Source organism: Beta vulgaris, chromosome 2, assembly GCF_026745355.1.
Source record: "Beta vulgaris subsp. vulgaris cultivar EL10 chromosome 2, EL10.2, whole genome shotgun sequence".
NCBI lineage: Eukaryota > Viridiplantae > Streptophyta > Magnoliopsida > Caryophyllales > Amaranthaceae > Beta > Beta vulgaris.
In genome coordinates, this window is record NC_079203.1 from 24,331,912 (window position 1) to 24,404,000 (window position 72,089).

The 72,089-nt window shown below is 35.3% G+C and overlaps 1 protein-coding gene and 1 long non-coding RNA gene across 2 annotated transcripts; one reads left to right on the plus strand and one right to left on the minus strand.

Moving 5' to 3' along the window:
• Positions 1-7,680: 7,680 nt before the first annotated feature.
• On the plus strand, positions 7,681-29,313 carry LOC125494767 (uncharacterized). Its single transcript, XM_048638560.1, has 6 exons — positions 7,681-7,806; positions 18,397-18,450; positions 18,570-18,679; positions 28,853-28,966; positions 29,055-29,180; positions 29,286-29,313. Exons 1-6 carry the CDS (start codon positions 7,681-7,683, stop codon positions 29,311-29,313), a joined length of 558 nt encoding a protein of 185 aa, XP_048494517.1.
• Positions 29,314-33,070: 3,757 nt separating this feature from the next.
• Positions 33,071-35,057, minus strand: LOC130590357 (uncharacterized). Its single transcript, XR_008968006.1, has 3 exons — positions 34,917-35,057; positions 33,975-34,039; positions 33,071-33,292 (listed from the first exon to the last, which is right to left on the minus strand). It is a non-coding gene; the product is annotated as an uncharacterized LOC130590357 (long non-coding RNA).
• Positions 35,058-72,089: the final 37,032 nt, after the last annotated feature.

Consider the following 72,089-nt stretch of genomic DNA (forward strand, 5'->3'; position numbering starts at 1 on the left):
TACAAATACCTAGCTCAAATGGCGAGCATTTCCTTTTCTTCCACTAATTCACAGCGAGCAAGAACGATACCTGCGTAGCCATACTTCTCCAATGCATCATCAATTTTCCTTTGCATAAAAACAAAATTACCTTCCTCCTTTAAGTCCTTTACAAGACCAAGAACACCCTTTGAATTTTTTAAATTTGAGATTAAATTAATCAGGAATTTATCTCCATCCATTAGATCCTCCCGCTCAGTGAGTAGTTGATTAATATCCTCTTTAAGACTCTTATATACCTCCAAGGAAAACATCATAAAGACCCAATCTAATGAACCCTTAGAAATTACTAGACTCTAAAGCAGTAAACAAAGGAAGGGTTAAAATAGAAGTATACACTTTATTGGAACCTAATTACTAAGTCGAACACTCTGATAAAAAAGATATAGAACATAAACCATATAGACTTTAACGAGAACCAACCAAGAAAACAACCTCTGCTAGTAGTTAAATGTCCAATACAATTTATTTTAGAGAAGGAACGAACATCTAACCCACAGTTGGAGTGAACTTGTAGACAATGAAATAAAACCGTTTGTTGTCGAGATTGGCTCTTCGGAGCCCAAAAGGTGAAGACATAGGGGGACACTTGCTGGCCACCACGGAGCTGAACCGGCCGCCAACAGCTATAGGTTACTGCTAGGGTTGGGGTTTAGAAGTTTCGTAGAGAGAGAGGGATTTATTTCATGAGAATCAATCTGAATTTACGAATGCATTCAAATATAGTTGGTTAAGAAAGAAATATGTTTCTTAAACTATACCTTCTACCCTAGGCTTTTCGGTATACTTTTCATCTCTAATAAATACTTCTAATCCTACTTTATTCCAGGTTGTTCCAATCAACACCATTACAAGTCTTGTCAATATAACAATCTAGGAACACTTTTTATAACAAACGTCTATCTCCAAGACCGAAATTTGAAAGTTAAAAGTCGGAATTCGATTATTATAACGACTACTCTTATATAATCTAATAATATTTAAATCTTAACATGCTAAATATCCTCTCCGTATGGGTGATGTAAATTACTAAGATTGTTGCAAAATCTGACATATTTGAAAATCAAATTACAAATTATAAAAGATCGGAAACATTATCTTATTGAACTAGCATAAAAATTAACAATCCAACATGATGAAAGGTATGTAAAGCATTATATGACATCACAAGCATGTTAAGGGCGTTCTAACCCCTAATCCTATGCAAACCACTTGCAACCATAATTAAGGCAATACAAGTATAGGCATATTTTTATCCTACGCGGTGTGAGCACGAATATGACTACTTCATTCTAAAGGTAAATTTGAAAATCTTTTTGTAAAAGAAGTTACCAACAAGTTTTTGAAGGAAGAATCATACGCCTAATTGAATATTTGGGAAACCAAAGGACAATCAAAAGGGACTTATCCAATGTAAATTTCCTTGTCACAACTTTACATTCGATGAATGAACCAAAAATTGAGTTTTAAGGATCATGAATCACATTCGTTCATTGTTGACCTCTACTATATATGATTCATAGTCTAATTATATGGGAATAAAAAAGTAAATAATTAATTTCAAACACCTTATAATTAATCTAGATTGATTCATTATATACAAAAGACTAACTTTTCATGATGTGTTTTTTAAGGAAAAATTACATGGTACCTAAATCAGTTCAATTTATCTCATTGAGCATAAGAAAATTTATTTAGGTCTTTGATTAAAAAAATAAGGTTGATAAAAGAATAAACAAATAATTATACATGATTATAAACACAAAAATATAAGTAATAGAAAAACAAATTAGAATACATACAAAGCATGCAATTCTCAAAGATCTATATCACCAAAAGAAATTTAGTAGCTTCCATAACAAAATAAATAGGAATTAAATAAATATAAGACCCTTAGAAGTATACCAGAATCGCCTCATTCTTAGTGAATAAAACTTTTAGAGGAGCAATCTTGGAGCTTGAAAGAATACCAATCGAGTATTTGAGTGTATTGTTGAAGTGACTCAGAGTTTGGAGTTGAGTGTTTAGAGAGAATATGATGGATAATAGATCTAAAATATCATTTTTAAAATCAGGTAAATAAGTAGGTATTTATAGGAAAAACAAGAAAACAGGGTATTATAAATCACGTCACGAAAAAAGGAAAAATGTGCGTTGTACGTGTGGTTGTGCGCTTCATGCATAAGACAAAAATAACAAAAGGTAAGCTATATATATATAAAAGTTACTAGACATTAACATGAAATGTGTGATGATTTCAAACTTTATTCCATAAGGGAAAACGAGGGGACACCAAAAGATTTATCTAAAACAAATTATAGAAATAAATTGACTAGAGTTGACAAAAGTTCCTTTTACCTCTAAAAAATTTTTACTTTTTTATAAATAAAATTGTAAGAAATTTCAGAAATAATATGACTATAGAGGTAAACTACTACTCATCGAATAACTTTTCTTCCTAAATTATCTTTTCCATAATCTTATTAAGTTTTCCCTATCCATCAATTAGCTACTACAAATTAAGTTACACAACTTGGTTGCCTATTTGCTTTTGAATACATTGAGTGTATATAAGGCTAGTCAAGAAATATTCCAAGTGTTGTTTTTTTTTTTTCAGTTCAAAGTATTTTTATTGTTTACCAAAAAGAATAATGAAACAAACACACATAGCTGAGGAATCAAAGTGGCAACAATCAACCTCCCCCACCTTCTAGGAAGGGTTGGGAGGGAAACACCATTAAAGAAACCAAAGCAGCACCTCAATAACTGGCTCTAGAGGAAAACTAGAAAACTAGACCATTGGCCACTACATTAAACAGAAACAGTGACACACATGTTGCCATAAACCATACAATGAAAGAATTAGCAATTGAAAATACAATGTTCTTATGTAATTAACCAGGATAAAGCTTTTGATCACCTAAAATTTTCTGATTTCCTTGTAACCAGATGTGATATAGACATTCAATAAAAAACAAGCTTAATAACAAAACTTTGATAGCGTTTTTCTTGCAACAATGGGATGCCAATTGAACTACTTTATCAAAACTCTTGATTTGACTAGGTGTGTGTAGAGCTTGAAGGCATTTTTTCCACAGATCAATGGTGTACTCACACTCAAGGAAAATAGCCCACAACTGTTTAACAATGGCTGCTTTGTTCCCGATTGTGATGTCCTTAATACTACACCCACCACAGACCTTGCGAAAATATAAAATATCCCCAAGCAATTACAGCTTTCCAGGAACCATCTTCAACATGATACCTAAGATAAGTCCTTCACACAGTTTAAATCTCTCTTAGAGCCTTCTTTGGAAGTAAGAAGATTTGACATCAAACAACTGCATATTTTGAAGCATACAGACAATAAGCTGAAGTATACCATCATAATAACGCTTTTTTACACCCTAGCTTCTCACTATTGCTAGCACCTTATCCACGATGAGTTTACACGTGTAAAATAACTTTGTACTTGTTAGGGAAACACCTGGGTCACTAAAATGGAAGGAACCAATAGAAAGATTCATAATAGCTTAAAGAGAACCCAAATCCTCCTGAGTCACACCAACACAATAAAGGTTTCTCTTATCCAAGTTAGATTCTAATCCAGAAGCAGCATAGAACTTAGAGAAAGCACCAAACACAAGTTGGAGTGAACTAATGTCATCTCTTGAAAATAGCAAAAGATCGCCAACAAGCATCAGGTGAGTGATTATTGGTCTCTCACATTTTGGATGAAAATTGATATCTAGATTTGGTTCAACGGCCCCAACCATCTGGAAAGGTACTCCATGGATATTCCAAACAAGAAAAGAGACATAAGATCTCCTTGTCTAGGATCCTTCTTAGTATGGAAATGACGACTAGGAATACCATTTACAACAATTGAATAAGGAACAATTTTGACCCATGACATAATCCAATTAACAAACATAGCAGGAAACAAAGCTCAAACAACAGTGTATTAAAAAAAGACATATAACAATCAAGTACTTTTTTCAAATCAATCGTAAGCATACACATTAGGCTAAATCTCCTTATTGTATAAGTAGCAAGAAAAATATTAATAGATATATTTCTATTAGGAACCCAACTTGAGGTAAGTCAACCACATCACCAATCATAGGTTGTAATTTTGTAAGAATTTTAGCAATTAACTTGTAAAGGACATAAAAAGCAATAGGTCTGAAGTTTTTTAATTAGCAGATTAGGATTTGGCACTTTAGGAATAAGAATGACTAAAGTGCAATTCACTGTAATAGGGGAGCTTTCCTGTGTTATACAACTCAAAATGACAACATAAATAAAGTCTACTATAATGTCCCAGAACTTCTTAAAAGAGGCGCTATTTCAATCATCAATACCAGGAGCTTTAGCATCACCAATATCAGTTGATGCTCCATTAGTTTCAAGCCTAGGAATAGGAATAATCAAGTCTTAACCTCGGGTCCCTGTTTTAGCACTATATATATATATTATATATTATATATATATATATATAATAATATATATATATATAATCCTAAGAGATAAAAAGCAGTAGACCTTAAGGGTCTGGCATAAAACACCTTGACGTACATTTGAATGCCAAAAAGAGAAGTAACCTACTAACCTTGCTCATCATACAACCTCTTGATGCTAATTATCATATACCTTTATTTCAGCCACTGATTTCTTGATATTTGCGTGTAAGTTCAGTCCTAGTAGTTCAAACATGCTAGAGTTTAGCATAGATTTCAGCGTCTTGTTACTGCAATTTCACATTGCTAACATCAAGCCTCAATTGAGCTTGAATAGAGTTAAGTTGCCCTCTTAACATACTGATTTTGTTATCAATATTAGCAAACTCCTTTTATCAAGATGCTTCAACTTAATCTTTTTACCCTTGAACTTATGCCAAACTTATAGCAGAAGAGGACCACTACTAAAGTAGACAACAACCATCTCGAACCACATGGTCAAACGTCCCATGAGTAGCCACTAAGTTGAAGAGCATTTAACTAGAAGAGGGCATTCATAACAAATGGAAGGATTATAATACTCCAAAAAAACATCCTGAATAACCAACAAGCCAAGAAGAATTAACAATATATCTGTTAATTCTACTTACAATCTTAGCATGTCCTCCCCCTTAATTGGTCCAAGAAAAGAAGTCACAAGTACTTTTAAACTCACCAAGGTCACTTTGATGTAACATCTCACTAAAATCATTGGTTGCATAATTAGATATAAATCTGCCATCATTACTCTAAAAATATCTAACACAACATTAAAATCCCCCATCGCACACCAAGGCTTGCCAATCCCCATTAACTTTTCCAATCATGTATAGTATATAAACTATAAACCACAGTCCAACAAAGTTGCTTTCCACCTTTCTTATCAGTAATGAAGCCATAAACCAATTGTCCAATCCTACAAGAAACCTAAACAGGCACCAAAGTAGGGTCCCAATAAAGTGAGTGGGATTCTCTCTAGTGCACTGGATGTCCATTACTCCTATTTACACAATGAGGAGAGGATAAATTTGGTATGGAATCTCCAAATCTCCCCAACCATTGTTAAAATTATAAATATTAGATATGAGAGAATATAGGGGAAGACTAAAACATAAATCAATGATATACAAGCAACTATTTATAAGGAAAGTCTACAAACTAGAAAGCTGAAAATGTAGAAAGCTTACTCATGACTTAACCTAGTGGGGCTTAATACCTGACCCACTAAAATGAGAACAATGAAAATTACACGTATGTAAATACTACTACTTCAAACCACTATTACCTAAAACATAGGAAACATTACTTGAATAGTCGATACAAACAATACCCACAAACTAACTCATATTTTTCGCGGTTTAGCCCAACTTTTAAGGACTATTTCCAACACACCCCTTCCTTTAATGTTGGATAACATTAATAACTAACTTTCATGTCGCTAGACACTCGACTTCCATATTGCAATGGACTTGAACTCGGACTTAGACATAACACTTTTGATTATCCACGCATAGTTAACTTTAGAAGATTCTGCTGTCTTCTTATCAACTTTCATGAAGCACTTCTCTTTGATAATTTGTGATGCGCATCTCATCACCTACAAAATTTCTCTTATAAAAATTCATTGATGCATATTATCACCAACCTCTATTCAATGGAGCACATCTCTCCATTAACACTCTTTGACATAGTCATGTAAATTGACCACATCGATTGTTCACATTTGCTGCAAACTTGGAAATCAACGACTTTCATACTTGTGAAGACTTCTCCTTCACCCCAAATAATTTGGTTGCCTTCTTTTTCATAGAACATGAAATCCTATTCTCGTGGGCTAAAAGGGAACCCATCAAACACAAATTATACTTGCCGTGGTTTATAATTTTAATATAGAATTGCTCACAAACAATTTTGAAACCAAGTTATGTTCCTTATTTCCTTCACTCATGCTTTTTTTTAACACATACTCTAACTCTGTCTCTTTCGGATCTAACCTGTCATTGATACCATTTTCAAATTATAAATATTATATATGAGAGAAGATAGGGGAAGAACAAAACAGAAAATTGCTTCAATTGTTACACTTAACAAATGAGATACAAGCAACTATTCATAAGGAAGGTCTACAAACTAGAAAGATGAAAATGTGGAAAACTTACCCATGACTTAAATTAGTGGGGCTTCATACCTAAACCACTAAAATGGAAACAATAAAAACTACACGTATGCAAATACTTCTACGTCAAACCACTACTACCTAAAACATAGGAAACATTACTTATATAGTGGAAACAAACAATACCCACAAATTAACTCATATGTTTAGCGGTTTAGCCCAACTTTTATGGAATATTTCCAACAACCTTTATTGTAATCATTAGAGAGGATCCTCACTCCAAAGAAGCCATATTCTCCCTTTAGGAGAAAGCCATAATTATCCTCCAATTTGTACCGAACTCCAAACTTCTTTCTAACTTTATCTTTATTTATTTAACTTAACTCTACTTTAAAGTATAGCTATACAAGAAACCTTATTGTAGCTTAGAAAATTCTTTACCTCCCCTATTTTTTACGGATGATTCAACCCTCTCACATTCAAAGAACTCAAAATCATATAGGGGGCATATGAAAGGAGCTAGATCCTTCCATATCAACCATGTGAATAATTCTCCGTGGAGCATGAAGCCACTCCTTACTTCTTGGACCTTTTGCAACAGTGTGTTAAGCTTGATTTTTTCTTGTATCACTCCTATGAAATACTATAGTAGTTGTCTTTATCATAGGCCTTGTGCCAGAGTCTATCTCCTTAAGAAGACTATCATTTTTCTCCCCATGACTAGTAACCATACCTTCTCCACTACTAGGTTGAACAACACTATCTTTAGTAGGGCTTTTTGCAATAACTATATTAGGATCAACAGTTACAACAGTTTCATTAGTAGCTAGCTTCTTCGGCACCCATTTTTGTGTGATTTCAGGAAGTATATTTTAATCTTGTATATTTATGTATCAGGACATTAATTATCCAAATGCTTCATTTTAAAAATGTAGATTTTTGGTTTTAAATTTTTATAACCTTTCTAACTAGAAAAATACAGATACTTCACACATATATTGGGATTCACGAAGCTCTCCTGAGGATATGGAAGAAATGTGGAATGATCGTGAGGTTCGTAAACAATGGATGAAATCTCGAGAGACTGGAGGACAAGTTCGCTTCCTTAAAGATACTGATAAAGGGCTATATGTATCCAAGATTGAACTTAAGGTATCATGTCCGATTATCTTTTTATTTTATGTTATTGATAATTGTATTTTCTAGCTTGAGTTGATTGATTTATAGAACACCTGTTCTTATTCTTTTATAGTTCCAACTGATTTATAATCACATACTATGTGAAAGTGTGAGTTATTTGATTTTTATATCTCAATCTATAGGCATTATTTTGTAATATTTAGATCACTAAAGTACTAAACTATCAATTTTCTCTATAATAGGCCGACTTCCGTTATACTCTACCTTAAAAGATATCCCTCATGATTGCTTTAGAGGAATTTAGCATGCTCCTCAATCTAATAAGATGCATCTTTTCTTAGGGAGCTTATTTTCTTAGTTACTCCGCAGTTAGGCGTGCTTGGCTCCGAGTATTATTGGGATTGGTGACTTTCTGGGAAGTTTATCAAGGTGCACATAAGTGAGGACAAAATGAGTCAGAATAACTTGTGTTAGGTTATTGAGGACAGTTGTGGCTCTAGATGCGCATTTGTGATGGTAGACTTGACTCCATATGGGTCGGGTCTACTAATAGTCTTAGGAGGAGAAAAAATGGCCTTCTCTTTTTTACTCTAAGTATAGGGCCACCAGAATTATAACACCATAATAGTTGTGTTTTTTTCTTGTCATAGGATTAATTTACATAAAAAAGGAAAATTTTATGCACCACTAGGGTTATTAGAGACTGTTACATTTCTTAGAAAATAAACCAAACACAACCTATAAGTGCTAAAAGGGTAGAAAGCTTTTCTCCGTTGGACCCTTGATTATTGAGATGACTTTATTTGCAAGGTTCAAACTTGCGAAAGCTACTACCAATGATCTTATTGTGGAAGATTGAAAACTAGTTAAGAGTATAAGCATTTAAGATCCTTGAGAACTTGGGAAACTTTGAAAATTAGGAAAGAAACGGAAGGATAGTAATAACTCGAGCCAGAGGGAAAAGATTTGTGAGTTGTTCGCAAGCAACATGAGTCACTAAAAGACACTCGGTGCTCATGCTATGAACCCTTAAAAAATAGGGAGAGACATCTAGATAAAAAGTTTTAAAAGTGATGAAAGCCATTGTCATCACTAACATAAATTCAGAATTGACATTAGTTAATTTCAAACACAAACTAACAATCCCCTTCCACTCAAGTCTCTTTCACTTGGCATATCACCGATAATATAACCTCTAATATTACTAACGAAGAAAATTGGTTCCTCCTCACCAACATACATCATAACACCTCCTCTAAAATCCAAACTCCATTCATAGGAGGAGGAAGAAAGACACTAGTTAGGAATCTCCTCTATGAGCCTATTCATCAATCCCAACTGTCCTACTTCATCAATCTTTCAACATAAAATATCTCATATATTAGGATATCCAAGTATAAAATACATATTCCAAAACCATAAATTAACATAAAAAATTTAAAACATGATAAGGAAACAACCAACGTGTGTCTAAAGAGAAGCAAAAGCAAAACTACCTACAGTGACAATAAACATTACACATACTTAACAAGTCACCGAAATCAGGGAGGTAGGCAGCACAAGCAAAACTACCCCTAAACCAAACAATGACAATGCTAGAATTTCAAGAAAACTGAGGTTCAACTAAGCACCTTAGCCCAACATGAGGTGGAGCCATGTAATTTGAAGATCGATGCTCGGGTGAAGACAATGAGTGGCTTAACGCTCTAACGGTGGGGACATTCCCTCAAAAGGTATGCTCCCAATCGTTGACCTTGACCGTCAACTCGTAGACGAGGCTTTGACGCGAATTTAAAAGGGATTCTCGGTTGTCCGAAATGTAATCAAGAATTTTAGTAAGGACACTTTCACAGAATCTCTTCCGAACAACCTAATCATGATATAATTTCATTAAAAAATGGTTTGCACTTCTTGCCTTAACCCCCTTAACAGATATATTTTACATACATGTAATAGAATAAGGAGAAAGAGATGATGGCAATGCGCCCCAGGCCCCTTCACCATAATAAGGTGGGCAAGGCCCAATTAGGTTGTTGGTTGAAAAAGAGTCGGGCAACTGACCTACTTTATTCCTCTCTAAACCTAATACCAGAACAAAACCACTATTCTTATTGTTACCTTTACTATCAACACCGGGTTATGTCCGAAGCCTCAAGACGACGACAACAAGGTTAGCTCCGGTAAAAGGTTTTGTCATATTCCGTATTAACACATATCCAACAAACTCAAATTTAGCACTTCTAATCCAAAATAAGAAACCCTATCCCTAAACTTCGTCTTTACCAACGAGATTATTGAGACGGTGTTTGAGAAAGCTTTGGAGAGAGGATGCCCGAGGTTGTGTGAAATTGGACCCAATTACTACCCCCATAGACGGACCAACTTAGCTGCAAACCCTTAAATTTTCAAGTGGTAGAACAATGAGGATAAATATAAAAATAGTTTTCTCCGATTCTTGTAATTGTGGAGTCGATGCTTGATTTTATGAGGTAGTGATGCCAAAATAAAGGTTGGAATCACACTGTGAAGCACTAGGTTGTTGGCCAGAGGAAACCAAGAGACAAAGTGGGGTGGGGGATATTGGCTTGCTAACAACGTTAAGGCATTAGAGGCTCTCTTCGGTGGCGGCGACTAGTCCCCCGAGAATTACTATGGGAAAAGAGTAGGGATGGGCATAGACCCACGTATTTGACCCAGACCCGGTTGAACCCGACTGATTTTTAAGGGTTTAGGCATAAAATTTTGGGACCCATTGGGTCTTGGTGTTAAAATGAGTCTTGTTCCGAGTCTAGATATAAGACAAAACTTAAATGGAGAGATACGAGAAACAACCAAAGTAGTTGTGTATTAGAGATGTCAATATGTAAGATGAAAAGGCTATTGTTACTGTCTTATAACCTCTTAAATATATCACGAAATCACTTCCTACTAGAGTTATGCCGTGAAATATAGTCAAAATTAAAATAACGAACAAAATTTTAACCATGGTAATCTAAGCAACTATTTGGCAAATATTGTTATTAGATTAATTGCTTAACGAGAAAATGCAGAAATAAATTGTAAACAATGCAAGCAAATAACTAGAACTTATGTCTACCAATGTTCTCATTAATGAAAATAAGATTGTATTCATTAATGACACCAACAATGATATATGAAGTAAATTGATCAATAAATATGCCTAAGAAAACAAAGACTTTTCATGAAGAGCAATTTACTCTTTGTTAGCCTAGCTTCTCTTACAATATAAGTCAATTTCATCTAAATTACCAAAGTCCCCGTTCTTGTATATTTTATACTCCATCTATCTCAAAATTGATGAAACAATTTTTTTTACCATATATGTCTCCGCTAATATATTGATATATATAAGTTATACATAATTGATAGATTGAAAATCTACATCGAGGTAATTTTAAAATTGCTTTAAATTATTGACTAACATTTAATTTTACATATTAGTTAAAAAATATGGTCAAAGAGGCATATAAATGATTCAAAAGTCAAATTGTTACATTTTTTTGAAATGAAGTGAATGAAATATTATCAATGTAAATCTATAAATTTTGACACTCAAACCCTATCTATTAATAAACTCGGTATTTATCAATATAGACAACATATATATTCATCAATACCATCATTATGAAAAACGTTGGTGAGAAATCTACTCATAAATCATGTTTAAGGAAATCAAAATGAAATGTAAATTAAAATCATATTACATGTGATCAATCACTTAAAAATATCAAAACAATGAAAATTTTAGGAAAAATTGACATGAATAATTGCAACTTTCACCAGTTTTCTAAAAATAATCCCAATTTTGTATATTAGAATAATCCCAACTTTAGTTGGTACCTTCTCAAAATAATACGAACTATCACTTTTCTTGCCTACACTAATCCGTTTTAGATCTGTAATATATATATAGAAGATTAATAGTTCGAAGTATTTTGAGAAGGTACTCCCTAAAGTAGGGATTATTCTAAAATAATTCAAAGTTGGAATTATTCATGTTACTTTTTCCAAAATTTTAAGATGAGATTCCCAAAACTAGATTTTACATAAATTCAATATAACTTTAAACAATGAATGAGGCATTGTTTCTCTATGTAAAAGTAAACTTTCACTTAGTAATATGTATTATAATCTTTAAAGAAAAATAAAACTTATGAGAATGTGAAAGTACTTCTTCTGTTCTTATTTGTTTTTCTTGGTATGGAACATAGAAAGATATCATTATATCAAGTTCAATGCACTTTTTGCGCTTTTTCACTAATGAATTACTTTTCGTAACTGCTTTCTTACTTTTAGAATATATTATTTAATTTCTTATATATCTATCTTACATTTTGGTACTTTTCACTCACTTTATATTATATATATAAGGTTATATTCTATGCAGGAATAACTTTTTAAACTACGTGAATTAAAAAGGTGGAAAGAACAAGTAGGATCGGGGAATATACCCTAACACTTCTTTTACAAACCCCTACTTCAAAAGTAGTTAGTTACAAAATGTTCGTCATGAAAATCACTAGAAATTAATATATAAATTAGAACAATAATTAGGGTTTTTCTACGTTATACCCTTGTATTTTTTCAATTTATACGTTGTACCCCAAGCTTTTGAAAATTCCACACAGTACCCTTAAACTTACCTTTTTCAACGGACAATACCCCTACCGCTGCTTATACATCATTAATTTTGTCTATTTTTTATATTCCGGTGGAACGAATCTGATTAGTGAATAACCTTCTAAGGGTTAAACTATGTATAAGTCAAATTAGTTCCAATAAATTTAAAAAAATAAATGAAACTAATGACATCTAATCAGCAGTTTGGGCATCGTGCATTAAAAAAGGTAAGCTTGTGGGTACTGTGTAGAATTTTTAAAAAGTTGGGGTAAAACATAGAAATTGAAGAAAAACAAGGGTATAACGTAGAAAAACCCTAAAAATTATGTACTTCCTCTTTTTCTTTTAGACAGCAACACTGTTGACTTTTACACTATTCATACCTCACTTTATTTCACTATATTTTTTACTAATATATAAAAACGAAAATGATAATATAAAATATCTTTGGATTTCTTTCAATGAATATATTCATAGTATCAAGTTATTATAGTATGTACAAATACATAACTAGGAATATCAATAGTAAGAAAGTTGTGAGTTTGCAAACCTGAAAGTCAAAGCGTTGCACCTATTTAGAATTACATAAATTATTAGTTTTGCTAGATATTTATTTGCAGCCAATGGGTGTATAATATATTCAAATTAATATATATTTTCAACAAAGAAATAATTCCTCCATACTTGCACCATTTTCCACTTAGGAAAATTGCATATTAGTTGCACCATTTTATATTTAGCAATATATTCTCTCTTTTTACTAGCACATGGGGACCATTTTTTTTATCTCTCTTTCACTCTCCCTTCCTAATTTCTTGTACCGAAATCCAATGTGCTTCTTTGACCTTAAATATATTTCATTATATATTAGTAAAACAATATAAGCATTAAATATTAATTAAGTAATCATTAAACGAATCAAACAAGATCCCACATAAATATATATTTCCTCCGTAACATAAAGAATGCAATAATTGAATATTTTATACCTCACAAACAATAACAAATTGTTGCATTTTTTCTGTTTCAGAGGAAGTATTTTCTTCATTAACATAAGAATTTCAAAAATTCTCTCTGATTATAAATAGTGTCAATAATCCAATTGAAAAATACATAAAGCATGTTGTTGTTATAACACATTTTTGACAGCCAACATATGCACAACCACCAAAGAAAGTGGAACAATTAAAAAATGACAATTGTCAAAAGCACTATAGTAAAATAAATAATGACCTCAATTTCCGAGGGGTTGGGTGATAAAGTATAGTAAAATTAACAAATAGAGTAAGTTCTCTCTCACACACACACACACACACACATATATTAGATTCCATAAAATCAGTTGAAAATTGTATTAACTTTAATAGTCTACACTTTTATTGAGAAACTTTTTATTGTATGCATTTTTATCTTCACGTATTTAGGATATGGGCCACAAATCTATGTTTTTTATTGTATACGCATAATCGTATCTCCCTATTTTAATACCTAGTAATGAAACATACCGTCATTTTCATTGGTCTGATTCAAAGGAAGAGCAATCTAACAAACTAGACACCAAATCATTTTTAAATGATAAAGTCAAAATATTTATTCCAAACCCATTTTCGAAAAACTTATTTAATATTTTTTTTCTTATAAGTAAGTAATCCTTAACATTTCAAAATCAACCATTTACAACCTACAAAGGCAACGCTAATTACAAATTATCAAACCAAATTTTTTCCTTTGTGTTTATCTTCCTTGATCTGCAACTATAAACTTTTTGCTTTATAAGTTTTTGTATACTCTGTATATATTATTATTATCTATACTCCCAACTTTTTATGCATCCAAAACGCCTCATTCCTATTCCTCCATATACTATATACCATGGCTTCAACAGCTACAATTTGCACACCCTTCTGAATTTACTCCTCCTTCCCAACTAGCTAATGAGCTGATCAAAGTCACTGATGTTGCACCTTATTCCAATTCATTGTTTAATCCTTCCTAAACAAGCATGATTGAAGTGACAATTGAACAACAAATGTTCAAATCAGGAACAAGACCACAAATCATACACAAGTGATCCTCACAAACACCCGAACAAAACAGTTGTACTATTGTTCTCCGATTCCGTTCAACAGCCAATCATGTGCAAAATTAACACAAATTTTCTCCATTGTAAATGGCTCTGCTTTCCTACCAGATGGTCATGCACTTTTTTCACAAAATAAAATCTCATCTGCTGGATTTGTGTTAAACTGAAGTGCTGCTTCAACTAATCTCTAACTAAGTAGACCTGCTTCCAGTACCAGCTAGCTGAAGCTTTAGGTTGGTAATCCCACCAAAAGGTATCCTTGATACACTAGTAGAATAAATGCTTATTGTTGCGGTCATTCAGTGGTCTATTGAGTATTGTGGCGGTTTTGGCCGCGCATCAATTAAGGGGGCAGCAAAGGTAATTAATATAATGCTGCAGTTTCTAGCGAAAACCGCAGCAATATATTTATTTTATATTAGAAAATTTTAGTATATTGTCGTGGTCTTTAGGACAAACCGCAACAATATATTCTATTTTATAATAAATAATAAGCATATTGCTGCTGTTTTTACCAGAAACCGCAACAATAGGTACAGGTATAGGTAATTTTTTTTTTATTTTTGCATTTTGCAAATAAATTTGAAAATGAAAAAAGTTCTATTATAAAAACAGCATAGTCTTCCAAGTATTAAACTCAAAAAATCTTACACTCAAGTACGGGGTAATAGCATTAGCAGGGGCATAACATTGCTTGCTTTTCAATGTCTACATTTTCAGAATTTTTACATTATGTGTGCAAGTGACAAGTTCAATGAGTATGACATCTCAAAATGAAGGATGAAAATAAGTTTCTATCAAATCTTATGGCAACTTAAATTTTAGTTACAATGACTAATTACTAAAAATATAATAAAAATAAAAAATATATTAATATAATAAGAAACTGAAAATAAAACAAATCTTAAAATAAAATATCTACAGATTTAAAATAACAAAAAAACGGAAAAAAAAGAAGAAAAAAAAGAATTGAAAAAAACAAGTGTTAAACCTGCTATGAACAGGACTATGAAACCTAAAAACATAAGTTCTAAAACCCTAAAAACCAAAAAAACAAGCGTTGAAATTATAAAAATCAAACAAATCCTAAAACAAAATCTACAGATCTAAATTATAAAACCTAATGAACAGAAATTCGAAATAATGAACAAAAAAATCTGCATATCTAAAAAATAAAAATAACGAAAAAAGGAACAGAAATTCGAAATTATGAACATAAAAATCTACATATCTAAAAAAAAAATAACGAAAAAAAGAGGAAAAAAAGCGGATCTAATTCATGACCGGTGTTGACAGTGACGAAGAGGATTGGAGCCACGAGCGAACGAACCAGAGGGAGGAAGCGCCGGAGCGAGGAACGAACACGAGTGCAAACGAACCGGATATCTAGAGAGTGAGGAACGAACGAGTGACGAAGCGCCGGTGTTGCGACGAGGAGGAAGGCTGATGGAGTGAGGAGGGAGGAAGCGCATGGTCTTGAGGAGGGATTATCCGCCGGTGGCGTGAGGTGAAGAGAGGGAGGAAGGAGATCTAGAGAGGGTGAGGAGAAATAGAGAAGGAAGGAGATTTAAAGAGGGTGAGGAGGAATGAGTGTTACTGTGAAAGTGAAGGAAACGGCGCCTATGAGTTTTATTAAACCCTAATGACCCTATTGCAGCTGTTTTTAAAAGGAACCGCAGCAATATATTAAAATCATAATTTTTTTAATATTATTTAATATATTGCTGCAGTTTTTGTCAGAAATCGTAGCAATATATTTGGTCAAATAGTCAAAAAGATTTCAAATAATTTCTGTTGAAACCATAATGCTGCGATTTTCGGCCAAAAACCGCAGTAATATGACTATTTTATATTTTTCTTTTTCTTTTTACGTGATATATTTCTGCGTATGGGTAAAACCGCAGCAACAACATCGTAACAATAAGCAATTATTCTACTAGTGATATAGACTGAAATACTGAATGGACCCACTTCACCCACATATTATCCATCTTCTTTTCAACTACGCAGCCATATTTGCCTAAAGCTCCAAAATTCATAACCTACTATTCCTTATACCCAACCCACCAACTGACTTTAGTTAAGATACATACTCCCATCTCATATACCCAGCTTTGCTGCTATGATAATTTCCAGAATACAAAAGCACTTTACAAACTTTTTCAATATCATGAGAATACTCCTAGGCAGGAGAAAAACTTGAGCCCAATAAATTTACAAGCTAAGCATAACTGAATGAATAAGTTGCAACTTCCCAGCAAAATGAGAGATTTTTCGAACTCCAAACTCTAATTCTAGCTACCACTTTATCAACCAAACATTCACAATCCACCACTAAAATTCTTTTTAGAGAAAACGGGAAAAGCTAAGTATTTTGAAAAGAAATAACCTCTCATGAATCCAGACATATGAAGTACTCTCTCAATCTCCATCTTAGGTATCCCACTACAACAAGCAACTGATTTTCGCACATTAGCTTGAAGACCAGAGAACTTCGGGGACAACTTAAATCCTTGAAGCAATAAGAGGACTGATTGGAATTTGGAAGTTACCTCTACTGCACAACAGCATGTCATCTACAAAATATAGATGAGTAAGATGCATTGGAGTACATCTTGGGCGATAGCTGAACTCTGCCTTGGTAATAATTTTCTTGAGTATTCTCGAAGGATACTCCATACAGATAACAAACGTTAGGGAAGAGAGCGGGTCTCCCAGTCTAAGCCCTCTCTTGGAAGCAAAATATCCATGTAAGGGTCCATTGAACATAAGAGAGAATTTAGGTGAAGCTACACAAGTCATTACAAGCTAAGTGAATTTTAAAGGATAGCCCAAGAATAATAACTCCTCAAAAAAATCCCACTCAATGGTATCATATGCTTTTCTCATGTGACATGTCTATCTTCAACATGCAGCTAGGACTATTGCTTCTCCTCCCATAATGTCTCACAAGTCACAATGGGTCAGGTGGTGGCTCCACGGTTTAGACACGGGCTTGTTGTGATCTTGCACGCCCTGGCTGCTTGTTATAGCAATTCCTAGTTCAGTTGGAGCAGACCCCCCCCCCCCCAAGAGTCGAGACGACCGTGCCTTGGCCCTTGTTGGTCCTTTTAACCGTAAGACAGTTTACAAGGCGGTTGGGACGAGGCCTCATGCACAGTCTTGCTGGCCTTCTGCATGGGTTGAGTTGCTTGTTTTTGTGTGCCCTATTCATCATCGTTCTTCAATCAATCATCGCGCAAGTTTAGAGTTTTAGTGATACCACAGATACATAGAACTTCTTAGTGTTTGATGATGTCTCAGAGGGTCAGATTGGACCACAGTGCTTCATCCCTTACAATCATTGAGAATAGCCTTGAAATCATCCAAATAGTAATCATTTACCTGCAGCAATACTAGTAAGAAAAAAACCAAGACAATTTATATACAATAATGACCTATTATGTATTTATGTATGCAAAGTGAGATAGCCCTACAAGAAATTGCAATCCTAATAATCATCTCCAAAAATGTGTAGAAAACACTTATTAGCACTTAGAGTTTAAATTAACTATTTCTCGTTTAAATTTTAATTTCCATATAGGATCCTATAGAAATATGCACTTTTATATATGTAATGTCTAGACTAATCAGGTCTCCTTTTCTTTGGCAAAATTCTCTTAGTGAAACGTGTTTCATTTTTTGAATTTTCATGTTATATAATTTGTAAAATTTACTATTTATAATTGAATATTTGCCTTTATTCAATTTCATAAGTTGTGCACTGAAACCCTTTTCATATATTTCAACTTCATTTAGGTGAAATTAATATAGACGTATAATCATTTTTTATAACCATTTTTTGATTTTTTTCAACTTTGTTTTGTTTTTTTTCCCAGACTATTGCGGAGATAATACTTTCCAAGCATTTGAGCGTGCAAATAATCAAACCGGTCAGTCTTGTGTTCAATAATTTATATAAATCATATTTATTTTAGCCGAGTCCTATATATAGAAGTTATGTGTAGTAAATCTTATGACATATATTTGCCATGCTTTTATTTGTTTGTAGGCAACCTTATGTGCTGTAGTTGAGATTATGAGTGGCCGCTTCATAAATGGAGTTGGGTCAAGAATTGGATTGACAGGGATAGACTATCCAACAGCCGAATGGCTTCACAAGTATGTCGTTAGACTAGAAAAAAACAATACTGTGCTGCTACTTATATATTTGTTTTTTTTTTAATTAGGAAAAATGATTGGTTCGAAGACCAACCCCTACATAAATGCCCAACATATTGTTGGGATGATGATTCGAACTCTGGACAATATCCTGAAATTCGAGATGGTATTCCACTAAGCTACCACCTCTCCCCATATATATATATATATATATATATATATAATATATTATAATAATATAATATATATATAATATATATATATATATATATATATATATATATATATATATATAGGGATCATTGAAGGCAAGAAAAATAAAAGTTTGGATTATTTTGGGAAGGTACCCTAAATAGTTTGGATTATTCCAGAATAACTCAAAGTTCGGATTATTTTGAGCGGACCGATCATAGTTGGATTATTTCTGTCAATTTCTCCTTATATTAAGGATAACTTTATATATTTCAAGGGCAACTTTATACATTATAAGGGTAACTTTTAGTATGTTTAGGATAACTTTATTATGTCATAACTTATTTTCATCTATCTAGGGTAACTTTGAGTATTATGAGGATACCTTTGAGTATTATAAGCGTAACTCTAACTAATAGAATTACAATAACTTTTAAGTCTTGATATCCCCCACCTTCTTCTTCAACCTTCATCTTCTTTAACCTTCTTTTTCTCCTTCAACTCTCATAATAAAAAATCAGGATACCAAAAATCAAGAATAAAACCTCCGCAAATCGAAAACAGCAGCACTACTTAAAGAAGAGCTAATTTCCTCGATTAATTTTTGAAAACATATCAATTTCATCAAAATAAGTAAAAATTTAAAAATAAAACAAGAATCAAACCTGTGCAAATTCGCAGATGAATACGAGAGAGAAATAGAGAAAAAGAGTAGAGAGAAAGCGTACGAGAAAGAGATCGAGAAGAACGTGAGGAGGAAGAGGAGAGAGATCAGAAAAAGAAGAAAGATGAAGAAGAGCAGTGTCGATTGTGAGGGAGCTTGTTGTTGCTATGGCGGTGTTCTTCATTTTCGCCATTGGTTTGTTTAACCCACAATTTTTCTAGGGTTCGAATTCAAGCATTAGAATAAATTAATTCATCCGAAATGACAGATTTTACCTTTGAATTATGCATACCTACCATGAATTTGCTTAAGTTCCTAGAAATCAAATGATGAGAGGAGAGAGAATTTGGGGTTTTTTTCTAGGGTGAAGATGATCGAGAGAGAGGGGGGTCGGGGTTATTTTGGATTATATGAGGAGAGGGACAAAGAATTCCAGCCCTTAGATCATCTTAGTAATGTTATTTGATGGCCCAGATCTTCTGTTTTTAGTTTTCACATTAATGAGTGTTTTCATAAGATCCTATTCCTCTCTATATATATATATATATATATATATATATGTGGTTAAGATTCACTAAAAACTAACTTTAAGTTGAAAACTGAAAACCGACCTTTTTCCTCATTTTATGTTTTTGCTCATTTTAGCACATTTTCACTCATTTTATGAAATTTTCGCTCATTTTACAAACTTTTGTTCATTTTATGCTTTTTTCTCATTTTATGTTTTCGCTCATTTTAAGAAAATTTTGTTCATTTTACAGATTTTTGCTCATTTTGTGCTTTTTGCTCATTTTATATTTTTGCTCATTTTATGTTGCAGTTTATATATATATATATAGGATTTAAATTTTTTTTTTGAAAATTATATATAGGATTTACTGAAAACTAACGTTAATGTAAAAAACTTAAAATCGGCCTTTTTGCTCATTTTAAGAAACTTTTTCTCCTTTCAGCAAACTTTCGCTTATTTTACAAAAATTTTGCTCAATTTACAAACTTATGTTAATTTTATGGTTTTTTTGCTCATTTTAGAAACGTTTGCTCATTTTACAAATTTTTGCTCACTTTATGTTTTTTGCTCATTTTAAGAACTTTTTGCTCATTTTGTTTTTCTGATCATTTTAAGAAATTTTTTGCTTATTTTATGTTGCTTTTTTTAGTTCTCAACATAAGGAGTGGTTTTCACGTGATCCTATTAGGATCCATTGAAAACTAATCTTAAGTTGAAAACTGAAAATCGAACTTTTTGGTCATTTTGCAAATTTTTGCTCATTTTATGTTTTATGCTCTTTTTATGTTTTTGGTCATTTTAAGAAACTAACTTTTGTTCATTTTAGCAAACTTTCGCTCATTTTACAAACTTTCGCCCATTTTATAAGCTTATGTTAATTTTATGTTTTTTTTTGCTCAGTTTATGTTTTTTTGCTCATTTTATTTTTTTGCTCATTTTAAGAAACGTTTTGCTCAATTTATGTTGTAGTTTTCAGTTTTCAGCATAATGAGTGTAGCAATGGAAAATGTACACCGTACAAAACATGCATTCATTGATAGTTTGATATTACTAGAAGTGTACAAGACGACTGTCAGTTTTAAATTTCAAGCCTTAAGATTTAGAACTAGTATTTGGGTTCGGGTGTTGTCCCTAGTGATATTGTTTTCCAAATTTGCCTTTTTGTCTTTCACATTAAAATATATTGAAGAAAACTCAATATTTAAAAGGTACAAATACAGTAATATGAATATTTAAAGCATGATTAAAAGTTGGTAATGTTAAAATTTGATATGGTAATTGTGCTATGTATAATAACAAGAGGTCATGTGTCCAAATCTTATTGCAAGTCAATTTTACTTTTGTTAATTGACATGATATATGTACACATTGGACCATTCTAGTAGAGGAACAGAGGTGCCACGTGGCGTGTGTACGTTGTCACGTGCCCCTTTCAATATATTAGTAGATATGTCATACAATAAAGGTTAAACTCAAAAATTATCTTACCTTTTGAAATAATCATGTTTTGTTAAAAACTTTCAAATTAGAACAAAAAGTTTCACATATATGGTTTTAAATTCCATGATATTCAAATTTGATTTTAGCTTTACTATTTCAAAATTCGCATGATAAAAGTATTATAATATATGTAATTTTTTTCACACATGTAATAGCCACATTAATTCTTTGAAAATTAGTCACATAAATTAGATTATTTTCATGTTTACTAAATTTTTTAATTATTTTGGAAAGAAACCTTTACATAAAGTGTTGATTTTTTTTCCGATAATTTATTGTATTTCATTAATTGTTAAAACAAATTTTCAACTCTGGTAGAGTGAAATACATAAACTCTTAACCAATATACAACAGGTTAAGAACAAGATTACATGAGACTTAGATAATAACCATGCCACAAATCCATCCACTCGACGCAACCCTTGTTTAGCTAATCTATCAGCGATGACATTTGATTCTCTCTTTTTACGGATGAAGGAGAACTCTTTTTCTACATTGGAGGATGATTTTATGAAATTCAGAGTGAATTTTAAGTTCTAGAGCCCTTTTTTTCCATCTGAGCACCATTGAACCGCATTGAAATAGTCCGATCCCATTATGAATTGGGATGCTTTGAATCGATTGTGGTTTAGGGATAACTTTATGGCACGATAGATGGTGAATACTTCAGCGGAATTGATCTGCATTAGAGCAACTGGAGATGAGAACAGACAAATAAAATGGCCACGCACGATGGTCTCTTAACACCCCACCAATAGTAGTATATTGGAGGGATGAGTGGTATGAAGCATCCACATTCCATTTCATGATGTTGGTTAGAGGATGGGACCATAAAATAGATGGGTGCGGTGTTAGAAGAGGCTTACTTACAGCAGCACTATCGTTCCAAGAGAGGCAGCTGGGGGTTGCTTAATATGTCTTGGAATGAGTGTGGGAACATATCCCCCTATCCTTTGATCCACCAACTCATTCTAAGCAGCACTAACTCTTGCAGTTGCGGTAGAGATGAGAAGTTATTGGGGAATATCCTTTCATTCCTCTCTTTCCAAATAGTCCATGATATGATGATGAAGTCAGCAGTCCATAATTTTTTGCGAAAATTCCCACGAGAAGGGGGAAGCCATTGGGAGAAGAGGGAGATAAGGGAGGAAGGGATTACCCAACTTAGTTTCCAAATATTGAGCCACCAACACCATAGTTTCCAAGAGAAGCCACAATGTAGTAATAGATGGTCACCATCTTCAGGGAACAAATTATAAAGAATGCACAGGTAGTCCGATGGTGGAATCAATCGCATGGAGATTAGTCGAGACTTTGTATTGAGTTTATCGAGGAGGGCGAACCAAGTGAAGATCTCTATTTTGTGCGGTACGAGATCTTCCAAAGCCCACTGATGTTTTCTTTGCAATTTAGAGTGGAAGAGTTTGTAAGCTCCATTGCAAAAGACTTGACCGAGAATTTGCCTCTTTGTTGGGAATCCAAATGTAGGAGTCCATGTGATCCGAGGAGAGGTAGACCTCATTAAGAGTTGTTAAATAAAGTTTTCTCTTCCAAAACATCTTGTGGCCTTAGATCCCGTTTCCAAGAGAAGCACCACTTCCATTGTAACCCGTCCCAAAAATCAAATAAAGAAATGGGGGCATTCGAGGATGGTGATAGCTGGAACAATATGTTGGCACCATTAACCACTTTTTTACTTACATTCGAGAAAGTTAGTGCTTTTGCCAAAGAGTGATGAAGAATAGATGAACAGAGAGCCCTCCAAGGACCACCATGTCTTGGAATAGAGAGGTCCGGTAAAGAGAAAGCATTGGCGTATCCGTATTTCAACCGGATGACTTGATTCCAGAGAGCCGGTGGTTTGGTGAGGAATCTCCAAATCCATCGAAATAGGAGAGCCAAGCTTTTCCTGTGTAAATTCTCAATGTTAAGGATTTTCAGAAGTTCAAGTAGTTCCCATGAGACAAGTGGTATTGATATTTTGCCGTAGGAGTTGCACCATAAGAATTGTCATTTGATTTGAAAAATCTTGTTGATCACCCTTTTCCGAATGGGGAAAAGTGACATATAATAAATGGGAAGATTCGGTAGAGATGCCTTTATAAAAGTGGCACATCCACCGATTTATAATAAGTCGCCCTTCCAATAGGCAAGCTTTTTGTTGAGCGATTGATTATAGATTCCCACATTTCAAGTTGGTTGGTATTGCCTCCAATAGGCAAACAGAGATATATAAATGGAAGCTTGACCGGATTGCACAGTAGAGATGAAGCTAATGATTGAAGCTCAGGTTCGGAGATATTTAATCCTTGAATGGAGGACTTATGACAATTTACACGTATCCCGAGGCTCGGTGGAAGAGTAATAAGACCTTCACATTTCAGAGGTTTTCAGTATGTGGAGGACAAAATATGATGGTATCATCCGCATATTGAAGATGTGTGATGGTGATATCTTCATGGCCTACTTTTATTTCATCCCATAAGTGAAGGGATGTTGATTGTTCAATGATAAGGTTGAGTGATTCTACAACAAGATCAAAGAGGAAAGGGGAGAGAGGATCACCTTGGTAGAGGCCCCTTTGGAGCTTGGAGGGAGTAGTTAGGGAGCCATTGATCAAAATGGAAGCTGAGGCGGACGTTACACATGAACATATCCATTGTCTCCATTGCATAAGGAAGCTCATTTGTTGTAGAACCCAATCAAGGAAACTCCATGAAACGCAGTTTAAAGCCTTGTGGAAATCAAGTTTCAAGATGGAAGTTGGGATCTTATTCTGTCGGCATGATTTTATGAGCTTACTAGCTATTAAGGCTCCATATAGTATTTATCTTCCTTGAATGAAGGAGGATTGACAAGGGCCAATTAAACTACTCATCACAGTTTGGAGCCTTCTAGCAAGGATTTTGGTTATAATTTTGTAAATGCAACCAACCATGCTTATTGGACGATAGTCCCTAAAGCCCGTAGGATTGTCTATTTTGAGAATTAGAGAAATGAAGGGGTTTTGCAGCCTTTGGGGAGTCGAGAGCTGCGCCAAAATTCATTCATATTTCATATACATCATTCTTGATCACTTCCTAAGCACCTCCCAACCATCTGGAGCTCGGGATCTACAACCATCGCAAGATGCTACTGCTGCATCTATTTCTTCAATTGTGAATTTTTCAGTGAGCATAAATTTATAGGCTTGAGTGAGAGTTTTGAAATTGAGCCCAGAGAAAGTGGGCCTTGAGAGGTATTCTTCTTCGAACATGAGTTTAAAGTGGTCTACTGCTGCTTTCTTTATTTCAAATGGTTCCGAGATAGTCTTGCCATTGAGAAGTAGTGTTTCAATTGAGTTTCTCCTGCGTCTGATGGAGGCCATGGTATGAAAAAATTTCGTATTTCTGTCGCCCTCTCTAAGCCATCTAGTTCTGGAGTTTTGGGCCTAATACGTTTCTTTTCGCTTTAACCATTACCATAAATCGATTTGTACTTGCTTCTCGCTCTTAAATTTCATCCGGTTACAGATTTCGAATGTTGGCTGTGGAATCAAGTTCTAGAATTTTATCTTCCAGACCAGTTATATTGTCTTCGATGAGCCCAAACACCTTTTTATTCCATGTTTTCAGAGCGAGTTTGAGGGATTTGAATTTTTATGAAATTGGGCCGTTGGAGATGGCCCAAGAGTCTTTGATAAACTTTAAATAGCCTGGGTGTGAGAGCCATATGTCGTGGAAGCGGAAGGGGCAAGGGCCCATGTTTGTGTCGTGAGAGCTAACCAGTAATGGACATTGGTTTGATACCTTGTGCTTCAGTTTTGTTAACTTTAGAGAAGGAAAATTAGACACCCAATCAAGATCGAAGAATAAACGATACAGCTTGCTTTTGGAGTAACCACGAAACCAGGTGAACCATCCGTTTGATGAGGGGATATCTTTTACTTGAATCACCTCCAAAAAAGATTGAAAATCATGGGCACCATTAGTTAAGAATAAATTACTCCCTCTTTTATGCGGGGAAAGCTTATCGTTTAAGTCCTCTAGAACTAAGCAAGGTAACAATGAGGTCTCCCAGAAAGAGGTAATTTCGTTCCAGACCACTGCTCTCAATTTAGCCGAACATGGATTATATATGTTTAATAAGGTACATTGGAAGTTAAGGGATGAAATGGATCCAGAGAGAGCGATCCAGTGTTGATATATTTGGGGTGATTCTAGTAAGAAGAATGACGAGTCCCATATTGAGAGGACTCCACCCGAGTTGCCTTGAGAAGGCCCGAATAAGAATTCCACATTGGCCTGCTTCTAAGTTGAATTCTTAAGCTTGGGATGATATGATTTCTTTTTAGTTTATTGGATGAACACAAATTGTGGATTGTGGGTATTAATTTTTGTTAGGGTGCTTAGCTTGACCTTGGCTCCAATACCCCTAATGTTCCAAGAGAAAGCTATCATTCAGTGTTGATTTGGTGTGGAATGGGATGGATGAGGATCAGAGGGAACTATTCGCCCAATCGTGCTCCTGACAGATTAATTCTTTCTCCACTCTATTTTAGAGTTCCTCAACTGATCCATTAAATTGAATTCCAATATTTTTGCCCTAAGTCCATGACGTATTTTGTTGAGATGCCAGAAAGGTCATTTGACAGGGGAGGAGGGAGTGGATGGATTTTATGAGAGGAGGGATATTAGAAAGGAATTTATTCGGGTTTTGTTTTTCCTTTCTTGCACGTGAGTGTTGCTAGTGTTGAAGGGGATTGTGTTTTCGAAGCTCGGTGGGAAAAGAGGCCCAAACAAGGATGAGGAGGAGGTAGATGATGAGGAGGGCCTTAGGAAGGGGCCAAAGCGGTTTGAGAGTAAAGGGGGGTAAGATGGGGATGGCTTTTTTTTTTTTTTTTTTGACATTTTGCAGTTAATGGCCTAATGTGGGAGGGAGATGAGATTTGGACAGGGCCAGGCGTGGCGGAAGGAGGGGGATCTGATTTTTTTATGCTCAGAGTTTGAATAAAGGTTTGGATGGGTAATTTAATGTTAGTTAATAGAAGGCGGGAGTCATCATTGCATTGGGGGACAATATCTTAGGTTATGCTGTAATCATTAATGAGATGATTAGTGGTGGGTGGGTCAGAGTTTTAGGAAAGGAAGTTTTCTTTTATGGGGCTTTTTGGGCAACGTGGCTGGGAAGTGGAGGGGACATCCTCGGATTTGATAGGGGAATTGCAGACGTCGTTATCCGTGACGTCATTATCGTTAGAATTATGGACGAGAGTTTGTAACAAAGGTAAGGAGCATAATTGAGTTTGAATTTTGACTGGGAGTTCTGACTCCAATGGCTCTTCAGATATGAGAATTTTTTATTGGTGGTTTTCAATCGCAATGATCATTTCACAGTTTATTTTAAATAAACAGTCAGTAATGATTAGGATTTTTACACGATCAAAGTTCGAGTGATCGATTGACAACACTCTCCCAAATATACATCCTATCTTGTAAAAGTTGTTGTAATCCCATCCCATTAGAGGAACGCCATAGACGTTAATTCAAGTTCGCTTCCATTCTGTTGCAGTCGTTTCATCATTTTTCTTTACGTTCATAAACCATTGGTCTAACCATCCACAATCCATAATTGCTTCTTTTTCCCCGATGGAGTAAAAGGAGATGAGGTGAAGGAGTCCTCCCAAATGTTTGATGGTTAAGCAGTGAATTCCACTTGCAAGTATTTGATCATGAATTTAAGAAGAGGTTAGGTTAGCTATTGCAACTCCTACAAAACTTCTTTGCGAGAGTTTAGTGTACTGATAACTTTTGTTCCCCTTGATTTTGATGAGAGCTTACCCTTCAAAATCTCCCATTGATAGATTGTCACGAACATTCTCTACGTCCTCTCCAAGGATTCAGGATGAGGCCTTTCTAGCTTCCTTCAGGTTATACTTAAACCATTCAGGGAGGGCATCTGGGTTTTTATTAGGAATAGGGTGTTCTGAGTTTTGCATGGTTATAGAAGGTGGCCTGTTGGGAATAGAGGATTTGGGGTTTGGTTTGGGTGAGGACACCTCTTTATAGCTACGGTGGTCGCGATGGGAGGTTTTTGGGGTTTTTTTTGGGGAAGTGGGTTGTTTGGGGGGAGGGGGTTTTGGGACATGAGGGGAGTGTTTAGAAGAGAGTGATGGTTTGTTTTGCTTTGCAATTATGACTGAGAGCCTGCCATGTTCTAATTTGTTGCCATTCTGTTGTAATTTGGGATTGAACGAAAGCATATCAGAGGTTTTGGTTTGATCTGATGTTGGTGATGAGGCCATAGAGTGCGAAAGATTTTTCGATATCGTATTCACATACATTCAAAGGTAGGGAGTCAATACAGTAGGTTCTTTTCGTCATTGAGGTTTTCGGTTTGGATTTCCTTCGAAGAATGGTGGTCCATTGATTCGCATTTTCTCCAGGAGCGTTTCATAAGTTGCCCTAACTCCCTCACTGACTTTCGGTACCCACTTACTTTGCCTTTATCTCTCTAGCATTCTCTCTCCTTTCTTCTCCTGTTTTCATTCACTATCTACCTTTTTTTAAAGTAATGAATTAAAAATGATAGAAGTATTCTTTAACTTTATCAGAGATATATGAATAGAGAGCAAGAACTTTACATAAAGTGTTGATACTTAGAAGTTTCATCATTACTTGATTTTAACTTGCTCCATAGTCTCATTATCATTGATTATGATAATAGAACATTCATAGACGACATTCTAAGATCAACTTAATCATTTATTAGATTTGATTCACTAGCATAGATGCAACACGAGTTCAGTTAAACATCAATTAGCTACTAGCACATATAGGGAAATGTATTTTTTCATATGTCGGTTCACTTATAACTTAATAGAAAACTTCCCGTTGCTCCCTACATGATTATTTGAACTTCCAAACATTTTTTATATAGATTATCATTATCTATCATTCAGAAAATGTAGTATGTGAATGTAAATAAATTTGGGTAGCCCTAACCTATAAATGATATGTAACTATTGATTCTTTGAATATGTTGAAAACAAATTCTGTGCAACATTTTATCTTTTTGGATATCTATTTGGCAATTATACTAGGTACCTTCCCCTCTAGTTTTAGATAATAGCCAATTCATACGAGTAATCCAAGTTAATTAAGATTATGTATAATTTTATGTAGTTAAAGCCTCTTTTATCATGCTTCCCAAAATTCAAGAAAACTTCTAGGTATTGACATTTAATGTACCATATTCCAACCCTAAATCATACATAATCCACTTCTTAATATTTTCTTACAATTTTACAAACTTGATGAAATTGTAGAGAATTGGGCTATAAGACATATAGAGTAGATACTATAGAGGACTTGAGAAAGCCTTTCGTATCAATGTATTTTGGTGCAGCGTACATGGTATGGTTATCAGAATATGAAGGAAGGTAAACTCATATGTCTCTTATTCAGATGAACGCTATAGATTTAATTTTCCTTAATAATAATCACCTAAGTTTCTCCTCGACATGCTAGGGAGAGATCTCCACAGTTTATTGTGAAAGCTTATCTTTCTGGGCCTAAAAATGTAAATCTTGAGGAAACATGTCCATCGTGGCTAAAATTTGAAGAGGAGTTAAGTTACTATGAAGGGATAAAAAGGTAAATAAAGCATTTTCTAATTAATACATCTCTTGTTTAACCCACAATTTTTATTTTTTATTTTCTTACATTTGATAGTCATCATAATTGAAATCCTTTTTTCAGGGAATCTGAAAGTTGTGCAGTTATGTAGATGGAAGAATGTTTTGTCCAATAAACTATAATCTTCATCTAAAAATGAACATTGTACTTATTTGGATTGGAAGTTCAAAGCTGTATAATATTCTTTGACGAAGTTTCTGTATTATGTATAATTTACATGATGTAAAAAAATAATAAGATCTTCAATTATTTTAGATTTTTTTAACATGTTCATAGCACAAATACATAAATTACCAAAGTAAGTATTATATCATTACAGACACACTTTTATAAGGAGTACAAATATCAAACATTGTTTTTTTAGGTTGGAAGTGGAAATAATCATATTAAAGAAGAAAATTGATTGATAATGATTGTTTTATTGTTGGGGATATTGGCACAATTAAAAAAAAATGACAAGATTGTAAAGTATTTGGCCACTTCAAGGAAAAATGGATACTAACATATACAATAGAACACCACAGACAATCTCATCATAAAACTAATACTTCCTCCGTTTTTTTACTTGCAACACTTTCCTAAAAGGGAAACAATTAATTACTTTCAACACTTTCTACTTTCTACTTTTGCTTTTCCTTTTCCATTCTCTCTATCTCTTTCCAATAACATGGGCCTCTTGACCTCTCTCCTATCAAAATTTTGCATTCGAGTTGATGAAAAAAAGTGTTGTAAGTAAAAAAACGGAGGAAGTAGTTTAGTTTATGTGATCAACCAAGAGAGAGAAAGAGATATATACCCGGAAGGAGGGAGTAATAAAATTGTTATATCATGTCGTGGAGAATTTGATGACTAAGAATTCGTGAATTCACGCTTTTCTCCTTTTCTCTCAGCGTACGATACCCTATGATACGCTTGGCGCCATGGCAAAAATAAGTAAAAAGGTCGAATGCTCCATGGATGAAGTTCTGGGTATCTAACTTGATGGCTAAAAAGACGTAATCTATGGATGAAGTTCTGGGTATTTCAACAATAATGGCGGTGGGTACAGATGATTCGGAGGAGGAAGGTTAAGTTCTCATTCCTAGAGCTTCAATTACAGCAATGAAGACTCAAGTGGAGGATCATCGAACATTTTCATCATGGCTTTCAGTGATGAAAACTGGAAAATCACCAATGGTGAACAATCAGGTAATTCCAATCCTGCAACCTGGTTGTAGTTTTAATCAAGCGAATGATAATGTAGTGCAAATAGTGATGGATGACATTCAAGATGAAGTAGACTATTGGAATTCGGCAATTGTTTGTTCTGTAATTGGTGCTAATCCTCCATTAACAGTAATTGATGGTTTCTTTAGACATATATGGAAGAATAGGGGAATTGATAAGATAGAAAGTATTGATCATGGTGTTTTTACTGTTCGATTTACTTCACTGCAAAATTTTGATAAAATCTTGGCTGGAAATATAGTGGATTTAAGAATGAAATTAAAGTTGTTTCAACCTGGTTCAATTAAATAATCTGGAATTGAAATTTTGGGGAAGTAGGTGCCTGAGCAAGATTGTTGGCTCGATTGGGAAATTCATTCAACCTAATGAAGCTAGGATCAATAAGGATAAGTTGCAATTTGCCAGAGTGCCAATAGAGGTGGCTTTTTCACAAAGCCTGCCTGATGAGGAGAAATTTAAGATGAAAATAGTAATTTGAGGGTGATAAAAATTGGGTATGAATGGAAAACCACCATTTGTACTCATTGCAAGTTGTTGGGGCATGTTTCAGAGGAACGTAAGAAGAGGAATGGTAGGAGAGCATGGGTTGATAAGGCTCAGAATAAGAAAGCAGATAAGGTTATACCAGTAAATGTAGTTGGGGTGCAGACAAAGAAATTAGAAGGGTTTATTAGTGCAGTGAAACCAATTCGTGTTAGGAATAATAAGCCTTCATGTGTTGTAGTGGGTAACTCTTTTCAGGCTCTGGAAGTTCCAACTGCACAGCAGGAGTTTGGACATGGTAATGTAAATGAAATGGATAATGTGGTTGTTGAACAAGGGGCTAAGATAGGAGAGGGAGGTCCAAGGCCTCCTGGTCTGGATGAATAGGATGATGTTCTAGAATGTTAGGGGGATAGACAGGGCTGCCAAACAGAGAGATGTTAATTTCTTTTTGAATCAGAATAAATGTAGCCTTATTTGTCTTCTTAAAACAAAAGTTAAGGCTAAAAATCTAGGAGCCTTTTACTTGAAGTTGTTTATAGGGTGGGCTTTAACCTCAAATAGTATGCACCACTCTGGTGGTAGAATTATTTTGGCATGGAACCCTAGTGAATTTCATGTAAACGCATATCTGAATTCAAGTCAATTAATTCATTTCAAAATACTTCCTAAAAAAGGAGAAGAGTTTGATTACTCTTTCATCTATGCTCACAATTCTAAAAGTGAGAGGAAGATGCTTTGGGCTAACCTGTGTTAGTTATCTAGGAGTATTAAAGGACCTTGGATCCTAATAAGGGATTTAAACTATGTTTTAAACATAGAAGAAAGAATTAGTAGTGCAGTTAGGCTTCAAGAAATGCAGGATTTTCAGCAATGTATTAGTATTTGTGCTGTTGATGATGCCAAGTATTGGCATCAACATGGTGTTTTCTAACCTTGACATAGTGTTGGTGAATCAGTTGTGGAATACTAAGTATCCTACCACTAAGGTTTGCTTAAAAAACGAGGGATACTTTGTTCATTGTCTTGCACTGGTGGCTATTCATCCAGTAATAATAATCACATCCCCAGTACATGAAGATAGTCTCTCAGGCTTGGCAGCATCCTCAAAATGGAACCAAGATGTTCCAAATTCTGCAGAAATTGAAATGTGTCAAAGGTAAGTTGAAAAGGCTGAATAGAGAGGGAGTTGGGGATATTGCAGCTCAGGATGCTTAAGCTTTTCCACTTTTCAAGCTCTCCAGGATGATCCTCATTCTGATCCTTCTAATGAAGACATTGCTAATAAAGAGAGGGAAGTTGAGGGTGAGTACATTAAAGCTCATAAGGCATATATGAAGTTTTTGGCTCAAAAGGCAAAAGGTGGCTGGCTAAAGGAAGGGGATGACAACACAACTCTCTTTCATCAGTCTATTAGACAGATACAAATTCAGATTTTCATATTCTTCATGAAAGATATGCATGGTAACTGGACCACTGAGCCCTCTTAGGTTCCTAAAGCTTTCCTGGGATATTATAGGTGGTTAATTGGTTCGAAAATTCATTCTAGAACCAAAGTCATGCAAGTTGTGTTAAATCAAGGGCCCCTGTTAGATGATGCAATGAAGGCTCTTCTTAATGCTACTTATACAAAGGAGGAGGTTGAAGCTGCTATATGGGATATTGATGGAAGGAAAACACCTGGACCTGATGGTTTTGTTAGCTCTTTTTTCAAGGGAACCTGGATGTAATAGGTGATGATTTGTGCAATGCAACTCTGGATTTTCTTAACACAAGGAAGCTTTTGAGGGAGATTAATGCTACAAGCATCACTCTCATACCTGAAGGTAAATGTTCTGAAAGTGTTAAGGAATTCAGACCTATTTCTTGTTGTAATGCAATTTATAAACGCATTTATAAAATACTATGTGCTAGACTCAAGGATATACTGCATGACATTATTGCTCAAAATCAAGGAGCTTTTGTCCACAGTAGATCTATAACACATAACATCATGGTCTGTCAAGACCTGGCTAAAGGTTATGAAAGGAAAAATTCCTTGGCAGGTTGTATCATCAAGCTTGATTTACAAAAAGCTTATGATACAGTTGAGTGGGACTTTATGGAAGAAACACTAGTAGGGTTGCATGTGACGCCCCGACAAATTTACATGACCTTAATCGTCAGCGGAAGCATAACCTAATCCTGTGGGTTATGGCCCACAAATAAAATAATAGCCTAAAATTGAAAATTCACTATACAAATACTCATCGTATAATAATACTTGTTTATCCATCATACAAAATATCCTATAACCTCATAGAATCATACATAATCTCCATAACGCAGTATAATAGTGATCCACAACTGTTCTTCCATACCTAAAACATAAAACAAAACGTCGTGAGCCGAGGCTCAGTAACATACTACTCTAACATCGTAAATTCATTTCACATCATTTTATTTATAAACAGGGAGAAAAGAATAAGTAAAACCATTTCACAAACATATCATAACATGTTACATTATCTTCTTTATCATGTTCATCATCATATATCTTTTACTTTGGTAACTTGGCTAGTACATCATAACATAGGGGACGTCTCCCACTACATAACCGTCAGGCGGTCACATCATAGGTGACACTTGCGGTGCCCGTATCATTTAAACCATCAGGCGGTCACAACATAGGTGACACTTGCGGTGCCCGTATCATAAAACAGTCCGTATCATTTAAACCATCAGGCGGTCACAACATAGGTGACACTTGCGGTGCCCGTATCATACTGCCAAGAACCATCTTTCACTGTACTTTATCATGTTTTGTCTCTTTTTACATATCATAATTACATTACATTATTGTAATCATAATCATGAAACATCATTAAAATCATAGTGGCATCATACTCATATTTTCATAAACATCAAAATCATTTCATATCATCGAAAATCATCATATTCATAAAACCTTTCATATCCCACAATCCATACATCAACAACATAGTGCGAAATACCGTAAAACATCATTCGAAAGGGATTGTGGGTGTTAGCAGTAGACGTTACCTGAATTCCTGCTTACCAACCATGATAGCCGGGGGAGGCTTGTAATATCCTTTATCTTCTTTAATCTATTCAAGAATAATTTTATTAATGAAAGTTTCGTTATTTAGCTTTTAAGCCTAAATATTGGTTAGCGCTTATTAAGGTCATAACGGTTATTATAACGTCATAAAGGTCTCATAAACGGTCTTTCTTAATCGTTAATAACTTATTAATTAAGGTGACTCTTTAATCAGTAACTAGGTGAAATAGCTCCTTTAGTTATACTTTTAGAAATTATCGAAATATTAAAGTTATATTAATACATAACATATACCCTTTGAAAATATATTTTTGTTATAAGAGTTCGTAGTTAATAACCAATTAATCGTCTATTATTAAACTAATTTTTAATATACTAGAACCATTATCATTATTTTAATATCATTTAGTCATTTAAAACTAACAAGTCAAGTAACTCATTATTATAAGTGAACTTAAGGATTAGTGAAGTACTCATAACTTAAACTCAATTATAAACTTAACGAATTAATTTTAATTAGTTTTAAACAACTCAACTAGTTTAGAAATCATGAATTATAACCCAATAATAGATTTTAGTAAATAAGTTAGGTGGTTTAATAAAACTAACTAAATCAGTCCATTAAAGCTTAATATATTAAAGCAACAAGATTAATTTAAGTGACTAAACTAAGTAGATTCAGATTATAAGCTCAACATTATACTTAACTTAATAATTAAACTAACATGACTTAATAAAGCACTAAATCAGCTTTAGTTTAACTCCTTTAGCCCAACAACAATATAATTCAGATTTAAAACTTAAGCTTATTTCTGAGTCCAAGGTTCTAGGCCCAAATAATTTAATAAAGGTTAAGGGTTAAAAACTTGGGCTTGCATTATCATTAACTAAAGAAAATCAGAAATTTTAAAACAAAACATCACCTCTGCTACTAGGAGCAGGGAGAACTTAATCGTGGCAGAGGTGGGATGCCGGCTCCGGTGAACGGCGTCGAGCAGCGGCGGTCAGCGTCAGCGACGTTAGTCTCCGGCGGCGGCGAAAGGCAGCAGCAGCGGCACGCGACGCGGAGTGACGAGAGAGAGCGCGACTAGGAGAGAGAGTGCGCGAGGAGGAGAAGAGAGCGAACGTGAGGGTGCTGGCGTGGATCTCCGGCGGCGGGCTGATGACCGGCGAGTTGGCGAGGTGTGGGCGGGACTGTGCGCGGCGCAGGTGGCGCGCGGTGGCCGACAGTGGTCGTTGTGGGGTTCGAAACAGAGGAGAGAGATTATGAATTTGGGGTTTTCTCCTTCCTCTTTTTTTTTTTTTTAATTTTTTATTTCTTTTAGTTACAACTTTTCCGGCGATTATTGACTGAATTTCTGATTAGAGGGAGAAGAGATGATGAAGGTTGTTGTTGGTGTGTTCTTGGTGTTGAATCCATGACTATTTATAGGGAAATTTGGAGTTAAAAATCAGTGGTTGGGAGGAAGATGGTGAAGTAATTAATCTGATTTTGTTAACTTGAAGAAGCTTTGGGTGAGGATTGGTGACAAATTTGTCTGAAGAAGGAGAAGAAAGTTGTGATTGCATGAGTGACAAATGGACATGGTGGAGTGAGGAAGAAGACACCATTAATGGGGATTTGACCATGCTTTCTTTTCTCTTTTTCCCTCTTTGCTTCCCAAACCAAAATCAGAATTTCATTCCCACAATACCACCCTAAACGTGACTTAGTAAGACTTTGGGTGAAATGTTGACACTTTGTACTTTAATGAATTAACAACTACATTAGCCTTCTTGATTAACTCCTAAAATCGTAAATTGTAAATTATCATCATAACTTAAGTTGATAAACTTTTATGTTAAAATTCTATAATCATTTTATCATACGATGATTAATTAGTGGAACGAATAAAATAAAATATATTCTAACTACATTATTATGTTAATTATCCACTTAAGTACATTTAAGATTTTTAGGATATTACATCCTTACCCCCTTAGAAAAAGTTTCGTCCTCGAAACTTACATCGCATTGTCAAAAGGATAAAATCATGCATTCATAAACTTGAACATTCATACATAAGATTTCAGAAGCACATAATTAAACACATCAAAGTCATCTATTCAAACAAGTGAGGGTATTTTGTTCTCATCTGATCCTCTACTTCCCAAGTGGCTTCAGATGACGTGTGATTAGCCCATAAAATCTTAACTATAGGAATTACTTTGCTTCTAAGTCGCTTTTCCCTACGATCAAGAATTTCAATCGATTTCTCTTCATAAGTCAAATCCTTCCTTAGCTGCAAAGGCTCGTGTCTGATCACATGCACCACATCTTTTCATAATCAAATTCATATTGCACACGCAAAACTGCAAACGCTCAAATGGCTTGGTTCATCTATACCTAATTTTTAGCCATCCCATTAAAATCTATCTAAAACCTTTACATTACGATATGGAGATCATAGTGTTCGTGAATCTAACCTCAAACTTCCTTAGTACAACTTTACCTTCCATAATATATGTTGAATCCTTATGAATTTAAATATCCATGACACAATTTCATACTACGCCCGCCAGTTTTACTTAGAAAACTTAAACTCGAATGTTAATCATGCCCCTTAATATATCAACTCATTATTTTCTTACTCATTATCAATTGACGATTCTCATCCTGCTTGGTATATAATATACATTCTCTTATCAATTCCACAATACAAGCTTAATAAGGCCTTCGTAAACATCAGATTTTGGTTCATGTCTGTATCATCTAATAAGGCATTCACTAAAGATCCCTAAACCCATTATTTGTGCATTCCCAAATTTTCAATCATCACATTATCATACCAAATCAATATCATTATCATAGCCTCAACGTTAAGTACTTACTACTTTGACAATGTCATAACATACTCCTTACCAACTTCCTTATCAATACTCAAGATCTTAATTATTCAAGGCTTCACCGATCCAAATAATATTTACTTCTCATTTTCAATTTCCTCCATATTTTCCATTATCCTCTTTTATTGGTAATTCGATCACTTGAATTCATTTCTAGATCATCTCAATAACATATACGAATAAACCAACATTTCAAACTTAATTAGAAACTATTTGTCCCAAATCTTGGTAAAAATAGAAAAGTCAAGCACTTATGCACATTACTTTTTGTCTCGACATCAATGCTTATGGCTATTACATCTCCAAATAGCAAATTCCCATTCCTTCAAGACATCGATTTGTCTAACTCTTGAATTACTTAGTCATAGTTTGTTTTTTCACTACAATCCCATAACATCCCAAAAGTGGTTCGCATCACATTATGAAGTGCTTCAACCATTAAAACTAAAATCCTTAATAACTGAAGTAATGGTAATTGCTTCCTAATTCCTCGAGTAGAATTTCTAAATCCCTTCAAAATTTTCGAATCTCCAAAATCGTCATATGAACTCCTATAAAGTAAAATTCAATCTCAACTTATAACCATCAGGATTTCATATAGCTTAGCCTTTTTATCATCCCACAACTAATATAGCCCTACTCATCATAGCAAATCTAAATATTATTTCATGTATTACCTCGAGCATCAAATATTATTACTCATACCTCAAAAGATCATTCACCTTGGTCCCTATTACTCAAATAGCCATCATTTTATCCTCAGGTTATTCAACATCAATCTTTTCAGATAATTCATGCCAAGTTTAAATCGCAAAATTTTCCATTTAACATTTTACACTCTAGTAACCCCAAAGCTTTAGGTTGTACCAATCTTCAAATAATACCTCAAAAGATTCGTAAGTTCAAATCCTCACTTCTTTAAGATTTTAATAACTCAATAATCCTCAACTCCTAATAACTCATTCATGGAAATAAACCTCATATTTTTCATCCATTGTCTTATATCTCATTTTATATCAACCCAAATGGTCATTTACTAACCTCGAGTTTTCCTCAATATCTAATTCCCCAAAGGACCACTCCTAGGCGGTGCAAAGTCTATTACTCCGCACTTCCGGCTAGGTTTCGGCTCTGATACCACTCTGTGACGCCCCGACAAATTTACATGACCTTAATCGTCAGCGGAAGCATAACCTAATCCTGTGGGTTATGGCCCACAAATAAAATAATAGCCTAAAATTGAAAATTCACTATACAAATACTCATCGTATAATAATACTTGTTTATCCATCATACAAAATATCCTATAACCTCATGAATCATACATATCTCCATAACGCAGTATAATAGTGATCCACAACTGTTCTTCCATACCTAAAACATAAAACAAAACGTCGTGAGCCGAGGCTCAGTAACATACTACTCTAACATCGTAAATTCATTTCACATCATTTTATTTATAAACAGGGAGAAAAGAATAAGTAAAACATTTCACAAACATATCATAACATGTTACATTATCTTCTTTATCATGTTCATCATCATATATCTTTTACTTTGGTAACTTGGCTAGTACATCATAACATAGGGGACGTCTCCCACTACATAACCGTCAGGCGGTCACATCATAGGTGACACTTGCGGTGCCCGTATCATTTAAACCATCAGGCGGTCACAACATAGGTGACACTTGCGGTCCCCGTATCATAAAACAGTCAGGCGGTCACATCATAGGTGACACTTGCGGTGCCCGTATCATTTAAACCATCAGGCGGTCACAACATAGGTGACACTTGCGGTGCCCGTATCATACTGCCAAGAACCATCTTTCACTGTACTTTATCATGTTTTGTCTCTTTTTACATATCATAATTACATTACATTATTGTAATCATAATCATGAAACATCATTAAAATCATAGTGGCATCATACTCATATTTTCATAAACATCAAAATCATTTCATATCATCGAAATCATCATATTCATAAAACCTTTCATATCCCACAATCCATACATCAACAACATAGTGCGAAATACCGTAAAACATCATTCGAAAGGGATTGTGGGTGTTAGCAGTAGACGTTACCTGAATTCCTGCTTACCAACCATGATAGCCGGGGAGGCTTGTAATATCCTTTATCTTCTTTAATCTATTCAAGAATAATTTTATTAATGAAAGTTTCGTTATTTAGCTTTTAAGCCTAAATATTGGTTAGCGCTTATTAAGGTCATAACGGTTATTATAACGTCATAAAGGTCTCATAAACGGTCGTTATTTCTTAATCGTTAATAACTTATTAATTAAGGTGACTCTTTAATCAGTAACTAGGTGAAATAGCTCCTTTAGTTATACTTTTAGAAATTATCGAAATATTAAAGTTATATTAATACATAACATATAACCCTTTGAAAATATATTTTTGTTATAAGAGTTCGTAGTTAATAACCAATTAATCGTCTATTATTAAACTAATTTTTAATATACTAGAACCATTATCATTATTTTAATATCATTTAGTCATTTAAAACTAACAAGTCAAGTAACTCATTATTATAAGTGAACTTAAGGATTAGTGAAGTACTCATAACTTAAACTCAATTAAACTTAACGAATTAATTTTAATTAGTTTTAAACAACTCAACTAGTTTAGAAATCATGAATTATAACCAATAATAGATTTTAGTAAATGAGTTAGGTGGTTTAATAAAACTAACTAAATCAGTCCATTAAAGCTTAATATATTAAAGCAACAAGATTAACATAAGTGACTAAACTAAGTAGATTCAGATTATAAGCTCAACATTATACTTAACTTAATAATTAAACTAACATGACTTAATAAAGCACTAAATCAGCTTTAGTTTAACTCCTTTAGCCCAACAACAATATAATTCAGATTTAAAACTTAAGCTTATTTCTGAGTCCAAGGTTCTAGGCCCAAATAATTTAATAAAAGGTTAAGGGTTAAAAACTTGGGCTTGCATTATCATTAACTAAAGAAAATCAGAAATTTTAAAACAAAACATCACCTCTGCTACTAGGAGCAGGGAGAACTTAATCGTGGCAGAGGTGGGATGCCGGCTCCGGTGAACGGCGTCGAGCAGCGGCGGTCAGCGTCAGCGACGTTAGTCTCCGGCGGCAGCGAAAGGCAGCAGCAGCGGCACGCGACGCGGAGTGACGAGAGAGAGAGCGCGACTAGGAGAGAGAGTGCGCGAGGAAGAAGAGAGCGAACGTGAGGGTGCTGGCGTGGATCTCCGGCGGCGGCTGATGACCGGCGAGTTGGCGAGGTGTGGGCGGACTGTGCGCGGCGCAGGTGGCGCGCGCGGTGGCCGACAGTGGTCGGTTGTGGGGTTCGAAACAGAGGAGAGAGATTATGAATTTGGGGTTTTCTTCCTCTTTTTTTTTTTAATTTTTTTATTTCTTTTAGTTACAACTTTTCCGGCGATTATTGACTGAATTTCTGATTAGAGGGAGAAGAGATGATGAAGGTTGTTGTTGGTGTGTTCTTGGTGTTGAATCCATGACTATTTATAGGGAAATTTGGAGTTAAAAATCAGTGGTTGGGAGGAAGATGGTGAAGTAATTAATCTGATTTTGTTAACTTGAAGAAGCTTTGGGTGAGGATTGGTGACAAATTTGTCTGAAGAAGGAGAAGAAAGTTGTGATTGCATGAGTGACAAATGGACATGGTGGAGCGAGGAAGAAGACACCATTAATGGGGGATTTGACCATGCTTTCTTTTCTCTTTTTCCCTCTTTGCTTCCCAAACCAAAATCAGAATTTCATTCCCACAATACCACCCTGAACGTGACTTAGTAAGACTTTGGGTGAAATGTTACACTTTGTACTTTAATGAATTAACAACTACATTAGCCTTCTTGATTAACTCCTAAAATCGTAAATTGTAAATTATCATCATAACTTAAGTTGATAAACTTTTATGTTAAAAATTCTATAATCATTTTATCATACGATGCTTAATTAGTGGAACGAATAAAATAAAATATATTCTAACTACATTATTATGTTAATTATCCACTTAAGTACATTTAAGATTTTTAGGATATTACATTGCAATTCCTGGAACACTTTATCAAGCTCGTCATGACCTATGTTAGGACCCCTAGATTCTCCTTAGCTATAAATGGCTCACTGCATGGTTTTTCTGAAGCAAAAAGGGGCTTGAGGCAGGGGGATCCTTATTCCCATTATTCTTTGCTCTAGGTGTTGAATACCTCCTAAGGCTCTTGAAAATGGTAAGGTGAAAAAGAAGGCTTCAAGTTGTACCCAAAGTGTGGAGAGACAAGACTGACCCACCTTTGCTTTAATTTGTGGATGACATCATTTTATGTTGCGAAGGAGAGTACAAGTCAGTTCACATGATGATGCATGAGTTTAATCTTTTTTCATACTCAACTGGTCAAGCTAGTCCTTCCACGACCTTTGTCTTTTGCTTTGGCATGTCTAACTCAAAAGTGCAAAGAATTTTAGACAGGACAAGGTTTGTAAAGGGATCTTTTCCTTTCAGATACTTGGGCATTCCTATTTGCTTTAAGAAAATATATGTTGCTGAATGTGATAAGATTATGGAGAAATGTGCTCTAGAATCAAGATTTGGAGTTCAAGAAACATGTCCTTTGTTGGGAGGCTTACATTAGTAAATTTTGTACTGATGACTCTACAAATTTATTGGGCTTAGATTATGATCCTCCCTAAGAATGTCTTTAAAGAAATCAATAGCATATGTAAAAGTTTTCTCTGGAGTGGCACAACTGATTCTAGTTGATGCCCGGGTAAAATTGCTTGGAATAATCTTTGTAAATCAAAAAACAAAGGAGGTATGGGTATCATCAATGCTCAGATGTGGAACTTTGAAGCTATGGGGAAGCATGTGTGGATGATTACTAAAAAAAAAAAAAATCTTCGGGTTAAATGGATTCATTCCATTTACTTCAAAGAGCAAAGTTGGTGGGATTACTCCCTTAAGAGTAATGATAACTGGTACTGGAGAGCAATATGTAAAGTTAAAGAGAACATGAAAAGTTATCTCACAGAGGCTTAATTAGTTAGCATGCCTAACTACTCAATAAAGTTGAGCTACCAGAGCATTGCTCCCATGAACAGGGAGGTGTACTGGGCAAAGGCTATCTGGTGTAGGCTAGGTCAACCTAAGCATCATTTTATCATGTGGCTAATTATTCAAGGAAGAATAAATACAAAGGAAAGACTCGTGAAAATGGGAATTACCTAGGTTGACAGCGAGCTGCTTGTTGTGTGCAGCTGATATGGAGAGCCACCAACACCTCTTTTTTCACTGCTATTTTAGCCAGATATGCATATACAAGCATTCTTTAGTGGCTGGGAATGAACAGATCCATTCTTAACATTAATACAATGTTTAGATGGATACACAGGAAGAAGCACAGTAAATTCAAATGAAGTGTGTTCCATATTGCTATCATGTGTACAACATATCACATTTCGCAAGAGAGAAACAATGCCGTGTGGAACAATCAGGTAAAATGTATAAATACAGTCATAGATAGCATTATACACAATGTATATAATAGAATTTATAGCATTATACCGGTCAAAATTAGCCATAGTGATCATAGTTGGTTTGTAACTCTCAAGGAGAGATTGAGAGTTTTAGGGTAATTGGCTTCTATAGCCTGCTAGTGTTGTTGTCTTTCTAGAGGAATGTCTTTAGATTGTTCACATTGGTGTGTTTTGATGTAATAAGATCTTACCTTGCCAATCAAAAAAAAAAAAAAAATCAACTAAGAGAGTAAGAAAAGAAAAATACAAATTTTTGCAATTGGAATAAATTTCTTTAAGATTATTGTTCTCTTTTGCAGTCTTACAACAGCACAAAAAAGTTCCTAGTAATAGAAACTATATTATAGATCGCTTTGCTTCCTCCTATGATAGGATTGTTTTAGAGATGGTCCTTGGTGCGAGCCGGTTAGTGGGCCTTAGTGGATCAGGCTGAGATTTCACGGCCCAGGAATGGACCGTGATATTCAAGGTTTGAGTGGGCTGGTCCACGAGCTGAAATATCTTAGCCCACACCAGTCCGTTATAGGTTTTCACAGTTCGGGAAGCGGTTCTGGCGATTCGTGGGTCTAGCGGACCGGCATGACATGTTTTTTTCCAAAGTTATATAATCATTTATTATTGTTACATAAAACGTTTAATATTAATTAAAATATATACTATTATTCATATTAATGAATTATTTTATTATTTTTGAATTTCATTGAATTATAATATATACAATTTGATTAAAATATACACAATTTGGTTGAATAATTGCTTGGGTTGGGTTGGCCCGGTTGATGGGCTGGGCTACACCGCTTTCATGGACCGGGCTGTGCGGTTTAGTAGCGGATGGGTTGGGCTTAAAAAAAATCTAGCCCACGATCCACCCACTAATTTCACGGTTCGAGCAGGGCTGGACTAGGTATTTCGCAGGCTCAACCCACACGACCCAAGAGGCAGGCTGGGCTGGATTGACACGCACTGTTGGCCATCTCTAGACTGTTTTGTATTCTACAAAAACTCTTTAACACTTTCCCGGTAGATTTGCTCTGTAGAACTTATAGAACAAAGTACAACTAGCATCGTTAAGTTTACAATGACATTATTGCAATTAGTAGGTGTAGTCACATAATCATGTCTTCATATTTTACTACTCAATGATTTCAATATATGATCGTCCTAATTTTTTTGGATTGAAGAAGAGAATTTGAGCGGCCTTGTCCAACACCATTTAAGTCCAAAAACATGTTTTACGACCCTTTTCGGAATAAAAGTTTAAAAACCCTTTACAAAAACCCTTTTTTCAGAAGCGCCATTAATCGTCTTTTATAATTCATTTAATTCTAATTAATATTTTTATCAAATAATTTTATAAATCCATTAGATCTTATAATATATAATCTACTATAATGACATTAATTATGTATCTGTATTGATACGTTAAAATAAAAGCTATGAGATATTAATTATCACGAATAAACGAATGACATGCTAAAGTCGTATCACCTAATCGAAAATAACCTAAGGTCCACTAACTAGTAGTCAACGGAATTCAAGATAAAATCCACAGGGAGAAAGTTATATTATTGAATCTGAACTCTAATATTATACTAACTAAATCATATGAAAATGGTTGTGTTACTAAACTAAGCAAAGAACATAATTAAACACGAAGGTGCATGTGAATCAATTAAAAAAGAACTAGGCATAAAATTCGGGAAATCAAGGACGAATAACAACTACCTAATAAGTCAATTTATCAAGGGCACATGTAATTTCTCTCGAACATTACCTAATAAGTCAACTTATTAAGCTACTCTCGCATGGTCAAGGATCCCTCTGCCTATTGATTGAATGCCTATAAGCTATTTCTCCTCTCGAAGCAGATTCAGCATTGCAATATTAGAAATATAAATCAGGCCTAACTTATAAATTTGGCATGAACGATTCAACCAAAGGAAACAATTGAAATACAAGGCAATTAGACTAATCCATCAAACCCTCATTGCATATATAGATCCCCCCAATTCTAGAAATAGAAATACTCACTCATATTTATGAAAACAATAACAAAATCAATATGAAAACTCATACTTTGAAACATTGCAAATAACTAAGAAAGTAATCTAATCAACAATAGAGAAAACAATAAAGAAAGATTACCAAAGTGAAGAATTGCATTGAACTTGAGAATAATCTAAAAGTTTGATCTTGAATCCAAAGCGAAAAGCAATAAATTAGGGTTCTTGAATTACTCTCTAGAGAAAACTATGAAAAATAATGGCTAAAACAAAGATGAATAAAATTTATTCTAATCTAGCTATTTATATTGGCCCTAAAACAATATGGAAAAGTCTTATAAAAATAGCCCAAAAATCATTAAATGCGTATGTCGGGTCAAAAGCCCGATCGGGCCAAGCATGCCCGATGTAATCGGGCTCAATAAAAGGGAAACATCCCAAAAATGACTAGCGCCCGATGAAATCGGGTCGACTCACCCGACGTCATCGGGCCGCCTACTGTCCTCAACAATGCACACAATAGCATCTCATGGGCGCCCGATGAAATCGGGCCGAAACGCCTGATCAGGCTTCAGCAACGAGTAACAACGGGGCGAGAATATGAATAAAATTGCTTCACCCCAAGCTAAATGTTTGCATGTCCCAAGCAAAGCGCATCATGAATATGAATAAAATTGCTTCACCCCTCAAATAAGAAATTCGAACTCAAACATTTTCAAATCAAAATCATTCAAGCAAGCAAAATTCAAGTTCAGTCGTTCTGATCACCCTGACCACCAATCACCTAAGTAAACCACTAATTGCAGCTGCCTTACATAACATGCAAATCTTGTAAAGGAGCTCACCGAAGTGTCACTCTCAATCTTGTGGCGAGCATAAAATGGGCTGATCACTCATCAACCCAACCATAATATCCTTTCCCAATCGTTCTCTTGTGTTTAGAAAGATATAATATCGCTCATCCTAATCAGGTCGACTCAAATAACAAACTTAATCTTCAACTTTGGCATATTGACTCTGTATTATTCCAATAAACAATCAAACACGTGCTCAAAAGGTCTTTATCAGGGTTGTAATGGGGCTCGGGTAAATGTGGTAGAGAAGCCAAGAAAAGGGGAGCTAAAAACACTAGTAGGACTAGATGTTGTCGAAACAACTCGCATGTGGCCTCAACAACATGACCAAGATACTAACCAACTTTGATATTTCACGAACCAACCAATAATTATCTCCTTCAGTATTATTTTCAATAATTTTTCATGAATCAAAATATCTTGAAACTTAATGAATGAAAACCATGGAGACTTTTCATGTATTTTTTTTTTTTTTTGTTTCACTTTACTTTGTACTAACATAACTTTCCAACCAACCCACAGAATGAACCACACAATATGGTGTAAACCTAATAAATACTCCCCCAAGCTAGGCTTGGGACAATAATCATTGTAAAGGTTCAAGCCGTGTAATGTGGCTTAATATAGATCCAAAAAGTCATTAGGCTCAGCGGGGCTAGGAAGGAAAAATGATTCATTTAACAACTCTGCGACTTAAAAATTAAATAAATGAACACCTCTATCACATCACATGACCAAAGTCCAGAAATCAACGAGTACAATGCCAAAATCAAGATAAGAATGCTATGAGGAACTAAAACACAAGAATAGATCGGACATAGATAAAAATTCGAAGGCTAGAATGAATCCTCACAATCTAACTAATTCAAGCATGCAATTAAAGTAGGCGCTTTATCATCAGAATCCGCTCAAGATAAAGGCAATCAGAGATCACATCACAACATCCCAATCGCAAATGTCCACCTATCCAGTATAATGAGTTAACTCATTTTTCAAAGCAAAGGTCGGGGCATAGGGAAGCAATCAGTCTATTCATATTCAACTCGTATTTTGGTGATTTTTTAGCAATATTTCATTTTTTGTGTTTATTTCATTTATTTTCAAAGCAGTTAAACTATCTTAACTAACCTAAAAAGTAGTAAAAGAGAGATAAGTACTTACAAAAATCCTCCCCCAAGCCGACCTTGGCACTGGCCGCATTGCAACATGGGGAAGGAGCGACATGGATATCAGTCATCCATGTAAGTGTCATTACCATCATCATCCTCACCTCCGCCATCCCTACTACTGCATCCCCGCTGGCTGTGACTCGGGTTATAAGTGTACCAAGATGGGTGTGCATCTTGTTCATCAAACCGATGAATTCTGCAGTACTCATTATACATAGGATACATAGCCATATGCTGATCATTTGCCAATGTATCAACACGTTGACTGATGCTCTAGAGAGTTGTAGAAGTGGCATCAACGCGTTGGCTGATGCTTTGGATGGCTGCAGAGTTGGCATTAATGCCAGACTCCATCTGCTGGAGCATGCTCATCATATCCTGAAAATCAAAAGAAGGAGGAACAACATAATATGAGGGCGGGGGAGCATCAGAAGTAAAGGCAATATCATCAGAATGGGTTGGGCAGCGGTGAAAGGTGCACTGGGTATATCTGGGATGGGGGTGGAAAAATTAATATCGGCAATGGGAAGGTGATAATGTGGTTGCCTGGTTCTGATTTTGGCTAGAGGACTAGGCAACTTAATTCAGCGCAACCCGTTAATGTGCCACTACTATGTGTCCTCAGCCCGCTCTAACCAGTGGCGGCGATCTAGGTAAGCATCGTCCATGACGATCGGTCCTATGGCCGATTGGTAGTGAGCCTCATCAATACCAGGGACTTCCCTAGCAAAAAGAGTCACTAACCCCCCCCCCCAAATCACAATGACACGAGAGGTCAAGGTGCCGTCAGCTCGCCTCTCAGGAAATGTGGTAGCAATACGCTCCATTTGGAGCGCAATACGGTGAGGGATGTTATATTGAAACTGGCGAGAGGTCCCTCTAAGGATATAACTGCCTATCAAGTATAGTTTGTCCCCCTTGATCAATTACCTTTCCACCCGCCGAAATAGTGTCTGAATGAACCGTACCCAAATTTTGAAGATGGGTTGGTGGATGAATTTACCGTTACAATATTGGAGGGTGAAGTCATATTCATCACAAGTGATGGCGTAGTACGTATTATGGTGGTGGTAATTAGGGGGATGCCAAATCTCCCCCGACATTGGACTCGGAGGATTCTAGCAAATTCTGGGAGGAATAGGCGGAAGTCCTGATTAAGCAGTGTATGGGACACATAAAAGACGGGTCCAGTGCGGGGTTTGGTAACCGCCAGACTAGTATAGAATTCATAAAACATCATAGGGTAGGTATTAACATGCACGGGAAAAAATGATTCCATCCCTATGATTTTCATGAAATCCTTAAATTCAGAGGAAATACCCAAATTAATTAAAATTTCAATGTCAAGAAAATGGATAGGACTTACATCGCACCCTTTTAGGCGTTGAAACCGTTTGCGCTGCTCTTCTGAGGTGACGATGACATCTGGAAAAGTATCATTCCGCGAGATGGCCGGTGGTGGTTGAGACCCGGTGCCAGATTTTGCCGCCTCAAATACATGTTGCTTGGTTGCATAAAAAATGTAATTCTCACTCACTTTAATTGTGGATGATGGAATGAAGTTGTTGTTCACTCACTTTAATGGTGGAAATAAGGAGGAAGAGATGGATGTGAGGGATGGAGTGGAAGAAACTGAAAAGGAGGGAATAAGAAATTTGAAGGAGATGATGAGAGGATTGATTTTGTGAAGATTGAAGGAGCTGGAATGAAGTTCGTTTATGGTGGAGGGTGAATTTAGGGAAGAAGATGAGAATTGGCGGTTAGGGTTTGAAGGAGAAAGAGAGAGGGATTGTGAGAGAAAGTAAGTGAAAGTGGCTAAATAATTGGGACTTAAAGCACCCGCGGAATATAATCGGGCGGAATTTTTTCTTCGTTCTCATTGCCCAGTATTGGTCACGGGCTCGATCGGGCGGACTTTGTTCTTTCTTTTTCCCATAATTTTGTTGACGGGCCTGATCAGGCATTCTCCCCCGATATCATCGGGCGGACCTGCTTTTTTCGTTGCAAAAATTGACGGATACACGCCCGATCGGGTGAAATTACCCGAAGGAATCAGACGCTCAGCTTTTTCTTTTGCCCAACCTTTTCGTTGCGGTCCCGATCGGGTGAGGTTGCCCAATTAAGTCGACTGGACAACAACCCAAACTGCTCTGCTAACAATTCCTTCACACATTGAGCTTTAGAATGATGATTAGTACTCTCTCACTCTCTCACAAAACTACAAAAATAGCAAATCAAAAAAGTAAAAAACGAAAAGAAACGAAGAAGGGAAATCGGGTGGCTTCCAGATCAGCGCTGGTTTATAAAGGTCTTGCAGGACCACAATGCCTCATCCCTCAAACAAAAGGGGAAGGGGTTGGAGGTATAGTTCCTTCACAGATCCAACAGGGGCTAGCTCCTGTATGGGACAACTCTAAGCGCTGACCATTAACTTTGAACTTTACACTTGTTACATTCATCACCTCAAGTGAATCAAACTTGCTGGCATAAGTGACATATAATGGACCAGACCCCCTAGAGTTCAACTTACCAAAGAAATGTTTTAGTGTAGAGCTATACAATAAAACCTTGTCACCAATAGAGAGCTCTCTACTCAAAATTTTCTTACCATGCCATCTCTTAGTGCGCTCTTTGTAGAGACGCGAACTATCATAAGCATACAACTAGAGTTCATCAAGCTCATTAATCTACAATAGGCGTTTTTCTCCTGCTAATTTAGCATCAAGGTTTAGCTCCTTAACAGCCCAAAAAGTCTTATACTTTAGCTCAACAAGTAACTGACATGCTTTCCCATAAACTAACCTGTAAGGGTTGGTGCCAATAGGGGTAATAAAAGCAGTTCTGTAAGCGCATAAGGTGTCATCTAATTTTCCACTTTAGTCCTTCCTAGATTTGGCTACCACCTTCTCTAAGATAGTCTTTGTCTCACGATTAGATACATCTACCTGCCCACTTGTCTGAGGGTGGTATGCTAGACCAGTCCTATGGTAGACACCATATTTCTTAAGTAGAGCCTCAAAATTTCTTTTGTGAAAATGAGATTCACCATCACTAATGACAACCCTTGGTACCCCAAACCTTGGAAAGATAATATTTTTTAACATTTTCATAATGACTGATGCAATGACTTCTACCCACTTAGACACATAGTCAACAACAACAAGTATGAAATTATTGCCTGAGGAAGAGGGAAAAGGGCCCAAAAAATCAATACCCCAGATATCAAATAATTCAACTTCCAAATTGGGGGCTTTGGACATCTCATGTCTGCAGGAAATATTACCCGTTTGTTAGCATGCATCACAAGACTCAACATAGGTACTAGCATCATGGAACCGTGTACACTAGTAAAAACCAGACTAAAGTACCTTAGCAACTGTTTTAGAGGGCTTAGCATGGCCTCCACATGGAAGGGAGTGGGAGTGCTTTAGAATGTCATGCACCTCCTATTCTGGGATACATTGGTTATAGATGGTGTCAGCATAAAGCTTGTAAAGTAGAGGATCTTCCCAAAAGTACTTTTTAGCCTCATGGAGGAATTTCTTCCTCTGCTGGTAACTCAACTATGGGGAGTCTATCCACTCACGCAAAAGTTGGCGAAGTCTGCATACCATGGGGTAACTGAAGTTACTGCCAGGAGCTTATCATCAGGAAAGGAGTCATCAATGGGTAGACCCTCTTCCATATCCTCATACTACAATCGGGACAAGTGATCAACCACTACATTTTCTGCCCCCTTTTTATCTCTGATCTCTACGTCGAATTATTGGAGTAGAAAAATTCACCGAATGAGTCTAGGCTTGGCCTCCTTTTGGCTAGAAAATACTTCAATGCCGTATGGTCGGTATAAACAATGACATTAGACCCCAGTAATTATGTCATAAACTTGTCCAGTGCATAGACCACAACTAGAAGCTCTTTTTCCATGGTGGCATAGCTAACTTGAGCTTCATCTAGTATGTTGATAGAATAGTATATTGCATGGAGGACGTTGTCCTTCCTCTGACCAAGCACTGCTCCCCCACCATAGTCGTTATCATCACACATAATCTCTAATAAAAGGGTGCCATATGGAGATCGAATGGTAGAAGCAGTCATCAAACTGAGATAAATCCTTGATAAAGCTGCGATAAAACCCCACATGACCAAGAAAGTCTCGAGCTCCTTTTACATTTACAGGAGGGGGTAATTGCTCAATCACTTGCATTTTTGCTTTATCCACCTGGATGACTCGTTCAAAGATAATATGACCAAGTACCACTTCTTCAATAACCATGAAGTGAGACTTCTCCCAGTTCAGTTAAAGGTTGATATTTTCACATATTTTCAAAACTTTAGCCAAATTTATCAAACATGCATCAAAATCAATTCCATACACACTAAAGTCATCCATAAATACTTCCATAATGGACTCAATGAACCCAGAAAAGAAGGTCATCATATAATGTTGGAAAGTGGCGGACATTACATAGTCCAAATGGCATCCTTCGATAGGCAAAGGTACCATAAGGGCATGTAAATGTGGTCTTCTCCTGGTCGTATAGATAGATAGGTATTTGGAAGAAACCGAAATATCCATCTATATAAAAAAAATAAGAATGACAAGCTAGTCTTTCGAACATCTGATCAATGAAGGGGAAGGGAAAGTGATCTTTCTTGGTGACAACATTTAATTTCCTATATTTAATACACATACGCCAACCAGCCAGTGACTACTCTTGTAGCAATAAATTCATTTTTTTCCATTTTTAACCACAGTAGTACCTCCCTTTTTAGGAACCACTTGAGCTGGACTCACCCACTTAGAGTCAGAAACGGGGTAGATGATCCCAGCATCAAGCAATTTCAAATGATGTTGGCCTTTTATACTAGGACGATGATCATCCTCTAGGTGAATTTTATGCATGCAAAAGTCAGGGCTTATACCTTTCAAATCATCAATACTATATCCAATGGCTTTTTTATGTTTTCTCAAAATAGAAAAAAGTTGAGACGTTTGACCATCATTTAGTGAAGCACTAACAATCCCATGATAATTTTCAGATTCATCCATAAAAGCATATCTCAGAGAAGGGGAAGGGGTTTCAATCATGTTTCTTTACATTTACCCATTGAGTAGCATATACTAACCGTACCTTCTCGTGTGTGGTAATACTGTCAAGCTCTAGACGTGTAAGAGCTGCTTCCCAGTCATCCACTTCAACACCCAAGGGACTACCATCAACTGTAGAAGATGTAAAACAAAGCAAAGCCTCGAAAGGATCCTGTAGAAGGGATTGAGGCATGTCATCATTAACCATCACATCAATGGCAACAATTCTATAATAGGCTTCCTCTAGCATGGGTCTTTTCAAAGCATTGGTCAAACTAAAAGTCACCTTATCATCTCCCACAATCAAAGTTAATTTTCCATTCTTAACATCTATGACAACTCCAACAGTATGAAGGAATGGTCTCCCTAAAATAATTGGAATTTGAGTTCCTCTTCCATGTCAAGCACAACAAAATCCACAGGAATAAAAATTTTACCTATCCTCACAGGGACGTCCTCTAAGATACCTAAGGGGTATTTAATAGAACGGTCGACCATTTGAAGAGTAATGTTGGTACATTTTGAATCTCTCATGTCAAGATTTTTACAAACAGTAAGGGGCATGACACTGGCATTAGCACCTAAATCACATAAGGCTTTATCAATAAAAAATGGTGCCAATGTTACAAGGGATAGAGAAACTCCTTGGGTCTTGCAATTTACGCAGGGACTGATTTTGCAAAAGAGCACTACATTCTTCAGTGAAGACAAGAGTTTCAACTGCATTAAAGGCTCTCTTTCTAATCCGAATTTCCTTCAAAAATTTACCATATGCGGAAACTTGAGTAATAAGTTCGGTAAAAGGGTCAGTTACCTGAAGATTCTTCACTACCTACTAAAACTTACAGAACTCGTGATCATAGGAATGGTAGATGGAACTTTTTCGACTATTGTCTGCTTCTCTACATTTGCATTGGTGCCTCCATAAGAGCTGTTGAATTTTCAGTGACATCTTCATTATTTTCTGGCTCAATCGGATCATCCTCAGAGTGTGTCCAATGGTTGATATAATTTGTAGATCATGAGGAGAGAGGTAATAAAATTCATTAAAGAAATAGGAGAGATAAAAAAAAAGAGGAGAGAGGCACAATGCACAGACCATCACAACGGTCTCAAATGAAGTTGGCCAAGGTGAGTTCATCATCACATGGCACAAGGTGAGAGGGGGTGAAAATGAAGTGGGCTCCACCTCTATTAAATGGCACACATACAACCTTCCATATTTCTCCAATCTAATGGCTAGGATTGCACAGAATTATCAACGTTTGTTGTTTCACTATTTTGATGATGACAAATGATTATCTTTGATTAATTTAGTTTCTTTTATTTTCGTGTTATTAGGTTTAGTTGTTTTTGTTTTATTTTACATTATAATCTAGATTTGTTATTTTCTCTTCGGTTTATTATTTTTTAATATCACAAATATTATGTTTAATAACTTATGGAGAATTGATTAGGAGGTTAATCAAAAATTAAGTTATTAACTTTATTTGTGTTTGTGACAAATGACTTATATTATGGACGTAAGTTTGTGAAATTATATGATTCCATAATGCTCTTGGAAGTTAGTTTGTGTGCAGAAATTAAATCGGTTATTTGATGAGAAGCGTTTGAAGGCACTAACTTCCAGCACCTAAAAAGCAGGGTTGTTGAAGTAGTTTCTAGATTTTAGGAACTACAACAACCCACAACAGCCCACCTACTTATAAGGTGGGTGATAATGGCTGAAGTTTCGGAACCAACGCATAACTCCCAACTGATTCGCCAACGGCTAGAAAGAGGATGAAGTGAGGCTGAAATTCAGCTCCCACTATGTTCGTGGAGAATATCATGGAAAAATTGTTATCTACAAATAGTTGTGTGTAACGAACTTAAGAGCTAAGCTTTCATAATTTTATTGTAATATTTTATGTGAAAGTGTTTTTGGTTTTATCTCTTCTTTCATTATTATACACTGTATTAGAGATTGGGTTGTGTGACAAAATCTGTAATCATTTTGAGAAAAAGAGAAAGAGAAAGAAAAGTGAGAAAAAAAAGACTTCTAGTGAAATCAAGAGAGAAAGTCACTTGTTCAGGGGGAACAAGGTGACAGGGAACAAGTTCCTATAGGAACAGAGAAGGTCCAAGTTTAGGTTGTACAAAAGAGAGTCTTTTGGCCTAAAGTTTATTGAAGAGAACTGAGTCAAAATCCCTCGTGGTCAAGGTTTTTCTTCCTATTGGGCCTAGGAAGTTTTCCTTGTAAAAATTCCCGAGTTCTTATTTCTTTCAAGTTCATGCATTTATCTCTTTCTTAGATAAAGATTCTTTTATTTCCGCAAAAAGTTAGAAAATCTCCCCAACTACAATTCACCCCCCCTCTTGTAGTTGCTCAAGTGTTCGTACACGACTAACAATGTTGCAAATTTTTACAACAGACATATTGTCAGTTTTTTTAAAAAATTAATAAAAAAAAAACCAATAACTATATTATTTTTTGTCTATTGAGTTATTTCTAGACATCTTGTTTTGGAGCTCATTTGTTATTGAAAGTCATATTTGTTTCATTTCATCATTTATCCACCCAACAAAAATAAATTCTCCCCTAATAAAGATTAGTTGTAATGATAGAAGTCGTTGCTTCTTACGATCTATGGATCTGGCATGCTTTCTTTGGAACGCCAACTAGGTGTAATGATATTAATGTTCTTGATAGATCTACATTATTTAATGATGTTTTTGAGGGTCGTGCACCTGCAGTTAACTATGTTGTTACCGGACACCAATATGATATGGGATATTACCTCACAGATGGTATATATCCTCAATGGGATGCATTTATTTCAACAATAAGTCTTTCGCAAAATGAAAAAGAAAGTCTATTTTCTCAAAACCAAGAGAGCAAATGAAAAGACGTGGAATGTGCATTTGGAGTATTAAAAGCTCGTTTTGTTATAATCCAACAACCAACTCTAGCGCATGATAGAGAAATGTTAAGGAAAATAATGTTCGCTTGCATTATTATCCACAATATGGTAGTTGAAGATGAACGAGATTCATATTCCCTTCATTTTGATCCTAATGATTATGACCAACCTCCACACCCTACTACTTCAATGCAAAGGAATGCAGGGACCTCTGATGAGCCCTTCGCATATGGCACTAGTGAAAATTGCATAGTAAGTCTAGAAATATATATTAACAATAGGGGTCGAGTTTGTGACCAAGTTGTGCATAGACGTCTCAAAGCAGACCTCGTAGAAAATATTTGGCTTAAATTCGGGCGACATTGGTTAATTCAGCTGCTACATTTTTGTTTTTATATGTAATAGTAATTATATATGTATGTGTGATTTATATTGTTTAATGCAATATTTTTTTATTATTAGATTTTTCTGATTATATATTTGAATCGATAATATTAAGTTAATTACTGTATCGAATTATGTACAACATTACCGCAATTCTTTTTTACTAATAGTTTTTAATCACTTACATAAAAATTATTTACATTCAATAATCATTAATTAATTCTTAAATAACGCATAATAAATAAATAAAAGATGGGATAGGAAGGAGATTGAGGAGAGAGAATATATGGTGGGGTATGGTAAAAAGTAGGAAAGAGAATGTGAAGATCTAAAATTATAGATCATCCATTGGGGGTCAAGAGATCATAAAAATCAATTGTAGATCATGAATAAGGTGGAAGAGTGAGAAATGAATAAAGTATTTGATGATCCCAAATTTGGGATCATCCATTGGCCATGCTCTTAGGCATCGACGGACGATCATACTGTGTTCCACTCCTAATAGTGATGGAATTGGCAGTATCTTTTGGGTGCATTGGTTGTGAAGGTAATGACCCATGTGGCCTACTAGCAGAAGAACTAGCTAACCGAGCTAGTTGAGTCTTTAACATCTTTTTATGCGTACCCAAATTTTCTAGCTGAGCTTTGGTGTCGGCTTGAAAAGCATTAAAACCTTTCTACATCTAAAACATCATGTTCTTCAACTCTGTCATGGCTGGGTCAGTAGTAGGAGACGGTTGTTGTGGAGCTTGATTTCTCTAGAAGCCGGGAGGAGCTTGTTGTTGAGGTTGATATTGTTGAACCTGATTTTGAGGCAAATATGGTTGTTGAGGTTGAGGAATCAACACATTTATTGCTCTTATATGAGAGGTTTGGATGATTTCTAAACCCTAGGTTGTAAGTGTTAGAATATGGGTTGAACTGGCCCTGGGTTGTGACTAAAAAGTATTAACTACCTCACAGTTGCCCCCTACATTAGAAGATAAAAGGGAGGACACTCTTGAGAGTTGTTCCCAGGTATCCCACAAGCATCATAAGTGAGAGCATTGTAATTAAAAGCACTAGCCATCGCGTTAACACTCATGTGGAAGGAGTCATTACCTAGCTTCAAATAATCAATCTTGTAGGTTAGAGAAGCTAGTTGCCCGGACTGTAAACAAATGGCATGTAACACCCCGATAATTCTCTCTTTCTAGAAAATACTTTTATAATAAACCTTAGAGAATTACCCAGACATTATTGCCCGTGTGATAACGTTTCGGCTCACTCAGAATTCTGCAGCGGAAAACAACTTACTAAAAACAACTTACTAAAAACAACTTTATTAAAGCTTATGAAATCAATAACAATATCTGAAACTAAAACACACCAACTTAAAACTAATGTCTGAAAGGTAAATGTTCCTACGAAAACAACTTAAATAATACTAGTAATACAATGAGTCTCTCCATTCCAGATTCCCAATGAGATGCATCTGCGAACCTGTAATGTCAATGCAATACTGACTCTGCTCACCAGAAGGATCATCACAGGATCAATAGGAAAGCCATGATCACACACACAAACAAGCACATAATCAGCAAAGTTAAGTACTACATATCAGGACATAATATCCTAAACATGATACTACAAAAATAACTTGCAGGATAAATAATAATATAAGCATATAATAATTGCAGACAACTTTTACTGAACTAGACTTAAACATTATTTTTTCTTTAAATGGAATAGTTATTGGACGAGTTGACTTATCTAAAAATGAAATATGGGAGCTACCACATATTCCAAAATGACCTGCGATATCGAGGAACCTTTGAACTGAAAGAGGGATGGTATCAACCATTCCTAGAAGAACCATGGCACGCTCACCACGCATTCCAACCCTTAGGTCCAACTCTAGACGTGCACCAGTCTAAAGTCTATAACCTATTCTCGTTTCACTTTACATTGATATATTTTATTACTTGTGTTGACACAACAAACAAGCAACACATAATAATAATACTCAAACATCATAACAGAATCTCTTTTTATCTTTGGATTAACAAGTGATCACAACTCATCAATCAAGACTCCTTTAACTCCTTTTTATACTTTACTAACTTGCTTGTTGAACCTAGCCAACAATAAACTTTACCTTTATATAGGTAGAACTTGTAACTTACCAAATAAGGTCCACGGTCCTTATAAGATAATAAATAATACTCAAAGAATACATGTAAAGACATGATTCACTCTACTTATATTAATTCACTCACGAATTAATAAATAAACTTGACTTATCCTGCTTGCATCAATCTTCCATACAAACATTTATAATCATAATCACTTCTAGTTTACATGTAGCACACAGGCAAATAACATGTAAAAACAATTCCAGTAATCATATATATGAACAAATAGAGTCCTATACATGATACTAATAAATAAAATACTCTTAGAGCATGCTTCTAAATCACATAGCACGTAGACGATGTACGTACCTTGTATAAACAAATCGGTAGGCCACTTTTACTCGCTAAAAGTCTCCTACTACGAAATCTCCACCTAGAAAATAAAGTAATGAAATAAATATCTTGAACTAAAAATTTACAGCAACTTTAAAACGATCAAAACCCCTTAAACGTGTTTTAAAACGTTTTTACGTACCAAACTTTCGTTATTTTTAATCCCTAGTATAATACAACTATTCAGTGATTAAAAGTCATTTAAAACTCTTAAAATACTTATTTTATGAAATTACAGCACTTATAAAATCTAATAACCCTCTTTAAAACATATAAACATGTTTAAAATCATAAATTAAAACAATCTCATAGTGTATAACATACAACTATGGTTTTCTAGTAACTAAAACCCTAAAAATCCATGCTTTGATGATCAAAACTTCAATCTAAAAATAATAACAAATATGAAATTTTATTCTTTCAATATATAATATATATGAAATTAATATATAAGAAAACGAGGAAAAGAATCAAAAGGAAAAAGGAAGAAAAAGAGTGAAATACCAAAATCGCGAGTGAAATATGGCAGCAGAATTGCGAAACTTGCAGAGGCCATAACTAATAGAATAAGAATCGGAATTGAGTGATTCTTGAGCCTAAATTCAACTAGAATTTTTTGCACGCGATGCGTGCTTGAATTTTTATCGAAACAGAAACTCGATTTTCTTCGGCATAAGCGTCAAAATTTGAACATTAGACATATGAAATATAATTGTTTTTAGTTGCCAAATTTGATTGGTTTAGTTTTTGTCACTTAACTCTCTCACCATTATTTTTGTATTTTCTTTTATTACTTTTCAAAGTTAAATTCTATGAACAAAATAGAAATTTTATTGAATTTATTTATGATTTCTAATATTATAATTTTTTAGCTGATTTTTGAATTAAGTACAGTACTAAGTTCTAAATTCTACACACTATAAAAAAGTAAATAATTTTTTTTCCTTGTCTAACTTCTAAATTCTGATTTCACTACAAATACACCTCTATTTTTATCGTGACCCACCATTAATTGTGAATGGTTCTTGAGAATAGTGATTTGTAAGTAAATTTTTGTAAATGTTGTTGTATGTATTGACGTTCTAGATTATTAGTTTTAGTTTGTATGTTAATTTTAAGTTTTAATAAAGTTTTCCGATTATTTGAGTGATTTAAGTGATTTTTATAACGTGATTTTCTCAATTGTATGAGTGATTTGTAAAGTTTCTTCTTTTAAGTGATTTGTGAGTGAGTGTTGTAAATTAATTTTCGGTAGTTTTCTTTGAGTGTCGATTTTGATTTGACATTTATTTTGTAATTTAGAAAGGGAATGGGGGCAAAAAAGGCATTTCAAAAGAGGACACCATTGCTCCCCACTTCCCTTATATAATAGAGATAACTTTTCGAGATCTACAATTTCTAAGAAGGAAGTTTTGGCTAAAAATAAACGGAACTATGAGAAATCTGGCCAATCAGATTCGGGTGAGAGAAAAAAACGAGTGAAGAGAGGAAAAAGAAAGTGACGTGAGATTGAGAGAAAAATAATGTGTAGGGTGAAATAATTTGGGTTTTTAGGATATTTATATAAAGGCTTTTACTTGTGGGCTTAGGAAAAGAGATTTTAATTAATGAAACTTGATGACTAATAAGATGGGCTATTTAAGACTTTATTCATCAACTAAATCTTTCTCTTTTTATCACTTTTTGGGCTTTCGATTCCATTAAACTTCCTTTTCAATATACTTTTAATATTTAAAACTTTTATTAAAACATGCTTAATTAAAATATTTCTAATTTTATTAAGCTATGAAAAAATAATTTATTTGACTTTTAAAATAGTCAACCCTTTTTAAAAGTCAAATCATTTTCCAAACTCATTTGGATTTAATATAACTACATAAATACTTAAATATATTTATGAAAATCTTTAAAATGTGGGGGATTACAGTCTACCCCCCTTAAAAGAAGTTTCGTCCCGAAACTTAACACAAAACCTCGTACTTTCAAAAGTTTGAACTCTCATTTCGAAAATTTTGAAGAAGGTAGTGCCTCTGTGCACTTTCCCATTTTTAAAACACTTTGTTACTTATGAACACTTTTCTTATGCGGAGACTCTACTTCTTTTGCACTAACATGTGCAAATTGCCCAACATAGGCATACATATGCATAAAATCTCATAAAAATAGACAAAAGCGCGAAATTTATCGCATTCTACCCCCCTTAAAGAAAACGAGTTACGCCCTCGTAACTCACCTCAAGGAATAGGTCTGGATACTTTTTCTCATCTCATCTTCGGCTTCCCACGTTGCCTCTTCTGACTCGTGGTTAGACCAAAGAACTTTGACAATATGAACATCCTTGTTACGCGTACTACGCACTTTCCTGTCGAGAATCTTGACAGGTCTTTCCTCATATGTGAGGCTACTATCTATCTGCACTCTTTCAGGCTCTAACACATGGCGCTCATCAGGGATATAGCGCTTAATTGGGATATGTGAAATCATCATGCATCTTTTCAAACTCCATTGGCAAGCCAATCTATAAGCTACTTTCCCAATGCGCTCCAAAATCTCATATGGGCCTACATATTTAGCACTAGCTTGCCCTTTTTCCCAAATCTCATAAGCCTTTGTGGGTGATACTTTCAAGAATACTTTATCACCTACAGCAAACTCATCTTGCGCCGCTTTTAATCGCATAACTTTTCTGCCTATCTTGCGCAGCTTGAATTCGAGCCTGAATTATTCTGACATTCTTGACGGTCTCCTCAATAAATTCAGTCCCCAAACTATATTTTCACTAAAGTCATTCCAGCAAATGGGACTTCTACATTTCCGTCCATATAATGCCTCAAATGGTGCCATCTTTATACTCGCATGGTAACTATTGTTGTAAGAAAACTCAATCAAATCTAATTGGTCCTCCCAACTTCCTTGAAAATCATTGCACAAGCCTCAACATATCCTCCATAGTCTGATTAGTCCTCTCAGTCTGACCATCGTCGCAGGGTGAAAGGCGTACTCATTTTCAATGTTGTCCCAAGGTTTAATTGGACCTTTTCCAAACTTCAGATAGAAATCTAGAGTCACGTCAAATAATGTCCTTTGGAACTCCATGCAATCTCACTACATCTTGATATAGGTCTTAGCGAGTTGCTTCTTTTCCATGTCTCCTTAATAGGTATGAAACACGCGGATTGGTCAGTCTATCCACAATAACCCAAATGGTATCATTTCCACTCTCGCTTGGTAAGGCAGTCACAAAGTCCATAGAAATAGAATCCCACTTCCATCCAGGAACCTCTAGCGATTGAACTTCCCATGGTCTCTTATGGTCTATCTTCACTTTCTGACAGTTAGGCACTTAGACACGTATTCGGCTACTTCTCGCTTCATGTTTGGCCACCAATAGGTTACCTTAAGGTCTTTATACAACTTATAACCCCCAGGGTGCACAGAATATGGAGTATTATGCCCCTCATCCATAAGACGTCTCTTAAGGTCATTGCACTTCTGTGGTACACACCACCTCCCTTTAAACCTTAGACTCCCATCATCATGAATCTTAAAGTCGGCTTCCTTTCCTTGCTTCATTTTCTCCTTTATCTTGTCTAGTGCTCATCCCAACTTGACCCTCAATGATCTCATCGAAAACTGACACCCAAAGAAAGAGATACTAAGTCTGCCTCACTTTCCCCAGGATTTAAAATTTCTAGGCTCAACCTTTGCATATCTCACACAACTCCTCAGGACTATCAAAGCACTCAAGCTATGACTCGATTTTCGACTCAAGGCGTCAGCAACCACATTTGCTTTCCCCTCATGTACTGGATATCTAGATCATAATCCTTAATCAACTCTAGACATCTTCTTTGCCTCATATTCAAGTCTTTTTGGGTAAATATGTACTTCAAGCTCTTATGGTCGTAAATATCTTCAAGTTGCTCCATAAAGATAATGTCTCCAAATTTTCAAGCAAACACTATGGCAGCTAACTCTAATCATGGGTAGGGTAATTAGCCTCAAAGGTTTCAATTGAGCACGATATGCTATTACCTTACCATTCTGTTGAACCACAACCCAAACCATTTTTAAGCATCACTTATACCTAAATCCCTCATTCCCATCAGGTGGTTAAACAGGTGCAGAGGTTAAACGATCTTCAAATCTAAAAGCTTCCTCACACTTTCATTCCACTCAAACTTGACTCCTTTTTCATCAAATTGTCATAGGTTTGCTATCTTCGAGAAATCTCTCACAAATCTCCTATAATAGCCAGCTAAACCCAAGAAACTCCTAATGTCGACACACTTTTGGAGTTGGCCACTCACTCACAGCTTGAATCTTAGCAGGATCTATAAGACTCCTTCCTTAGACACAAATGACCCAAAATGCTACTTTCTCCAAACGAAACTCACACTTAAGAACTTGGCATATATTGGTTTTTCCTCAAAGTCTCCAAAATAATCCTCAAATGTCATCATGCTCGTTTCATTCCTCGATAATTATATGTCATAAAAAACCACACAAACTTATCTAAAAACTCATGAAAGATCTATTCATTCAATCCATAAAATAGCAGGAGCATTGGTTAACCCAAATGGCATTACATGAACTCGTAGACCATAAGCGTTCTAAAGGCAGTCTTAGGTACATCCTTATCGTCTACCCTCAATTGATGATATCCTGAACGTAAGTCAATCTTGAGAACACACTGCTCCATTCAATTGTCGAATAGGTCATCTATTCTAGGCAAAGGGTATTGTTTTTGATGGTAACATTGTTCAACTCCCTATAGTCGATACATAACCTCATACTCCCATCCTTTTTCTTTACGAACAAAACAGGAGCTCCCCAAGGCGATGCACTAGTCCTGATATAACCTTATCCAAAAGCTCTTGCAATTGCGTCTTCAACTCACTCATCTCAGGAGGTGCCATTCTATAGGGTGCCTTAGATATAGGTGCAGTTCCAGAACTAAGTCTATGGTAAACTCAACAGCTCTAGCAGATGGCATACTTGAAATCTCACTCGGAAAACACCCATAAATCGTTCACTATTGGACATCCTCAAGTTTTACTTCGACTCCCTTACTCACATCCTGCACGCTACAGAAGAATTGCTCACACCTCTTTCTCATCAACTTCTGCACTTGCATAGCAGAGATAACTCCAAACTTCTTGGTTTCCCAAAACGTCTATAGGAGGTCAATTTTCCCAAAGGATTTCTCAACACTACCTTTTGAACCACACAATCGATATTGGCCTTGCAAAGACTTAACTAGTTCATCCCAAGAATCCATCTAGGTCTCCCAAATTAAATTCCATTAAGTCAGACGGAAAGACACAACCTCCTATCTTCAAAGGCAAGTTTATAAACAGCTTGGTACACCTTATGATTTCTCCAGTAGGTATGCTAATAGGCAAATCAATCACTTCATAATCTACTAATCCCAATTGAATTTCCTTAGTCAAACCTTGCTCAAATCACCTAGCCTTTAACTCCTCAGTGGCTATTACCTCAAGTGCAAATCCAGACAATGCTATGAACTTGCTATAATACTTAGAGATGGTCATACTTTCCATCCTAAGGTTGATAAACTCTTGGACCTTTAGCTTCCTCATAAAAGCAGGGTAAAACTTTTCTCTTAAAGCAACAATAAAGGATTCCCAATTAAACTCCTTCACAATACTAAGTCTAATCTCGTTCTCTTTCTACTATAAGTTCTCTTTCTACTATAAGTCAGTCTCATCTTTCAGATGCAGTACAACTTAACCTACTTTCATACTCTCAGGACGGTTCACAACCCCAAAAATCTTTTAAAACGCCCTAATCCGACTCTCTAAGAGGATAAGGTCAGCTTACCCCTTAAGGTACGACGGTTTAATCTTAGCTAGTCTCTCAAACATGTCCCAGCAGAATCGGGACGCTCAACTCTCTCGAGTCAAATTCTTTGCCAACAGGCGAATAGTAGAAGCGAAGGCATCATTATTGTTTGACGCTCTACTTCGCGACTGAAACTTGACGTAACTCTACTTTAGGTTCCAGCAAAACTTACATGGTCATCTAATAAGGCAACATTTGATTTGATCATCAAAGATCGCATCAACAAACAATTCCACTAAGTTTCAACATGAAGTGTTCTCTAATAATCACATAATCAACCATGTAAAATATATTCATATCAACATGAAGTAGAATCGAGCAAGTACAAATTATGATCACGTAATGAACATTTAAAAAAAAATATTCCTATCACGTACCCAAAATAAATTCCTACTCACTCAAATAAACTAAATAATAGCTTTTATTCCTCAATCGATAATAAGAATATTCTCCCAATCCAAAATAACCAACTTATTCCTCAATAATATAAGAATGCTCAATAAAGAAATTTAAACCATTGTAGCTTGACTACTTTCCAACAACTAATCTTAAACCATAAATAAATACTCGATGGAGTTACATTATCATTCTCATCCTTATTTCCTTTATATGGAGTAAACATTTCATCTTCAAAGTCTCCATAGTTTTCACTATAATGATATTAATAACAATAATAATCTGAATTCCTAGATCTAGTAGATCTTCAAATCCTTTTGGGTTGATGTCCATTTTTACCCATCTCTAAAACATTGACATCGCTCAAATAAGGTCGGTCCCAGATCTGACGCTAATCGACCTTTCTCTACTAGTGGTCTCCAAATAATATTATAGATGTCCTTTCAGGTTTGCACTCTAGTACAATCAAACTCTTGAATTACTTCATATATCGCTAACAAGGACACCTACATTTAACCCATAATGCATAATGATCTCCAGGCTAATGTAACTATAACTTCGAGGCTCATGACATCGAACATTCTCATCATCACTCAATATAGTTGGGTTATGATAGCTTCCTACTCTATTAACTTGCCTGACAGACATGGTTAGAGATCTACAACAAATAAACCTATAATGTCTTAGAACTCTCTCTAATGTGTTTCCACAAATAACAAGAGGTAAACCAAGACAAAGGCATGAAAAATATAACACCTTAGCAGGCAAGAAGGATATAACAGTTAGCAGGGAAGAAAAATATTCATGCATCATTAGCAGGAGAGTCTAATAATATAATGCATCATTACAGAAAGAAATGATAATATTCATATTTGCAGGGAAGAAAAATAATAATGATGCTGAACTAACTTCCTGATGCAGGCATATAATATTTCTATCCTATATGCCCTTCTTATACTACCCATTCTCACAATGCAATACTATAAACATTAAAGGCATGAAAAATAATGCAGACACTTTTATGAATAACATTACTTAAGTGTCTTAAAAAAATTTCGAATAAAAAAAAAATTCGAGCCTATGGATTTCCGAAAAAAAAAATATTTTTGGCTCGGCAAATAAAAAAAATTTTGGACTTAATATTTATTCGAAGAAAAATAAAATTTTGAAGTATTTTTCGAAAAAAAAAAATTCGAACCCTCAAATTTTCCGAAAAAAAAAATTTTGGTATATAAAAAAAATTTCTGGTAAAAATATTCTATGTTCAACTTTTCGAAATAAAAACGTAGGAGCAATACTAAGGTTCCCTTCAAATAACTAATAAGCTAGGTAACTTAATAAGCTAAAGTCACTTAATAAGCTAGTTAGTTAGGCGCCTATGAGTCTTAAACTAACCTAAAGCTCCCAGATACCACTTTGTAACACCCCGATAATTCTCTCTTTCTAGACAATACTTTTATAATAAACCTTAGAGAATTACCCAGGCATTATCGCCCGTGTGATAACGTTTCGGCTTACTCGGAATTTTGCAGCGGAAAACAACTTACTAAAAACAACTTTATTAAAGCTTATGAAATCAATAACAATATCTGAAACTAAAACACCAACTTAAAACTAATGTCTGAAAGGTAAATGTTCCTACTAAAACAACTTAAATAATACTAGTAATACAATGAGTCTCTCCATTCCAGATTCCCCATGAGATGCATCTGCGAACCTGTAATGTCAATGCAATACTGACTCTGCTCACCAGAAGGATCATCACAGGATCAATAAGGAAAGCCATGATCACACACACAAACAAGCACGTAATCAGCAAATCTGAGTACTACATATCAGACATAAGTAATCCTAAACATGATACTACAAAAATAACTTGCAAGGATAAATAATAATATAAGCATATAATAATTTGCAGACAACTTTTACTGAACTAGACTCTAAACATTATTTATTTCTTTAAATAGAATAGTTATTGGACGAGTTGACTTATCTAAAAATATGAAATATGAGAGCTACCACATATTCCAAAAATGACCTGCGATATCGAGGAACCTTTGAACAGAAAGAGGGATGGTGATCAACCCATTCCTAGAAGAACCCATGGCACGCTCACCACGCATTTCAACCCTTAGCGTCCAACTCTAGACGTGCACCAGTCTAAAGTCTATAACCTATTCTCGTTTCACTTTACGTTGAATATATTTTATTACTTGTGTTGACACAACAAACAAGCAACACATAACTAATACTCAAACAATCATAACAGAATCTCTTTTTATCTTTGGATTAACAAGTGATCACAACTCATCAATCAAGACTCCTTTAACTCCTTTGTATACTTTACTAACTTGCTTGTTGAACCTAGCTAACAATAAACTTTACCTTTATATAGGTAGACCTTGTAACTTACCAAATAAGGTCCATGGTCCTTATAAGATAGTAAATAATACTCAAAGAATACATGTAAGACATGATTCACTCTAACTTATATTAATTCACTCACGAATTAATAAATAAACTTGACTTATCCTGCTTGCATCAATCTTCCATACAAACATTTATAATCATAATCACTTCTAGTTTACATGTAGCACAGCACACAGGCAAATAACATGTAAAAACAATTCCAGTAATCATATATATGAACAAATAGAGTCCTATACATGATACTAATAAATAAAATACTCTTAGAGCATGCTTCTAAATCACATAGCACGTAGACGATGTACGTACCTTGTATAAACAAATCGGTAGGCCACTTTTACTCGCTAAAAGTCTCCTACTACGAAATCTCTGCCTAGAAAATAAAGTAATGAAATAAATATCTCGAACTAAAAATTTACAGCAACTTTAAAACGATCAAAACCCCCTTTAACGTGTTTTAAAATCGTTTTTACGTACCAAACTTTCGTTATTTTTAATCCCTAGTATAATACAACTATTCTAGTGATTAAAAGTCATTTAAAACTCTTAAAATACTTATTTTCTGAAATTACAGCACTTATAAAATCTAATAACCCTCTTTAAAACATATAAACATGTTTAAAATCATAAATTAAAACAATCTCATAGTGTATAACATACAACTATGGTTTTCTAGTAATTAAAACCCTAAAAATCCATGCTTTGATGATTAAAACTTCAATCTAAAAATAATAACAAATATGAAATTTTATTCTTTCAATATATAATATTTATGAAATTAATATATAAGAAAACGAGGAAAATAATCAAAAGGAAAAAGGAAGAAAAAGAGTGAAATACCAAAATCGCGAGTGAAATATGGCAGCAGAATTGCGAAACTTGCAGAGGCCATAACTAATAGAATAAGAATCGGAGTTGAGTGATTCTTGAGCCTAAATTCAATAGCTTTTTGAGATCTACAATTTCTAAGAAGGAAGTTTTGGCTAAAAATAAACGGAACTATGAGAAATCTGGCCCATCAGATTCGGGTGAGAGAAAAAAAGAGTGAAGAGAGGAAAAAGAAAGTGACGTGAGATTGAGAGAAAAATAATGTGTAGGGTGAAATAATTTGGGTTTTTAGGATATTATATAAAGGCTTTTACTTGTGGGCTTAGGAAAAGAGATTTTAATTAATGAAACTTGATGACTAATAAGATGGGCTATTTAAGACTTTAGTCATCAACTAACTCTTTCCCTTTTTATCACTTTTTGGGCTTTCGATTCCATTAAACTTCCTTTTCAATATACTTTTAATATTTAAAACTTTTATTAAAACATGCTTAATTAAAATATTTATAATTTTATTAAGCTATGAAAAAATAATTTCATTTGACTTTTAAAATAGTCAACCCTTTTTAAAAGTCAAATCATTTTTCCAAACTCATTTGGATTTAAATATAACTACATAAATAATTAAATATATTTATGAAAATTCTTTAAAATTGTGGGGGGATTACATGGCCTCAACATCATATTTACCTCGCTTTTTCATGGAGGAACGAATAGTAGATGCTTGATTAGAAGCTAGTTTCTCTAGAAGTTCATACCCTAAATTAATATGGCCTTCTCCATGTAGAACCCACCGGAGGCTCCATCAATTACCCATCTTGTATCTGCGTTAACTCTAGTGTTGAAATTCTGACACAAATACCACTGGTCCAAAGCAAGATGAGGACAAAGATGTTGTAGATCCTCGAATCTCTCCCAAGCTTCATACAAGGACTCGCCAGGATCTTGGGTGAAAGTTACTATGGCATGACGCATATCTGCAGTCTTTTGGTAAGGGTACCACTTGATGAGAAAGATCTTTGATAGTTCTGTCCAGGTGGTAATGGTGGAAGGCAACTTATTTTACCAAAATAATGCTTCCTTTTCCAGAGAGAAGCCAAATAAGATGAGTTTCATCTCATCAGCAGTAACAACAGCTTGTTTCCGAGTAGCACAACATTGTAAAAACCGCTGCATGTGCTGATTTGGGTCTTCAGATGGTAACCCAACAAACTGATTATCTTGAACCATTTTCAGAATATGTGATGTTTCATTTTACGAAATATAGATTTCGGCGGAAACTAGGCCATATTATTATGAAGTTGTATATGAGTAAGGCCTATGACAGAGTGAAGTTTTCTCAAATCTGTGCTATATAAGTTAGGCTTTGCAGAATCTTGTATTCAGTTTATTATTGAGTGTGTCTCTTCTATGCATCATTATTTTATAGTGAACGAGAATGTATGTGGTTCTGTAGTCCCTTCTAGGGGCCTTAGACAGGGTGATATTATATCCCCCTATCGGTTTATTCTAGTAGTTGATGCTCATGATTCTGTTTTGTTGACCAAAGATATTTGGGAAAAACGTATTCAAGGAGTCAAGGCGAGTCGGTACGGTCCCAAAATTACTCATTTATTGTTTGCTTGTGACAGTTTGCTTTTTACTAAAGCTACCCGACATGAATGCACAACTTTAGTTGATATTATCAACAATATGAAGCTACATGATAGGCTAAAGTCATATCACCTAATCAAAAATAAACTAAGGTACACTAACTAGTAGTCAGGGAAGTCAAGATCGAATCTGCAAGGAGGAAGTTATATTATTGAATCTGAACTTTAATATTATACTAACTAAATCATATGAAAATGGTTGTGTTACTAAATTAAGCAAATAACAGAATTAAAGACGAACGAATGAATCAATTAGTAAAAAACTAGGATTATGGATCACTATAGATACAATTCGAAAGAATAACAACTACCTAATAAGTCAATTTATCTAGGGCACATGTAATTTCTCTCAAAAATTACTTCCCTCAAAGATCACCTAACCGCTCTCGCATGGTCAAAGATCACCCTCTCTAATGATTGAAAGCCTAAACGGTATCTCTCCTCTCGAAGCAGCTACAGTATTGCAATATTAAAAATATAAATCAGGCTTAACTTATAAATCTAGCATGAACGATTCAATCACATGAAACAATTAAAATACATGACAACTAGATTAATCTATCAATCCCTCATTGCATACATAAATCCCCACATTCCTAGAAATAGAACTACTCACGCATATATATGAAAACAATAACAAAACCAATATAAAAACTCATATTGTGAAACATTGTAAATAACTAAGAAAGTAATCTAATCAACAATAGAGAAAGTAATAAAAAAGATTACCAAACTGAAGAATTGTATTAAACTTGTGTATAATCTAAAAGTTTGATCTTGAATCCAAAGCGAAAAGGAATAAACTAGGGTTCTTGAATTACTCTATTGATAAAACTTTGAAAAATAATGCCTAAACCAAAGATGAATAAAAGATATTCTGATTTGGCTATTGTACTAGCCCTAAAACAATTACGAAAAGTCTTATAAAAATAGCCTGGAAATCATTAAATGCGCGTGTCGGGTCAAAAGCTTGACACAACCAAGCATGCCCGATGAAATCGGGCTTAATAAGACCAGTGCACGATGAAATCGGGCCGACTCACCCGACGTCATCGGGCCACCTACTGTCCTCAATAGTGCACACAACATCATCTCATGGGTGCCCGATGCAATCGGGCCGAAACGCCAGATCGGACGTCAACATCGACTCAAGATTGGGCGAGAGCGCCCGGTCGGGCTCGCAAACAATTGATTGTTGTCTCTCGTGGGTGCCCGATCAAGCTACACTGCCCGATGGGTTCATGCCTGGCCATTTGTCTTCGTTCTTGGCTCCCAGTGCCAAGTCTTCAACTCTTCTTTTGCTCAAGGGTCCTGAAAAGTGTCCTCGGGGACCTTGGCGCTCAGCATCAAACCTCTCCACTCTAGTGTAGTGGTCATATAAAACAGTAGAAAGTAGTGAATAATTCCCTAAAACCTGCAATTCAACACAAAATAGAAAACCACAACTAGATGGAGAAAGTTAGTACAAAATGACTCCAAAGAGCACCATTAACATCCTTTTTAGCTTATAAGTAAGGGGAAAAACTCTATATAAAACCATAACATCAACGGAAAAATTAGCTGAAAGGGGTGAAACTGCGCAAAACTTTTGAGTTTTACACTAAGCGTAGGTTCTTGCACTCGTACACCATTTATTTTTGCGCCGAATCTTTGAAATAGACATGAAAGCAATGGGTCGCGTGCAATCTTTCCCTGACACATGCATAATCTTGCGGACCGTGCAGATTCTTGATGACGTATGCGTGCAGATTCTTTTAAACAAATTTTCACATGATTTCTCTTCCATATCTTCTAAACCCTCACATTCTCATGATTTCTCTTAGAACGGTTAAATAACTCCTTTTCATGTCGAGAAGTCCTTAATATCTTGGTGACAAAAGTATAACCTCTAAGGTTCCAATTTCATTTCTTCCATTTATTTTAGCTTTCCATGTAGTTACTAATGTGTTGATAATAATGTAGCTTTTCATATCAAATTCTTTGATGTTGTATATTCTATTTTTCTCCTTTATCATTTCATTATATCATGGTTGAATGATATATTGCTATCAATAACCCCACATTTTTTAGTGCTCGTCAAAGGCCGGATTTCATGATTCTAATGCCTAATAAGATAATGGATGACGAGATCTAGGAACCGTGTAAGCTTTGCCTAATAACTTGTTAGTTAATATGAGTTTTTTCGGGATAAATTTACCACTTTAGACTTATTATTTTTATGGCGATTTGAATTAAACTTTTGTAATATAATGGATGACGAGATCTAGAGCGATTAGAATCGCATAGATAAAAATATGAACCGCTTTAAGTAGAGGTTAAAAATGGGCAAGTTTGGTTCATGACCTCACTTGTACCCTCACTCATTCGTTCTTTGAGTCGAGTCTGCACCATATTTGAGAGATCCCCCTTTGAGGTTATCGTACATAACAGAAGGAAGATGTCGGGGTCCTTCTCTTGTTCGCCCAAGACAGGAGAAAAATTTACTACAACCAATGGTTTATAGACATCTAGCTCCTACAAACACCCCATATAATCTCGTATTGGAAGCCCTTCAGATCAACTGCGCCAACTCCATTCTTGGACAGAATTATAGCACCCCCCCCCCTTCCCAAAGGTTAGACTCCCTACCATAAACCTTTTGATGAAACAACTAATCAAGACGATCACATATCCGCTTATAAGCATCAGATGTACGTCCAAGTTGTGGATGATGCTACTTGGTGTAACTTCCCGACTACTCTGCATGGATTAGCTTAGAAGTGGTTTGACAATCTCCCTCCTAATTCAGTCAACAACTTTACTGAACTCGATTATCTTTTTACTGGTCATTTTCTTGCCAATCGACAAGAACAAAAGACAATCATGCACTTGGGTAAGGTCGTCCAACGACCAAAAGAAGCCCTTCGATATTTTTTTAAGAGATTCAGTATAGAAGCCCTGCATATTCAAGATCTTAATGCCGGTGTGGCGTTAGACGCCTTTATGAGGGGGTTGAGGCCACGAAGTTTTAAGTTTGATCTTGTAAAGAAGAAAATCGCTACTCTAAAACCATCATCTTCGAAAGTTGAAAAACAAGACCATACGAAGGTTGCTAGCAAAGGGAAAGCAGCCGAAAAAAAAAAGACTAAGTAGCCTCGTTGAGGATGACCATCGAAAGTACTCAGATGGAGGTTGCTCCCTTAAGGAAAACGTTGTAAAACCTTCCCACCAAGAAAAGAAAGTATGTGCCCCTCAAGCAAGAACCTCCATCGTTTGGAGAAGTGATGGTCATCATGAGCATGTCACCTTAACGTCCAGAATCTGTGGAGGCCCCAAATGACGTTTGTTTGGATGAAGCTCGTCGAAATAACTTTGAAGAATGGATCTTCTCTTAGCCTTGAGTTAAGGGGCATTTTGATAGATTTATTGAAGGAGTTTCAAGATGTGTTTGCCTGTAGTGTTGAAGAGATGTCTGGAATTGATCCAGACATAGCCGTTCATCAGCTGAATGTTGATCTCAGTTTTTAAAACAATTCGTTAGAAGAAGAGACACTTAGAGCCCGCCAGGAATCAGGCGGTCGACCAAGAA

Bases quoted from the DNA above. Each gene is read 5' to 3' on its own strand.
- LOC125494767 (XM_048638560.1), top strand. From the start codon at position 7,681: ATGGAAGAAATGTGGAATGATCGTGAGGTTCGTAAACAATGGATGAAA. The intron at 7,807-18,396 runs GTATCATGTCCG...TTTTTTTCCCAG, and splicing joins TATCCAAGATTGAACTTAAG to ACTATTGCGGAGATAATACT. The intron at 18,680-28,852 runs GTATGTCGTTAG...ATGAAATTGTAG, and splicing joins ACAGCCGAATGGCTTCACAA to AGAATTGGGCTATAAGACAT.